A 71705-nucleotide genomic window follows, 5' to 3' on the forward strand; every position below is an offset into this window, starting at 1 on the left:
GATGGCAGCGGTGGAGAGTATCCAGCAGGGAGTCGGCTGGCTCGTTGGTAGCCATATCATTATAATTATAATTATATTACCATATAATAATTCTAATAATATTCTAATAATATTCTAATATATGGTAATTATATTACCATATAATATATAATATATATAATCCAATTATAAATCACACGCCGTGACGTCATCGGAAGGCAGTTTTTTCGGTGACGTTGACACACATCCTGATGTATGACGTCTTCCTCCTGTGAGGGTGTCTGGCTGAAAAGGGACGCCCCCTTGTGGTGCGACGAGCTCTCTCTCCGCGCGTGAAGCGCAGGACGCGGTGCTGAGTCCCCGACAGTTTAGTCCAGAGGGGAGGCGCGTCCGTGCGGCAGGTCGGGTCCACCTGAACAACTCCATCGTTTGTGTGTGTGTTATTGTGTGTGAACCGCAACAACGGAGACCGGGATGGTTCCGCTGAGGTGAGCCTGCTCCACGTCCCCCCGTCCCCACCTCTTCCTCCTCCTCCCCTCCTCCGGTCCTCCCCGGAGCAGAATGCACTAATCTCCGGTCAGTCTGGGGGACACACAAAAGGATGATGTCTGTCGTCTCAACTGTGGAGAGCGTTCCCAGAGGTACGGGCACCCCGGCGCCGAGCCTTTACCAGAGGATAAGGAGGGTCTTAACCAGGTAAGATGATGATGATGATGATGATGATGATGGTGAAGGCGAGCATCCCTCTTTCTTTTGTTTTGCATTCACCCCACGTTCAGCAGGGGCTCATCATGCGGACACCTTTTGTTTCAACCTGTAATATCATATCTAGTCCGCCGCTGCAAGAAGAAACAGCAGCATGTCCTGCAACAGATGTGTCTGTTCATGCGTGTCTGTGCGTGCGTCTGCGTTTTTTAAGCGTGTTTGACGTGCTCCGTGCACCTCCAGGGTGTTGCCGGTCCGGTGCCCGCTGGCTGCCGCGAGTGGGTTCTTGGTGCTGCACGATGGGCTGCTGTGCTGCCCCTGCATGTCTACATGCCTCACTCTCACTGTGTTGCAAACTCCCGTTTGTATGTCTCATGCACTCAGACACACACACGCACACACACTCCTCGCCTCACACCAGTGGCGTAAATGTAGACGTTGCAATGGCACTGGGGACAGTGGGGTGGTCGGGGCATTTAGCCATGGGTTGGATGCAAATACATTATCAATTTAGCTATTTGCTATATTTTTCCCTTCCCCGTCATGGTTTTTATTCTCTTTCTTTTTTGGGGGGTTAGGGGGGGAGTATTAATATGTGACTAAAATATAATCCTTATTCTACTAATGCTAAAAATCTAAATAATCTAATAATCTAAAAATGTACTATACAAACGATTTACTAATACTTAAATTAAATGAATAGTATCACATTTTCTGAGTTATTTAGTCACAGCAGATAAGGAATGCTTTGGTATAGATCTGATAAAAGTGTTAATAATAACAATAATAGTATTAATAAGATGCGTGCCTCACTGTGTGGAAGTGAGTGGGATCATTCTTCTATGTGTAAGCAATCAGCATCAGATTTGACTTTGACATTGCTTTCCTAAGTTTGTAAATCAAATGCAACACTAAATATAGAAATCTAAATTGACTTAATTGTTACCTATTAAAATAATCGTATCCGATACCAAATCGGCCTGTTGTCTCTGATTCCCGATTTTAGCTATTCGAGTCTGTATCAGTATCGGTATCTCTATTACAGACGGGCAATGATGAATATATGAATACAATGTCAAGTCTCGGTTTGATAATGTGAGGATAAGTGATCCGTCTGTGTGTGCGTGTGTGTGCATGGTGATGTTCTTGCTGCCGCCATGACACAGAGGGATGTTATTGTAATAAATCCTTTATCGAAAGTAGGCTGAGCAGGCTCAAACAAGCACATGTCAGGCAAGGGAACGGAATACTAACACTTTTTTTAAAGAGATATTCACCACTATATTTAAACATCTCAGTCACAGTTAACCAGGCAGTAGAGGCTGCACAGAAAACTCAAAGGTTCCAGTCAGAACTATCCAGCAAGAAAGAGTTGCAGCTCTTTATTAGCTGCTGTGAAGGCCAACAATGATCTAATTAATCAGGCCCAAATTTCATTTTTGCAGTGTGCTGCCCTTTAACTTTTGCAGACAGAAGCTCACAGCTATTTAAGCCCTTTGGTGGAACTTTGGGTTGCCAAAAAGCAAGATGGCGATGGCAAAAATGCCTAACTCAAGACTCCAAAACCGCAGTCCATAAACCAATGGATGACATCATGATGACTCCATCCACTTTTTATATACAGTCTATGGTCCCACTGCTACAGAGAGCACATGCTCGACCAACCTGGACAGCGCACAGATGGAAAAGAAATACGTCGCCTGGTCTGACAAATCAAGTTACGTGTCCTTTTGGGCCGAGGTGGAATGGGAAACCCTAGCGTGAAGGCAACAGACATTTGCAGCATGTGAAATCCCAATTAATGGGACACTGACGACCTTTTGCCCATGCATCCTCCCCTCTGCAGGGACCTGCTGGTGACCCTCGCCCTGGGTCAGGCCCTGTCCTTGTTAATCTGTGCCATCAGTCTGACCAGCAAGTACCTGGCTGATGACTTCCATGCCAACACGCCGGTGTTCCAGAGCTTTCTCAACTACATCCTGCTGTTTCTGGTCTACACCACCACACTGGCAGTCAGGCAAGGTATGGTACGGCTAGAAACTGAGATGTGTGTGTGTGTTTGGTACTGATGTAAATGCTGTCAGTATGCTGAAATTAGGAGCGGGTAACACCCCGTTAGTTCCCGTCTTGTACCAAGTAACACCGGGGCCAGAATCACCAATATTAATCACAGATTATTATTGTTAAAAGCTTTGAGTCGATGCACACAGCAGCAGCAGAAAGTGACTCACGGAGTGACGCAAAACTTGACACCCAACTAGACACACACTTTGATGCTATTCAACATGTGTTTACTTTTTTTTGGACAATAATTATAATTCATCAACGAACAAAGTGCGATTAATATGCTCTCGTCACTCCTCTAGAAGCGTTTAGCAGCCTGATGGTTTTGAAGCTAAAAACGATCATAGGGCAGAAGATATTCTACAAAAAGCATATTCATGTTGGGGAATCAGATGGGCTCTTGTGGGGCTATTGGTTTCTTTAAGACCTCCTTTAGGTTGCCACTCTCTCTCTCTCTCTCTCTCTCTCTCTGTCGTACCAGGGGAAGGGAACCTGCTGGCCATCCTGAAGCAGCGCTGGTGGAAATACATGATTCTGGGTTTAATAGACATCGAGGCCAACTATCTGGTGCTCAAAGCTTACCAGTACACTACTCTCTCCAGTGTACAGGTGAGTGTGTGTGTGTGTGTGTGTGTGTTTGTAAAACTTTTGTCAAAGTCTGACCAAATAACCACAACGATATCTGCGTTACAAAGTCTGAGGTTGGGGCTTCAAAAACATGGAAGGGGTCTGAAAAAAACAGATGCAATTGGATTGGATTATGGAAAATGTAGGTTCCAATGTCTTTGGAGCCATACCAATATCACAGATATCATTTTGGCCGTATCTGTCCACCACCCTGGTCCAGATGGAAATATCACAACAAATATTGAAAATATTGCTATGAAATTTGGTAGACATTCATGAAGGAACCTGCCCGCCTGGTGGTTAGGGGTAGGGTCAGGGTTAGAGGTGAATGATTGTTTTTGATTTATATAATAGTTGGGGCTTAAAAGGTTTAATTCCTCTTGTTGCTCTACATCGCTCAGCTATTTCGTTTCCCCTGTGAAATATGTCACAGTACAGAAGTTAAAGACGCTCTGACTTCTGTTTCTTCCTGGCTGGATATTTGGGCCTAAACCTAAAAGACGCCACCTTAAATTCAAAACCACACCTTAATAAATCCAACAGACAAACCTCTTTGATCAGAATCCAGGTGTGCTGTGGGTCTCGTTGTACCTGTGCAGTCCTCCAGTATGGGTGAGAGGTTTACAGGGATAGTAGAAAGGCCTGGCTCAAACCACTCACTCGAACCTTGGTGGAAGGGCTGCTGTGGCAGAGAGTCCATTGTTGAACGGTGATTTCCCAGCCCACTGCTGCTGTTGTTTACTCGTCACCAGTCCGAAGTGACAAACCATGTCTGTATCTGTTTGTCTCTGTGTGTCCGTCCTTCCGCTCAGCTGTTGGACTGTTTTGTCATCCCAGTGGTCCTGCTGCTGTCCTGGTTCTTTCTTTTGGTGAGGTACAAGGCCGTCCACTTTGTCGGGGCAGGATTGTGTCTGCTGGGTGTGGGATGCATGGTTGGAGCTGACGTCCTGCTTGGTCGACACCAAGGCCTTGGTGAGTGCCCCCAGCGTGTTCCTGAACATGCACGGCACGCCAGAGTGAGAGCACATGTGGAGGATGCCAGGTTTGTTGGTCTTGCAGCCTTGCTTACCCCATCTTCGCTCACCCTCATCAGAAGAGCAGAAGCTGTTCGGGGACCTCTTGGTCCTGGGTGGAGCAACGCTCTACGGGATCTCCAACATCTGTGAGGAGTTCATTGTGAAGAACCTGAGCCGTGTGGAGTTCCTTGGCATGATGGGACTCTTCGGATCCTTCTTCAGCGGCATCCAGTTGTGAGTTTGTGTGTGTGTTGGGCAGAGATACACCTCATGACAGCTGGGCAGTGGTGGAAAGTAAAGTTAGTTACTTTTGTGTTAGTTAGTTAGTTACTTATACGACAACATGGAGCATGGAAATGGCCATCATAGTTTCTCTGTGTTTGTGCTCTGTTGCAGGGCCATCATGGAACACAAGGAGCTGCTGAAGGTATCCTGGAACTGGCAGATAGGTGAGAATGCACATGCACCCAGAAGTAGTTAGTAAGTAAGTAACATGTAATGACAGTACCTGGTCAAAATAATTTGCTCCCTCTGTGTGTCTGCAGGTTTTCTGTACATTGGTTTCAGTGCCTTTATGTTCGGCCTGTACAGCTTCATGCCGTTGGTGATTAAGAGAACAAGTGCCACCTCAGTCAATCTCTCTCTGCTCACCGCCGACCTGTACAGCTTCTTCTGTGGCCTCTTCCTATTTCATTACAAGGTAAGTGCAAACAACCAGGAAGCATTTATTTGGCAATAGGCACGTCCAATAACGCCCAGACACCCGGATCTTCGACCAAAGTATCAAGCAATGCAGGTGCCAGGTTTTGACGAAGAAGAAGAATGTGTGGAACAAAGACGACAATAACCTCATTCTGGTGCATCCATTTTGATCTTTATTCGAAATTGTGACTCTCACAGTATTACAGGAGTACATTCTGTAGTAACAGTAACACTTGTGACAGAACCTATTCCTTGTTGTCTAGAGCAGCGGTCCCCAACCTTTTTTTGTGCCACGGACCGGTTTTGTAGAAGACAATATTTTCCCGAACCGGCCGTCACAGTGTGGGCGATAAATATGACATCATAAATATGACGTATCATGTGACCTTTTGACATGTGTCAAGCGGCTCAGATGCACAGACAGATGTATTCTGTGATTTTTCAAAAATAAAACATCTTTCTAACCTTGATAATCAATCAAAAAAAAGGACCCACGTGGTTGGGGACCACTGGTCTAGGGAGTCTCTGGACAGGACAGTCCCTATAATATTATACTGAAAAATATCATGACATGACGGTTTAGAGCTGTCATAGAAAGGCTATTAAAGGGTTAACAAAGTCAACAAAGACAAGTTGACGGCTAATGTGTGATCAATGTCAAATTTTAAAATGGCACCATGTCTCTCTTTGGGAGCCCACTCATTTAGAGAAGAGACTTAGAGAACTGGGGCCTTATCACAGAAACGTATCATCTCAGTTTAGGATGACATTGAAGATTTTGTTTATTACAGAAACATCACTCTGTAATACCAAAAAATCCTATCTTAACTCAGGATAGGACGCGTCCTACCTCAGGAATTTCCTACGTTAGGAATCCTAAACGATGTTCTCTTATATTTAAACATCATCCGTAAGACATGCTAAAGGAAGATAATAACTGCATACACTAAAGAGGAGTGGACCTAGAATAAATCCCTGAGGGACACCAAGGTCACGTCTCCATGCCATTGATCCTTACCCACTGATGTATAGGAAGACAACAGGATTTAAACCAGCATAAAGCAGAAGTGTATAAATACAGCGCCTATAAGACTGTTTTTGTGTTGCAGTTCTCGTGCCTCTATTTGCTGTCGTTCTTCATCATTATCTTGGGGCTGGTCCTTTACGCCACCTCGTCCACCTACGTTGCTCAGGACCCACGAGTCTACAAGCAGTTCAGGAACACAGGCGGCCAGCCGGCCACCGACCAGCCTCCGCTCAGTGCTGGAGTCCTGGAGCCCTCTGTCACCTACACCAGCCTGGGACCCGAGGCGGGGGACGAGATTCCCGTATGCGTCGCCTAACATCTGGGAGGGAGTATTGTCTGTCAGGCTGGTGAATCCTTGCCCAAAGTTGTATACAGAGAAATATGTTGGCCGTAACCCGGTCTCCTGAGGTGATCAGCCAGGTAGGTCCTGCTTATCATTTAATGGCCTGTATTGGAGAACAAAGTCTCCAGCCACTCAGTGACTAAGTTAAGACAAATACATGTATCTGAGAAATGAATGAGCAGAATTTCGTCAAAACAAATAGCAAAGTGAGTGAAACTGTTGATCAAAGACTGAGTAGACAGTAGTGACTGATTATTCATGTAAATAGCTGGTATTGTACTTTTACTGTATTTAATCTGCTTTCTTTTTTACATCTGTCAAGAATGTTTGTGCTTCACACGTGTATATGTTAACGCTGTATTAATTTAATTTCTTATTAACTGATTGGAATCTACCGTGTTTATAAACCTGCTCACATTCAGTGACGAGCTCAGTGAGTGATACGCAGACTTGAGTCAGTTAGGCACAAGTGGGGAACGAACACATGAATGGCAGTTCATAAAATCCATTTAGCGTCTTTGTATCCCACAAATTAACACTGGTATGTAAATATACTGGATCAGCTACTGATATTTTATAGGCTGGTACAAATGCATTTAGTCTTATCATATCTAAGTTTGACTACTTGTACACCAAAAATAGCATTCAGTAGACTGTTTTCCTGGAAGCAGCATTTAGAAATTTATCTTGACCAATATAATTTGCAGGAAATACATTTAATGAACTGATAAAAAAAGATCTATATATAAAAAATAGAGAGTTTATTTTGGGGTCTGGTCAGGTGGTGGGGTGGGTTCTTGCATTTGGGAAATATGGATTTGATTTGATTATCTGCATTTCCACTGAGGTGTCTTATGCTCTAATTGAAAATGTGCATAGCACATATATAGGTGAATGGAAGTAAAATTGGAAGTCAATTTCACACAATTATTTACATGATTCAAAGTTGGAGCACTTCTACTGCTTAAATGAAACTCTCCCGTTTAAAGCATCAGCAAAATAAAAGGAAACGGGGAACACAGAACGGGGGAAAACACTTCCAAAACCACTCAATGGCTCTATTAGACCTTTCCTGGTAAACACCCAAGTCTTCCAAAATTCCACAGCTCCTGTTTGTTTTGTTGGTCTCCAATCCAAAACTTGAGATGACCCTGATGACATCACTATGATGTAATATGATGTATTTTTCTCAGACTTGGAAAAGCTTCTCCCGAGCCACAGAAGACATAATTAAGCTAACCATGACGAGGAATGAACTATAGCAAACTGCTGTGTTCCTGTGAGGTTTGATATACTGGCATTGTATTAAACCATAATCCTTACCAAAACTGCTGTTAGCCAGCTGAAAATTTAGAAGACATGAGATGTTTAGTTCAGTTCTTATTGTTTTTGCCATTTCACTGTGGAAGGCCAATCTGAAATCACTGCCGAGAACTGAACCGTGTTTCCACGTATGGTGCATTGTTAGATGTATTAACATCCGTGTGAATGTGGCCTTAGTGTTGGTTTGTACGGAACAGAGTGCTGAGATGCCCTATGCCACTCAAATCCAACTGACTGGTTCTTCTTACTGCTCAGTGTGCACACAAGAGAGGGAACGTGTGCTCCAATCTTCAAAGCATTGTTTGATTCCTTTTTTATTTGTCTGTTTTTCCTATTTAAGTCAGAATTCTGGTTGAAACGTTGGAAGCAATATATTTTCCTGTAGATTCACAGGAGAGACATCACAGGGTTACTGAACAGACCGAAGATAAGGCTGTGCAGTTGGTTTGGTTTGCTTCTTTGTTCACATCATGACTGTATATAATCTTCTGTCTGGATTATTTACAAGATACTTTCTAGATGCTCCTCTTTCATTGGCCTTTTGTATCCTGTTTGATGTAGTGCATCACAGTTGCTGTCTACAATGTGCTTACAATAATGTTACTTATTGTAAAATAAAGCATCTTTGTCAGAACGGCCAGTCCCAAACGCTTTGTGTGCAGTGTCAAATGTTAACAATGTACTTTTGAACAGTTGAATTTGCCAATCTCAACCGGAAGAACAGTCTAAATGTTAGAATATTTGGTCTAAAGGTGTTGCTGAATGAAATTTTCTCATCATCCAAGTGTGGAAGATCTCTGATGACCTCTGGAAGGAGTTATACCAGACAGTGAAAGAAAGTTTGATGGACAACTAAAGGTAAGCTACATATGGTCTCTCCAGCTATTGTCTCCACTCCAGCTTTCTTGCGTCAGTGGGCCCCAGGTGGACGCCCCAGAATGTCATATAGAATGATGGTCCAGAAGTTCAAAGACCAGTTATTTTTGCTATTTCACATAATTAATTTTAAATACTTCCCAAATGTATTCATGTAACACAGAGATAAGGGTTTTGTGCAAAGAAGTCACGTGAAACCTACAATATACTTGTTGTATTGCTGTTTAAGGGAGGGGCCCCCACTCACTGCACAGACTGAATACATGCTCAGGATGTGGGTAAAGACTGAGAGGAGTGTACTGCCTGCAGTCGTCCTGTGGGGGGCAGCAAAGCTACCGGACCTTTTATGTAAAGTAGAAGAAGAAGAAGAAGAACAAGCAGCAGTCCAAGGGAGTGCATCATCCATCTTCTGGGAGAGCACGAAAGCACCAGCCATCTAACGACCGACTAGAAAAAACATCGGCCATCATGGGCGCCGTTTTGGGATTGTGCTCCATGGCGAGCTGGGTAAGTTGTTTTTTCATGTATTCACCGTTGACAGTGAAAGCAGTGGCCGTGTCATCGCTGTTATTCGCTGCTCGCACTTCAAAGCTGTCATGACTGCGCAATAACGCAGACGGCAGCAGGCCGTTGCGGACTGAATACATAAACACGACATGGCGACTCATCGTCCAGTAGCGGTTATATCGCGTTAACACGAAGCCAGAGTTCACAATGTCAGCGGTGTGCTGGCTCCTGTTATAAGCTAACTGTGGGGCTAAGTCACTCGCCTTTGTTTGGAGCCCAGCGAACAGTAACCCAACGGTAAATAACCACAACAAAAAATAAATAATAAACACGTCGAGCTCGACATTACGGGCTCGACGGACCCGCTCTGTTGTTGCTGAGCGGGTCGAAGTGTATTCGCTGCTTTGATATCGGGGAGCGTTGTAAACAAACATGTCGGGTCTGTTGCGACACTGCGGCCCCACGTAAACAAGGGGGTCAGGTATCGGCTTATTGCGACAGAGAGAGAGAGAGAGAGAGAGAGAGAGAGAGAGAGAGAGAGTAATCGCATGCTGGGTTTTGTGTGCAGATCCCGTGCTTGTGCGGCAGCGCCCCCTGCTTGCTGTCTCGATGCTGCCCCAGTGGAAATAACTCTACAGTGACCCGCCTCATCTACGCCTTCTTCCTGCTGCTGGGAGTGGGTATCGCCTGTATCATGTTGATGCCCGGCATGGAGGGTCAGCTCAAGAAGGTATGACACGTTAATAGCATATGGACAACTTCTCAGTGCTGGACGCCTCTCATATTTGTCTCATGTGCTTAAACGTGGTGGTCAGTAGGTGCTTTATTGTGCAGGAGCATTTATGTTTATTTAGTTACAGGCGTGTTGATTAATGCATCTAATTCAATTCAATTCAGTTTATTTTGTATAGCCCAATATCACAAATTACAAATTTGCCTCAGAGGGCTTTACAATCTGTACACATACGACATCCCTGTCCCAGGACCTCACATCGGATCAGGAAAAACTCCCCAAAAATAACCTTTCACAGGGAAAAAAGGGAAGAAACCTTCAGGACAGCAACAGAGGAGGATCTCTCTCCCCGGATGGACAGATGCAATATATGTCATGTGTACAGAATGAACAGCATTACAAAGTTACATAAACACATTACATGAATATGACAATGTATGAATGGAACTCCAATCCATGAAACAGAAGGAGGTAGAGAGGAGGGTGGGTGGCGCGCATCAGCTGGGCCAACGCGGGAGGCCGGCTCACCAGGCATCAGACACCGCCAGGTCCAATGGACCCTATGAGACGTTAAGTCACAAAGACTCTGGGGAGGAAGCAGAGTTAATAAGGTGCAATGGAGAGATGTAAATGCATCCATAAGGAGAGAGAGAAGAGGAGATAGGTGCTCAGTGTATCCTAAAACATCCCCCAGCAGCCTATAAGCCTACAGCAGCATATCAAGGGGCTCGACCAGGGCAAACCTGATTCAGCCCTAATTATAAGCACTATTAAAGAGGAAAGTCTTAAGTCTATTCTTGAATGAGATGACTGTGTCTGCCTCCCGGACTGAAAGTGGAAGCTGGTTCCATAAAAGAAGAGCTTGATAACTGAAGGCTCTTGCTCCCATCTTACTTTTTAGCACTCTAGGAACCACAAGTAGCCCTGCATTTAGTGTACTCTAGTGGGGCAATATGGTACTACAAGCTCCTTAAGATATGATGGTGCATCACCAATTAAGGCTTTGTAGGTGAGGAGAACAATTTTAAATGTGATTCTTGATTTTACAGGGAGCCAGTGCAGAGCAGCTAATACAGGAGTAATGTGATCTATTTTCTTAGTTTGTGTTAGTACACAAGCTGCAGCATTCTGGATCAACTGGAGGGACTTAAGAGACTTATTGGAGCAGCTTGATAATAAGGAGTTGCAGTAATCTAGTCTGGAAGTAACAAATGCGTGAACATCTGTGTTCACGTAGCTTTGTGTGAGAGGCCAAACCTTGTATAATAGAAAAAAATGAATATGTGCAGAACTGTTTCACACACGCACATAAAGGATCCACCTGAAGACACTATGATGAAGGCCAACATGGTCAGAGCTCCATTCTCACTGTTGTGCTGACATTCCTGAGATAGGACCGTTTTTTTAACTTAAAGGTATAGTACAGCAAAGATGATACAAAATTAATTGTATATGCAACTCGTGGTGTAATTTGTTCATTTGCCACCTCAATGGACCTGTTTGAAAGGTTATTCTGGGTTGAGCTGTCCTCGACCAAAGAAAGTCTTAGCGAAGAATCGCATTAAAGCACCACTTTACCATCTTAAAAATAATCCATTTAGCAAGAAGCATTAAAAAAAAAATGATTGAAGAAATCTTGGTCTACTAAGACCAAAATAACCGTGAGTAACAACGAAAACACAAGCTGGCGTAGTTAATTCGCTAAATAAATGGGCTTCAAAGTGAAATTGGTTGCACATGAAGAAAAAAAGAAAGAGCTCAGGTCACAAACACAAAGAATAACTCTGAGAATAATAATTAATGGTGATGCATAATAAATAATTTGTGATTATTATTCCATATTTTATGGGCTTTTTGGGATTCTTGGTGTAATGCATATATAATATTAATAACAAAAAGCTGCCTTTTGAATATGGATTTTTAGTAAAAGTTTTGAGGCATTTGAGCAGCTTTTTTTGTGGTGTGTTGTACGCCAGCCTTCTGATCTAAAGTCTGTGGTCTGGCATAAAATGGCTCCCCGGGTTCCAGCGTCATGGTTTCCGTCCCGTGTGCCGCTGTAGATTCCTGGTTTCTGTGAAGGGGGCTCGGGCTCGTCCATCCCAGGCGTAGAGGGCCACGTGAACTGCGACGTGCTGGTCGGCTACAAGGCCGTGTACCGCGTCTGCTTTGGCATGGCCCTGTTCTTCCTGCTCTTCTCTCTGCTCATGATCAAGGTCAAGAGCAGCCATGACCCCCGGGCTGCGCTGCACAACGGGTGAGTCGACGTCCACCCACCTGTCTGTTGGGACAGATCGTTTCAGCGCTAAACTGTGTTGAGTTGAGTTCTGCAGTTTTTGCCTGAGACTGATGTTAAAAACCTCTCTCACTTCCAGGTTTTGGTTCTTTAAGTTTGCTGCAGCTGCTGGCATCACTATCGGATCCTTCTTCATCTCGGAAGGCTCCTTCACTACTGGTAACCTTTCTTCTCCATCATCGTCTTCCTCTTCTCAAGTGAAACGTAGCATTCTACTGTCTGTACAAGGGTTCAATCCCAGGAATCCATTCTTCACTGTTTCCTGGTTGGTACCGGGGAAGAACTAGTTCCGTTCTAGACATCAACCAAGAAGGCTGATACATTTAAAATATAGAATCCTACGTTTGTCCCTCTGTGACGGTACATCACGACTGCAGATATCAGTTCTTATAGGGATTAGTCTGCGTATGACATCATAAGTGATGAATAATGGTCCTACACAAACATTTGAAATAAAACAACTCTATCTATCCAGTGCTGTCTAAAACCATGCATCTCTACAATGTCATGAACAAAGAAAAAGAGCCTTGAGTTCTGTGGGTTCTTAAATGGTTCTTTTGTTAGCTCAAAGGCCAGGATCAGATCGGTGTAGCACCCTGACAGCCACTCTACGTCTTCCACAGTGTGGTTCTACATCGGCATGGCCGGAGCCTTCTGCTTCATCCTCATCCAGCTGGTTTTGCTCATCGACTTCGCCCACTCCTGGAATGAGTCCTGGGTGGAGAAGATGGAAGAGGGCAACTCCCGCTGCTGGTATGCAGGTATGGTGACCGTGGTATTGGGATGATTTATGTCATAGAGAAAAACTTGATTATTGACAACCTGTTAAAAAGCAACTCTCATGGAGACAAAAAAAGAAGCAATTTTTTACTGTGACGTATGACATGCAAAAATAAGTCTGGAGTAGTCTGTATTCCCTTAAGACATGTATTTATTGTTGTGGGGAAGAGAAGCCATGAAGAGATTAGAGACAGTAATGATAACATGTTCATGCATACACACAGAAGACGGATTCAGATTGTTCTGTAGCCTTCAGGTTTTTAATAGCCTGTCTTGTGTCGACAGCTCTGCTGTCGGTCACCGCAGTGAACTACCTGCTGTCTCTGGTGTCTCTGGTCATGTTCTACGTCTACTACACCCACTCCGAGGGTTGCACCGAAAACAAGGTCTTCATCAGCATCAACATGCTCCTGTGCGTGGCGGCCTCCGTCCTGTCCATCCTGCCTCCGATCCAGGTTCTCTCTCACATTCATGCCTGTGACCTAAAGCCAGAATAAGTCATGCGCTATTCCCCTACGTTATTTTGACTTTTCTAGTTGCTCTTGGATTGATTTTCCTACTAATGCCTGCTGCTCTCTATGTGAAGGAGTCCCAGCCCCGGTCTGGCCTTCTGCAGTCCTCCCTGGTCACCCTGTACACCATGTATCTGACCTGGTCTGCCATGACCAACGAGCCTGGTAGGATTTCATGCTTTTCCATGTTGCTTTCACCTCGCACTGGGAGTTCTGAAGTTTGTAGTAAAACAAACCTCTCTAACTGAGGGAAATTTGGTGTCTCTTCTCCGCTACCTCGCCAATAGAAACAGTGTTTCTCTAATGCATAATGTTTAACAAGTCATATTACTGAAATAAGCTAACGATAAGCTTCTTCCTTCGGTGCATTCTTTCTACTGACCCATCAGTCGGCGATTCCTCTGGTAGCATTTACTTCTCACTTGATTTATTTCCTCAGTAAACATTGTAAACTTGAGTTTATGGTCTCAATCTCTAGTTTCAAGTCACTACATCACTCCTCCGCAATTTTAATATGGTAACCTCTGTTCATTGGTTACGAAAGCAACAACATGGCAATGGCCGTAATCCAAGATGGCGCCTAAATAAAGCCTTTTGTGTTGCAAATGGCCTGCAGTTACCTTTTCCTTCTCACAGATAGGAAATGCAACCCGAGCCTTCTGGGTATTATCGGGCTGAACAGCACCAGTCCTGCCGGCCAGGACCACGTGGTTCAGTGGTGGGATGCCCAGGGCATTGTGGGATTGATCCTCTTCCTCATGTGTGTCCTCTACTCCAGGTGAGGAACAGTTTAATAAGCCTGAACGGCGTGTGTGTCTAAGAAGGCAGCCGATGTCTCAATGTCCTCTCTCACTCCTCCTGTGTGTCCACCAGCATTCGGAACTCGTCCAACGCCCAGGTGAACAAACTGACTCTGACCAGCGACGAGTCGGCCCTGATCGAGGACGGGCCGACGGCTGACGGCTTTGAGGAGGGCAGCGGCGCCAACCGAGCCGTGGACAACGAGAAGGACGGCGTCACCTACTCCTACTCCTTCTTCCACTTCATGCTCTTCCTGGCGTCGCTCTACATCATGATGACGCTCACCAACTGGTACAGGTAGGCAACGCGTTCGCCAGCGCAACAGTGGTGAGAGACAGGAAGACGGATCCTTGCAAGAGGCCCTTTGCCTCTGAGCATTTCTTAAAAACGTTGAGTCGCTGCCATCCTGTGGTTTACCAGGATTGATCGGTTCCGTATGTGTGTGTGTGTGTGTGTGTGTATATATATATATATATATATATATATATATATATATATATATATATGTATATATATAAAAATGTGTGTTGCTAGTCAAACGGATACTAGAAAGGTGTATTTAATTTTACAGACTAATAGCCGCAGTGCATAAATCTTTCAGTTATTGTGCTTCCTCCCCCCTGCAGCCCTGACTCCCACTACCAGGCCATGACCAGCAAGTGGCCGTCGGTGTGGGTGAAGATCTCCTCCAGCTGGATCTGCATCGCCCTCTACGTGTGGACACTGGTGGCTCCGCTGGTCCTGGTCAACAGAGACTTTGACTGAAAACGGCAGCGCCGTCCCACCGTTCCAGACAAACAAATCCATGCTCTGCTTCACCTGTGTTTTTGTTTCAGCTAAGTCAGTTTAAAAAAAAAAAAAAATAATAATCACTAGCTCGCTAGCCTCACCCCGTCAGTTCCAGCTGCAGCAGAGGGGCCTGAGGGCTGTTTCAGGACTGTTTGGTTAAGGGGGGGCCGCGGGCTCGCGGCTGATGTTCCCGCTACAGCTCTGGCTGCAGCCTGGTTCCTCTGCTGCAACGTCATTGTGAATCCTCAGCAGCCTGTTGTAGTGGTCTCCCCCCCTCCCCCCCCGTGCTGTTTGCCATTGTAAATATGTCCCGTGTATTTCTTGCGATGATTTTAGTTTTCTTTCTATAAACAGAGCTGCATGCTTTTTCTTATAATAAAAAAAAACTAACGTATTTGACATGAACAGTGGCTGTAACTGAAGCTTGTGTGAGGACGATGACTGACAGCGGCCGACTACGCCGACGGCAGTATTGCAGGTGGAAGCGCACGTGGGAATTAAGTGCTTAGCTTGCGCCAGATGGGTTCAGTTGTGTATGAGCAGGACTCCAGTGGTGGCACAGACAGTGTGTGTGTGTTCTACCAGCTGTGCGTGTCCTCTGCAGCATACACGATAAAAGGCATTCCTGTTTTTGGGTTGCTTCCGATTTGAAGTTTTAACTTTAAATGTCAAATTGCAAACTTCTGGATCATTTGGTAGCATTTTAGCATGTAGTTTCTCACACACGCCCTGTGTTTTGTGTGCATTTGTATGATTACCCAAACCTGTGCTTTGATCCCAATGTTTTAGTTTTTTTTTCTCTCCACATTTAAAAGTATACTGTAACTCGTTTAATAAAACAGAGGTAAAAGAGGGCGAGTGTGCTTTGTTCCTTCCCTCCATGCTGCTGGGTCGTTTGGACAAAGAGATGGAGCTGATTTTAAAATCAATCCCTCGACCAACAGTCTCAGCTGTTGCTATAACGACCTCATCACGGTTTCTGTCAAGTTACACTTCACACTCCATAAGCTACCTTCAAACCCTCGCTTCATCCGCTAGGAATAGTACAATATGTCCACTACGTAGATAAACTGTCATTTTATGAGATGGCTTATTTAACCAGTTCCAGTTACGTGGGCAAATAAATAAATGGTTCTCATGAAAAATTGTAATGTGTAGATCTGTCATTGATTATGCTTATATTTCATGAAGGATGCATCAGAGGAAACTTCTTTGGCATTGTTCTGATTTACCTCAGTTGGTCCTATTTTGGGCCTGTCAAGTTGGGTAGACAGGCCCAACCTTTTTTTTCAATATTCTATAAAATGACTTAAAACTATACTTTGCTTTTTTCTTTCAACATACTGATTAACTTTTTTCAACACTCACATTTAATTTAACTTTTTTTCGACATACTATATGAATTGTGATTTTTTTTAATTTCATGCTATACTAGTTCTTTTTTATGAGGTACTTTAGAATTACTTTTTAAATGACATCCTATACTATGACCCTCCCGATGAGACCGATGAACACTGGCATTCGCTTTATTTTAAATGCAAGGCTTGCAACAATAACAGACAGCTCATGGCCGGTGGACCGGTCACGTGACCAAACTACAACCAGTATCAGATCTAAAGTGTGGAGCCACCAGAAGACGTGTGCGCTTCCAGATCAGCGAACAGAGACATTTTCAAAAGTATATACAAAAAGGTTCAACAGGTCCTTACAGGCTGGTGAAGGTGCCGCCTCGCTGACCTTGTAGAAGCGATGTTTCACTGATAATGAGGAGACTCCCAGTCAGAGTGCCATGACTAGCAAACCATGTCATTGTTTACATTTGAGAGCATTGCATTTAAATCCATGACTTGACTGTTTTCATAAAGTACTCATCACTTTTCAGACACAGGGCGGTGAGTTTACCCTTTTGACCCGTGATCTGTTTCCGCTCACTGCATCTAAAGGCTGATGGGGATAACCTCTTCCGTGTTCCCACGATAACGGGCAGCGGGGGCTCTGCACGTGGCACCGTGTAAGCAAAACTATTCGCCTAAATGTGGAAATATGGGTGTTTATGACAGCTCGAGGAAGTGTTCCGGGGATATAAGAACCATGTGGAGGAGACATTTAGAGTCAAAACATTTATTAAGTCATTTGTCATGGGTGTTTGTCACACCATTGCCGTTTTTATTTTCTATGTCAGATTACAATGTTTGGTTTTGGCACTTACATTCCCATCATGCTTTATTTAGCAGTGTACACAGGAAGTATGATGTTTGCCAACAAGTCCAGATGTTCCGACAACAACAGTAAGATTGCTCTTAGAAGCAGTCTGGTGATTATGATCTGAAGATATGAGGAAGGAACATCTGTTGAAATGTGTGGACACATTCAGATTTGTCTACACAGTATGTGTATGACGTCTGTCATGACACGAGTTATGACTCACAGATTACATCTTTTAGGTTCAAAGTTTTAAAAACCTGCCAGAGGTTGTTAAACTAATACTTATATTTGATGAGAACGTGGCTTATTTTTAGTTTCTCAATTGTTATCATAAACGCAAAAGTCTTAAATGTAAAAATGTGTACATGGGACAGTCTGCAGCTATTCCTCCACCGGCCTGGTGCCTCCTTCAGTTCCGTTACTGCTTCTCAATGTGCACACCCAGGAGAGGGGGAGGGAATATTAACACCCAATGCCAGTACTGGCTGTATGCTGTGATGAACCGATGACCCGCTCATACCAGTTCCCGCTCACACCCTGTCCAGCCCGGTGGCGTCGCTCTCTGCTCCGGCGGGACTCAGTTCACACAGGTAGAAGAGCGTCTCGGCGCTGGCCTCCGCCTCCGCCTCAGTGAGAGGCTCCAGGCGGAGCAGGGAGCTGTGGGTTGACTGTTTAGGCTCGGGGCCGGTGTCCAGCAGCTCCATGGGCGGCTCGGCCTCCACAGAAGCACCATAGATCGAAGAGGGCGGGAGGTGGGTGGTGTAGGAGCCAGTGCTGCTGCTGCTGCTGCTGCTGGGACCCAGATCCAGGTCTGGGTGAGTAATGCAGCTATCGAGGATGGCCAGTAGGGGGCAAGAGGTGTACTGGATCAACTGCTTATCTGAAAAGAACATTTAAATAAAAATCAGCGGATCTTTCTAAATGCAATTACTTTCTTTGATCGTGAAAACTATTCATTATTTGTCCTTCAGAGAAGACCTCGAATGTTTATGCATAGAAATGAGCCTGCATATTGGTGGGTCTCTACGGTGATTCAGGGAAACAACCGAAGGGAAGACCCAAAAATAAATGTTTTCCATTGGCACAGTCCTAAAAGTGCCAGTGCAGCCACAGCATTTAGGCTTTTTGCTTCCAAATTTATTGTGTCAATCAGTGGTGTCCCCCAACAAGGATTATCATTTCAAAATGGAAGTTTGATAGGTGAACACTATTTATTTATTTATATACGTTTTTTTGTAATGGCGAACTTGACCTACATTATGATGAGGACTTATTACAGAGGATATGGAGTGTTGGGATTGAGCGAGAGCCGTCAACGGCTTTATTTCCACACTGCTAATTTACACAACCCGTGTGCAGGAGATGAAGAGGTGCTCCGTAAGGTGTGCAGAGAGTGTGGCGCACTGGAGACGCTCTGATTGGTCAGTTTGTCTCTTTTCCTAGTGAATAAACCATTATAACTAATGTATATAAATATATATGAATTAGTGAATGAATTGGTACATGGTGATAAATGCACAGTATTAGGAGATATTATTGGAAAAATACAGACGCTCTGCAATTCCTTAATGCGTTCTGATTTTAATCTTGGATTTCAGATAATTTCATCATCTGCGGTGGCGTTGGTAGTCTGGCTCCTCTGGGAGTGCGATGACGAGATAACACTGATAAAATATTGAGCAGAATCCGACAACGCTGCTGGTTTGAACGTTTGAGATACGGCGGATCTATAAGTTACATCATACTTATAAATTATTCCAGAAAGGAAGTGTGCCAGAGTTCCCGTGTGTCTCAACGTTTCCAAAACAGGGTGCACATTCTCCCGTCAAAGTTAGTTTTTATAGGGCACAACTTTTCTCGTTCAGGGAAGTCGTGAGTGTATCCTGCACTCACCTGTGCTGCCGTCCTCTGTCCTGCCGCGGTTTAGCTGGGCCGTGTTCTCTTTGGAGGACACACCCTCCTGAAAAAGAGAGGTAATGATAAATACGAGAAAACTAGCTTCAACATAAAAATAGGTGGATTGAAGTACACATTTCAATAACATTTGACATGGCCTTATGTACATTGAGTTATTTGTCAGTGAAATCCTTCCATGCGTCTCCAGCGGCTGTAAAGAGATCCCTCACCAACAGTAACGGAATCCAGAGTTAAAATACTGGAGGAACTGACACACAGCGCTGAAATAAAAGATTGAATGCGTTGTTGATCGTGGGAATTGTCTTTTGTGTGCGAGTGATGTCATTTTACCTCAAAGGGATCAAAGTCCATGCCAAACTTTTTCCCGTAAAGCATGGCCTGGAAGTCCTCCAGACTGCAGTCGATGCTGTCCAGATAGTCCATCAGCTCCATCCTGACAACACGCAGACACAAAGTACCATGTTCCACTTTCTTGTTATTATAAACATGTATCCTATGTTAAAGTAGTACCAGTGGACATTCTTTATTATACGTTGGTTATAGTTACTTAGTCTAAAAAAAAATAAAAATAGTTGGAAGCCAAGGAATCTGCCTCCAAATTCCCGTGGCGTCTCACAACCATCAGATAGGACCCTCAGAACCTTGGCTATCAAATAACACCGACTACATCCTGAACCAACGCTTCACATTGCTTACACAGGATCAGAGATGCAGAACACAGATAACTGAGTGAATGTACACATGACTATTTAGTGTACCGTCTTATATGTATCTATACATTAAATGCCCATGGACGATTTAGCATTGTAAAATTGAAATGTAGTTGTGAATCTCAACAGGTTTGTGCAGATCCTTTTGAGGCTGTTGTGTGCCCATCCGTTGTGTGCCCATCCATTGTGTGTCAAATAGAAATTTACAAGAAAAAAGCCCAGTGCTCTCCAGTAGGTGGCAGAAATGCAACATTTGTGGACGCCAATGGCTGTTAAACCAAACAGAAGAAGAAAAGACGCTGTGGCGAGTAAACATGCTCAAAAACCCATCCATCGATACTTCCTGACTCTGTTGCCGTTATACAGCACAAATGCTGTTAAATTGTAATGTTCACTAAATTACGACTGTTCATAAGAGATAAAGTGTGAATAAAAAACATCTTCATCCATGCTAAAAAAAAGGTGCATAATCCCCCTCCAAAAAAAAATGTATTTTACAAGGCTGCCAAATGTTCAATTAATTTCAGAGCGAGATTATGTTTCTGTGAGAATTATGATCACGGTTGGCACCTACTTGCCGAGCAGGTTGATGTTCTGAGATATTGCTCCGTTCTCGTTCAGTATGGAGTCCATCATCTTGACGGGGTCCTCCAGACTCAGGGCGAATGCTTTATTGAGCTGCAGGGCGCTGCTGGTCGCCTCACTGCTGTCGTCTGCTGCTGCTGCTGACGCCCCCGCCTCCGTCTGTCTGACGTCATCTGTGCTCACGTCCGTCTCATCCGGCAGCAATGCACAGCTGTCCAGCTCGACTTCCACGATGTCTATGTCACTGTGGGAGGACGTTTTCATTGAGATACTGCTGGCTATTTAATATAGTCTGGCAATTCCTTTAAAGTCAACTCATTTAAAGTTTTGTAGTGACGGACATGCTCGATTAGTCCATCAAACAAACATTGATGTCGACATGGAAGTTCATCAATCTCCCCCCCCCCCCCCCAAAAGTTTGAAAGCAGGAGAACGGTGTGAATGTCGCATGATGATTCACGGCTAAATAGTCTTACCCTTGCTCGTGGTCCCTGGGTGACCCCTCTGACATCTCACCGTCACTATCGGTCAAGTCACAAATGATAACGTCATCCGATACCTCGGAGCCCTTCATGCCACTCAGACTGTTGACAGGCGACTAAACAGGTAAACAGTCAAAACCTGCACATTTATAAACACGTTTCCTTTTCAAAACCATCCATTTCAAAAAATTAAATAAAATGTTAAAACACGTCGGCCTAAAAAGTCAAATGCGAGGACAAGATGATCATATCAGGAGCGCCCATGTTTATGTTGTTATGTTATGCCGCTATTTACTGACCTGGCCCACGCACGCTTTGTCATCGTAGATCTGATGAATGTATTTGGGCTTCTTTCCATTGCTGTTCATGAGAACTGGCCTGACAAAAGGACAATAACACGACAACAATGAAAGCTCACACTGACCAAGGTTTTACATTATGAGGCTGCTGAGACGGTTAGCTGGTTTACTGCGTCGTCATCCAACACAAAAATATGTATTTATTTATGTTTACTATAAAATATCTTTTCAGTGTGAACTCACCTTTTGCGTTTTAAATTCAGGATGCGGTTGTTCTTTACCAATGTGACAATGAAGTGTATCAGCTGAAAAAGAGAAGAGATTGAACAGAACACATTGCGTGTGGTTGCATTAGACTTCCCTTTCTAAACTAATTAATGAATGCCACAAAAATGTAAACCGTGTCATGAAACAAATTGTCTGTGTTAATATCCCTAAAATGCACAGTCCACTTCCAGCTGTTAAGACTCAAACACTAGGCTCGCCGCTCACCTTTTTGATGAGCTGTTGTTGGTGAGCATGAATCTGTCGCAGATCTGAGATCTCCCTCCACAGAGCTTCATTCTCCCTGGGAAGAAAAAAAAGAAAGAGGTTTATTTACAGTTGACAGGCTGGTCTGCAACACCAACCCTGTCTCCTCTGAGTTCCTGTCACTTGATTAAACATTTTTGTGAAATGAAAACGGTCAGAGGACTTTCTGATAAGTTGTCCTAAATATGACTCTCCCACTCTGTGGTGGTAACGTTGAAGCTGGAACGTTGGGTGGGATGACCTTGCACGAGCTTCTCGCTCACCTTTTGAGTGTTCCCAGCCGTAGGTCGATGCTCTCCTGTTTGCTGTGGACACTGTGAACACTCGCCAAGATCTGGGACAGGTCTTCCTGTCGAATCTTGTTGTCCTCTGGCCGAGTGTTGGAAACCTGACGGACAGTAATTACAAATCAAATGTAGTGGTTGCGCCATCTCAAAACCGCAAGGCAAACTCAATACAATCATATTTTTGCTGTAAAAATACAAACTGATTATTAAAATGTGCCCTAGCAGACCACTGCAGAGTGCAAACATCTCTTGATGAAATGTTCCCATCGTATCTATCCCTTTGGGTCTGGGTCTAGCTCCATCCTGAACGTAGCAATGTTTGATCTCGGTGAAAGTGAGCATGCAGAAGACACAGATGACTCCACCTTCCTTTTGATGTTCTCCAGCAGGTTGTCCTGTCCATGTTTGAAGTAGGGGTGCTGAAACTCCACGGGGCCATCTTTCTCCTGTTTCACAATGCCTGTGTCAATGTGCATCACTTTACGGAATCCATCTGCACAAATACACAAACACAACCATTTAGCTCCATTTTCTGACAATAATTATCTGCAGATTCAGGGTAGTTTCTCACTTCTCAGCCTTTATGGGTTAGCTACAAGGGGGATGGGGGCATATACAGTGTGGCTGCAGACTGACCAAATGAAGGCAGAAGAAAACAGCCTCCACTCCACTCCCCCTAGCAACGACTGCAAAGCAATGACCACCAACTCCACGCATCACATACTGAAACAAGTAGATCAACGCATTCTTACACATGTTCAGCTGCCTGATGAAACTGGCCATGTTGTTGTGCTTGAAGAACTTGGGGAGGATCTCCTTGGCGAAGTGCTGCTCGTCCAGCACGAGGAAACTGTTGCCCTCCTGGAAAACAAGCAACACCACCACGACAGTCAAAACAGGCGTCTCAGTGGGGCCACCAGCTCTAGTTTAAGGAGCCATGTCACTGCATGCTTACTCGGTGCCCCAAACACCCTGGAGGAACTGTGCTTGGCCCCGCATGCAAGCTACGGTGACACAATGATGGGGCTGGTACTACTTGCTGGCTCACAGTTAGCTTCGGCCAATGCTTGTCGGTAGTTTATTATTAGCTTATTATTAATTGCTCATGTCACTGGCTAGCTGGCTACTGATGGCTCTCCGCTTGGCGTTAGCTTTTGGAACTGGCGTGCTTGCTAGCTAGCTAGCTAAGATGGCCTAACACTAGCCATCTCCAGTTACCTGGCTCCAGCAAATGAACTCGTTGGTGTCCGCATCCTCGACCAGCGTCCACAGCTTGGCGAGGAAAGCAGGGACGTTTGAGTTGTGTTTCATCACGTAACGACAAATCCAGCGACACAAAACACCTTGGCTGAAAACGCTTCTCGAGCCTGTTGTTGCTTTTCTTTTAAGAAAAAAGTGTTATTGCTCGCAACTTCCGGTTGTCTTGAACGGGAGAGGATTGGTCGAAAACGGGCACTTACTGGTCACGTGGACAGAGACAGAACGCAATTGCTTCAAACTAAAATATTTAATTCATTCACTTTATATATTTAATTTAATTGTCGTTTCTGGGGGGGTTTTCTCCTTCAATTTTGTGGATTCTTTTTCACATTCTTCAATGAAAAAGCTCCACTTTTTAGGGAGCAAAGGAATAACATTCCATTCAGTTATTAGATACCTGGTGTGAATGTAAAGCTTTTTCACTTGATATGTCATGTGCAACCTTCAAATGTTATTTGAGTAAGTGTTTATTTCAGTAGAGAAACACAAAATAAGATGCTGATGCAAATGTTAACAAAAAGAGAGGGAAATACCTATTTGCTAAACCAGTGGTTCCCAGGAAAGGTGTATTGTTAAGTGGCCCTTTCCCAAACTCAGGTGGGAAATGCCTATTTGATCATACAGGTAAAAATCAGAAAAAACTTATCTCAAATCTACTCATTTATGGAAACGAACCTTGCCAGAAATCTTAGCAGAAAAAGTTTAGTCAGACCCTAATAAATTCCTCATTCCAAAAAATCCAATATTCTGGATTGCAGACAAGTCACTACTTATCAGTATTTTACGAGGTTGAATATGTTTAGTTCACTGGATTGCCATCGAAATAGTGTCCAGCTCGACTGTCAGGTAGTTGGATGTTCATTTATGAAGACCGTCATTATATTATTATTAGACCTTTATTTAACCAGGTAAAATCAATTGACAACCAATTCTCATTTTCATTCAGCCCTGCATGGATGCCATAACAGCTCATGTTGCACCTGCTGGCCCATCTGTCAAAATTAAAAGATGCTCTATACCTATTTTCCAAGTGACAATAGTACATATTCACTAGGTCTCGTTTTTACTTCTCATTCTGGCCTCAAGTAACTCCAGATCAAGTTTCAGGGTTTGTAGCAGCAATATTTGTAAAGAGGGCCCCGATAGTGCAGGGCAGAACTCTTCCGCATTGACCCCCATATCTCCTGCGACTTAGCTCCTAACCCTACCAAAGCTTGCTTTTTTGGGTGATTGTCCCCATGTCCCCTCAGGCTGAGCCAGGTGGCAACCTCCGGTTCTGAAAAGGGGAGCCAATGTGGAAGTGCTTTAAACTTGCATTCCTTCAAATGGCCATCAGGGGGCGACTCCTTTGTTTGCAAAATGAACCCTGATTGTGTAGAAGTCTATAATTCTACTCCTCACTTGATTTATTATCTCAAAAAACATTGTGAAGATGAGTTTATGGACTCAATAGCTACTTTCAAGTCTTCTTCAATACAGCATGATGTTCATTTAGTAAATCATGGTCCATGTAGAATCAAATAGACCATAAAGCAGAGTATGCTTTAGGGCGGGGCAACAAGGTGATTGGTCGTTGCCAAGGCGTTGTCCAGTCTGGGAGGTTTCTTTGTTCTTTGAACCCTTTACAGTGTGTTTTCAGTTCTTGAAAGGTAATGTTAACATTTTGGTTATCAAAAACTTAGCTCCACCCTCTTGTATCATTTCTGCTTGCAAAAAAACAAGATGGCGATGACCAAAAAAACAATGCAGCGACAGTCAAAATTATGTTCTTAAGGATTCGAAACCGCATGGGTGACATTATGGTAACAACATCAAATTCTTCAGTCTATGCTGCTGCCACTACACCCTCTTCATTAATTCATCTAGTCTGACTGACTCCAAAAACTTCTGGTCACACAACCTTAATGTGGTACTGCTGAGCATGTTGGCTGATGTGCTCCATGCACATTTCTCCTCATCACAACATTAAAATGTATAAAAACAATCGGGGGGGGGAAGTAATGCAGTATCATCTTTCCATGATTACATTTAAGCTGTTCTTCATAGTTCCTCATTGGTTTAACACATCCCTCTTGCTCAGAGTGTCTCATGTATAGCTATTCCTCTGCCTCCCTTAATGATAACGGTACATGCAACAAGTGTAGTTTATTTGCTAGGTTGGAGGCAGTTCTAAGTGGGTTAGATGCACGGCTCCGCACCATCGAAGCTCAGACAGTTACGCTAGTTAGCCCGCCTCCCCCCATAGCCGGCTCGGAGCCTTTAGCTTTAGCCTCTGTTAGCTGTCCCCCGGCAGCCCCCGAGCAGCCGGATGGCTGGGTGACTGTTCGAAGGGGTTTTAAGTCTAAACAGAAGCCCACTGAGCACCGCCAACCTCTTCACGTTTCGAACCAGTTTTCCCCACTCAGCGACGCACCCGCTGAGAAACCCACTCTGGTTATAGGTAGCTCCATAGTCAGAAACGTGAAGATAGGGAAGCCTGTGACCAAAGTCATATGCATCCCGGGGGCCAGAATGGGCGACATTGAATCTTGTTTAAAACTGCTGGCTAAAGATGAGTGTAGTTACAGTAAGATTATAATACACGCCGGCGGTAATGACTCCCGACTGCGGCAGTCGGAGGTCACTAAAATTAATGTGGAATCGGTGTGTGCTTATGCCAAGACAATGTCGGACACCGTAGTTTTCTCTGGCCCTCTCCCCAATCTGATCAATGATGACATGTATAGCCGCATGTCGTCATTCAACCGCTGGTTATCCAGGTGGTGCCAGCAAACAATGTGGGCTACATAGATAACTGGCAGACTTTCTGGGGAAAGCCTGATCTGATGAGTCAAGACGGCATTCATCCCACTTGGGATGGAGCACGTCTCATTTCTGCGAACATGGCCAAGTTGATTAACGGACTTAATCCATGACCCAGAGTTCAGATCAGGAAGCAGAAGCAGAGTTGTAGTCTTCCACCCTTCTCTGCACTTCCATTCGAGCAGTTACCCACCCTTAACCTTAATTCTATAGAGACTGTGTCTGTCCCACGACCACTTAAATTAATTAAATCAAAAGTAACCAGAAGAGGAACAAAATAACCTCATACAGGTTAACATCACTACTGCAACAGATTAGATATCTGTCATCTAAAGCTGTATTAGTAAATTATTTAATATCAGACAATCACATTGATTTATTGTGTCTTACTGAAACCTGGCTGAGCAATGAAGAATATGTCAGCCTAAATGAATCAACTCCTCCAAGTCATATTAATACTCACATTCCTCGAGGCACTGGCCGAGGAGGTGGAGTAGCAGCCATCTTTGACTCAAGCCTATTAATGAATCCTAAACCTAAATTAAACTACAACTAATTTGAAAGCCTTGTTCTTAGTCTTTCACATCCAACCTGGAAAACATTACAGCCAATCCTATTTGTTATACTGTACCGGCCACCAGGTCCATATTCAGAATTTATATCTGAATTTTCAGAGTTTTTTTATCAAGTTTAGTCCTTAAAACTGATAAGGTTATTATTGTAAGAATATTGATAATGATTGCCTTAGTACTGCATTTATCTCATTGTTGGACTCGATTGGCTTCTGTCAGAGAGTACAGAAACCCACTCACTGCTTTGGCCACACCCTCAACCTTGTTCTTGCATATGGCATTGACATTGAGCATTTGGAGGTCTTCCCACAAAACCCTCTTCTGTCAGACCATTACCTCATAACTTTTGAGTTTATACTCCCGGAGTATACACCGTTATTCAAAAGTTTCTACACCAGATGTCTAACTGACAGTGCTGTAGCTAAATTTAAAGAAGCGATTCCTTCTGCATTTGATTCAATACCACGTCTCAATGTGACGGAGGACTCCTGTGCTAACTTTAGTCCGTCCCAGATTGATCATATTGTCGATAGTGCTACAGGCTCACTGAGAATGACACTAGACTTGATAGCCCCACTGAAGAAAAAGACAGTGAGGCAAAGGAGGTTTGCTCCCTGGTATAACCCTCAGACCCGCAAACTAAAGCAAACATCACGAAAGCTCGAAAGCATATGGCGTTCCACCAATCTGGAAGAATCACGCTTAGTTTGGCGAGACAGCCTTAAAACATATAAAAAGGCTCTCCGTAATGCCAGAGCAGCCTATTACTCATCAGTAATAGAGAAAAATAAGAACAACCCCAGGGTTCTCTTTAGCACTGTAGCCAGGCTGACAGAGAGTCACAGCTCTGTGGAGCCGTGTATTCCTATAGACCTCAGTAGTAATGACTTCATGAACTTCTTCAATGAAAAGATTTTAACTATTAGAGGCAAGATTGATGATCTCTTGCCCTCAACTACTGCTGATCTGTCATCAAGAGGAGTGGCCTTGGAAATGGCCCTGGAGTATATTTGGATAGCTTTTCTCCCATTAACCTAGACCAATTGTCCTCAACGGTTTCTACTTCTGAACCGTCTACCTGTCTCTTAGACCCCATCCCAACGAGGCTGCTTAAAGACGTGTTGCCTTTAATTGGCACCTCTCTGTTGGCTATTGTTAATGTGTCTTTGCTAACAGGCCATGTTCCACATTCCTTCAAAGTAGCTGTAATTAAACCTCTCCTGAAAAAGCCCACTCTTCATCCAGAGGTGTTGGCTAACTACAGACCGATCTCTAACCTTCCCTTCCTCTCTAAGATCCTTGAGAAAGTAGTCGCAAATCAGTTGTGCGACTTTCTACATGACTCCTCCTATGAATCGCCACCTTAACGTGGTGGAGGAGTTTGAGTGGCTCAGTGATCCTGGGATCTATGTTGTCCGGGGCATCAGCCCCTGGTAGGGTCTCCCAAGGCAAACAGGTCTCAGGGGAGAGCCCAGACTAAGAGCGGTTCAATAAACCCTGATGAATAGCAGCCCACGGTCTGAAGCTACCTTGCCCGGACAAGGGAAACCGGGGCACCCTCCCCGAGCCAGACCCAGGAGGGGAGCTCGTCGGCGAGCGTCTGGTGGCCGGGCTTTTGCCCATGGGGCCCGGTCGGGCTCAGCCCGAAAAAACAGCATGGAGCAGCAGTCACCCTGTGGACCCACCACCCGCAGGGAGAATTATCGGGGTCGGGTGCTATGTAGACCGGGCGGCGGGCCAGGCGGGAGACCTGGGCGGGCCGATCGCCGGCGGAATAGACTAGCTCTAGGGTTGTGGAACGTCACCTCACTAGCGGGGAAAGAGCCGGAGCTGGTGCAGGAGGTGGAGCGGTACCAGCTAGATATAGTTGGGCTCACCTCCACGCACAGCATGGGCTCTGGAACCAAGCTCCTGGAGAAGGATTGGACTTACGAGCCCCGGGCTGAGCGCCGCTGTGTTGGAGTTTTTCCCGGGGAACGGGAGGGTCGCCTCCCTGCGCCTACGGGTTGCGGGGAGTAAAGGCTCTGACTGTTGTTTGTGCTTATGCACCGAACAGCATTTCGGAGTATCCGGCCTTCTTGGAGTCGGTGGGAGGGGTCCTGGAAAGGGCGCCGCCTGCCGACTCCATAGTTCTCCTGGGAGACTTCAACGCTCACGTGGGCAATGACAGAGAAACCTGGCGGGGCGTGATTGGGAGGAACGGCTTGCCCGATCCGAACCCGAATGGTGTTTTGTTGTTGGACTTCTGTGCTAGCCACAGTTTGTCCATAACGAACACCATGTTCGAACATAAGGTGGCTCATAAGTGTACCTGGTACCAGAACACCTTAGGCCGGAGATCAATGATCGACTTTCTAATCGTATCATCTGATCGACCGGGTCCCTCTGGGTTTTTTGTGGGGGGTGCTGCGGGAGTATGGGGTGCCGGACCCGTTGGCATGGGCCATTCGGTCTCTGTACGCCTGCAGTAGGAGCTGTGTTCCTCGGTAGTAAGTCAGACACATTCCCGGTGGGTGTTGGCCTCCGCCAGGGCTGCCCTTTTTCACCGGTCCTGTTCGTGACCTTGATGGACAGGATATCTAGGCGCAGCCAGGGGGCGGAGAGGATCCGGTTCAGGAGTCTCGGGATCGCCTCACTGCTGTTCGCGGATGATGTGGTCCTGTTTGCCTCCTCGGACCGTGACCTCCAGCATTCACTGGGGCGTTTTGCAGCCGAGTGCGAAGCGGCAGGGATGAGAGTTAGCACCTCCAAATCTGAGGCCATGGTGCTCTGCCGGAAACCGGCGGATTGCTCCCTCCAGGTGGGGACAAACTGCCTACCCCAAGCGAAGGAGTTCAAATATCTCGGGGTCTTGTTCACGAGTGAGGGTAAGGTGGAGCGGGAGATCGACAGGCGGATCGGTGCAGCTGCAGCAGTAAAACAGGCGCTGTACCGGTCCGTCTTGGTGAAGAGGGAGCTGAGCCGGAAGGCAAAGCTCTCCATTTACTGGTCGGTCTACGTTCCAACCCTCACCTATGGTCACGAACTCTGGGTCGTGACCGTAAGAACGAGATCTCGGATACAAGCGGCCGAAATGAGCTTCCTCCGTAGGGTGGCCGGGCTCAGCCTTAGAGATAGGGTAAGAAGCTCGGACATCAGGGGGGAGCTTGGAGTCGAGTCGCTGCTCCTTCGTGTCGAAAGGAGTCAGCTGAGGTGGTTCGGGCATCTAGTCAGGATGCCTCCTGGACGCCTCCCATTAGAGGTTTTCCGGGCACGTCCAACTGGTAGGAGGCCCCAGGGAAGACCGAGGACACGCTGGAGGGATTATATCTCCCGGCTGGCCTTGGAACGCCTCGGGATCCCCCAGAATGAGCTGGAAATTGTTGCGGGTGAGAGGGAAGCCTGGGTCGGCCTGCTGAACCTGCTGCCACCGCGACCCGACCCCAGATAAGCGGCTGATAATGGATGGATGGATGGATGGACTTTCTACATCAGAATAGTTTATTTGAGGAGTTTCAGTCAGGATTTAGAAAACACCACAGCACAGAGACAGCACTGGTGAAAATTACAAATGACCTCCTAATTGCATCAGATAAAGGACTCATCTCCGTACTGGTATTATTAGACCGTAGTGCTGCGTTCGACACCATTGATCATGACATCCTATTACAGAGACTGGATCAGTCGATTGGCATTTCAGGTACCGCACTAAGTTGGTTTAAATCCTATTTATCAGATCGATCTCAATTTGTATTTGTAAACGATGAAGCCTCAATGACCACCAACGTTAATCACGGAGTTCCACAAGGTTCTGTGCTTGGACCAATTTTATTTACCTTATATATGCTTCCTTTGGGCAATATTATCAGGAAACACTGCATAAACTTTCATTGCTATGCAGACGATACTCAATTATATCCATCGATCAAACCAGAGGAGACCAACCAGCTCGCTAAAATTCAAGAATGTCTTAAAGACATAAAAACATGGATGACCTGCAACTTCCTGATGTAAAACTCAGACAAAACTGAAGTTATTTTACTGGGCCCTGAACACCTCAGAGATCAATTATCTGGTGATGTGGTTTCTGTAGATGGCATTGCCCTGGCATCCAACACCACTGTAAAGAATCTCGGCGTTATCTTTGACCAGGGCTTGTCCTTTAACTCCCACGTAAAGCAAATCTCAAGGATTGCATTTTTTCATCTATGTAACATTTCAAAAATCAGGCACATCTTGTCTCAAAAAGATGCAGAAAAGCTGGTTCACGCGTTTGTTACTTCCAGACTAGATTACTGCAACTCCTTATTATCTGGCTGTTCTAATAAGTCTCTTAAATCCCTCCAGTTGATCCAGAATGCTGCAGCTCGTGTACTCACAACAACTAAGAAAAGAGATCACATTACTCCTGTATTAGCTGCTCTGCACTGGCTCCCTGTAAAATCAAGAATCACATTTAAAATTCTTCTCCTCACCTACAAAGCCTTGATTGGTGATGCACCATCATATCTTAAGGAGCTTGTAGTACCATATTGCCCTACTAGAGAGCTGCGCTCACTAAATGCGGGGCTACTTGTGGTTCCTAGAGTCCTAAAAAGTAGGACGGGAGCAAGAGCCTTCAGTTATCAAGCTCCTCTTTTATGGAACCAGCTTCCACTTTCAGACACAGTCACCTCATTCAAGAATAGACTTAAGACTTTCCTGTTTGATAGTGCTTATAGTTAGGGCTGAATCAGGTTTGCCCTGGTCGAGCCCCTTGATATGCTGCTATAGGCTTATAGGCTGCTGGGGAATGTTTTAGGATACACTGAGCACCTATCTCCTCTTCTCTCTTTCCTTATGGATGCATTTACATCTCTCCATTGCACCTTATTAACTCTGCTTCCTCCCCGGAGTCGTTGTGACTTCACGTCTCATAGGGTCCATTGGACCTGGAGGTGTTTGATGCCTGGTGAGCCGGCCTCTCGCGTTGGCCCTGCTGATGCCCCGCCCCCCCTCCTCTCTACCTCCTTCTGTTTCATGGATTGGAGTTCCATTCATACATTGTCATATTCATGTAATGTGTTTATGTAACTTTGTAAATGCTGTTCATTCTGTACACATGACATCTATTGCATCTGTCCATCCGGGGAGAGGGATCTTCCTCTGTTGCTCTCCTGAAGGTTTCTTCCCTTTTTTCCCTGTCAAAGGTTATTTTTGGGGAGTTTTTCCTGATCCGATGTGAGGTCCTGGGACAGGGATGTCGTATGTGTACAGATTGTAAAGCCCTCTGAGGCAAATTTGTAATTTGTGATATTGGGCTATACAAAATAAATTGAATTGAATTGAATCAGATTTTAAAGAAAGTGTATGTCATCATGTGGCCACTAGATGGAATCCTTAACTCATTGCAAAACCTGATCGCTGTCAAACCAGCTTGCTGATGCATTTAATCTGTTTACTACTTCACTATTTCATACGACCAGTCTTCTGTAAGTACAATTCAACTTATCTGCCTTTAGTCCTGCTATTTACAACCTGTCTGCTCTTAGTACTACTAAACCTGTCAGCTTGCTTTAACTTGATGATGATCACAGTAATACAGAAAGTATGTGGTATCAGGGTTATTTCCCGTAATGATGGCTCCCCCGATGGGTGCACCACAGGTGGGTATATTAGTTTAAGAGGTTTTCAGTGATTGATGAAATATACAATTTTACAACCCATAAAAACTATATGATAAAATATAGGAATACACACAGTACATCTGCGAATATTGTGCTGAAGCCTGTATTTGCCTCAACTGCACTGTAGATCAAACCCGGCCATGCTTTGTAACAGGCTTATAGAGGCAGGCTGCAGTTCTGAGTTTTTCCCTGTCACATAGATATTTGATCATACTTTTGGGTTTCCATTTACCCAACACTTACTCTATCTGTTTCACATAACACATGTTGTGGTTGTGTCATCATTACATCATTTAAATTATTTTTATATCTATCAGCCTTTATTTTGGACCTTACAATCCACAGAACTTCCCAGACAGAATAAGTGAGGGTCAGCTCTCATTCATACCCATCTTTTCAGAAAAAGCTATTTCACATTGAAATAAAACCCCGGATAGAAGTAGATAGAGCGGGTTAAAGCGGTTTAATTAATCAGCACAGGCATGCCATTATGAATGTGAAAGGACCAGTAAGTGTCTGGGCCTAACTTTCAGGCTAGTGGCCATGACTGCTGAGTGAGGTTGACAAGTGTTGTGCTAATTGGATTGGAGGGTAATATTACATCAAAAGACGTCACCCGCTCCTTTAAAATGGCTGTAATTAGGACATTCTTTAACCTCGGACACAGGGGGGATTATGGAGGAGCAGGATTCAGAGTGCATTACAACCACCCAGGTGACACATTCATTTCATACTGCACAAGATAAATAGGTTTCATACTATACAGTGCCAACAGCGTTGTACCCTTTTTTTTCTGCAGGGTAGAATTCACTTCCTGTCCATTTTTGGTATAAATTGGGACAATGAGTCATTCTATTAAACATGCATATATTAATATATTGATGCAAGTTTCATGGAATCCAGGCAATACGTTTGAAAATATAATTTATGTGTCAGAAACTACTATTTTGTTTTTGCAGGTTAAGCTATCATTCTGATTTTCCTTTGTATAGACATGGCAACCCAATCTACTATAAATGACAATAATATGACACAGTTAAATTCAAATTGAAAAGTCCCGATTGATATAATAATCACTATGGCAATGCCATTTTGTAGGAAATGTAAGGCTCTACATGACATACATCAGTGAAACATAGAGCTGAGTATCGTTTAAAAAACATTACGATACCAGTACTTTTGAGGCGATATTTAAATAGTACTTAATGTGATACCTTCTTTCACTACTCCATCATGGGAGTGGAGGCATTCAGTTGCGCAAAATGCCACCGCTGCAACATTTCTTTTCATCCAACGCAACAGGCGTGAAGCCAACGTCCTGGTGGCACACTGCACTTGCCAGACTGTATGGGATCTAGCTGTTGATGTAGTGGGCCAATCGCATGTCGCATTAGGAGATACTCCAGGTTAAAAACATTCACAGCATGAGTCAAGTTTATTTTCGCCAATCAAAATAAAAAAAATTCAAATTTTTTTCACATCCCCATTGATGAAGAGAAAGCAATGTCCTGTAGCAGATCACACACCAACTCAGAAAACAACCGGCATCACATCATGACAAAGTGGGCTTCCCAAAGAGCATCAAAGTGGAGGGGCATAGATTAGGACACAAGAGTAAGAATGTTTTTCCTTCTTGAGCAAATAACAATAACAAATGGCCATTAATGCACCTCTTTACTGACCTTTGAACCTGACCTCAAAATAAATCATCCTGGTTTTCTGTAAATTCTGTGTAACACAGTTATGTCAGTAGAGCGGATCAGCGTTTTGAATATGTAAGGTAGAACCAAAGCCTTCCTGACTAATACCCAAACCTGGTCTCTGTGTGTGTATGTGTGTGTGTGTCTGTTGTTTCATAGTAGGTAGGAGTCTGCATACTGAACTGAACTGTGGACTTGGAACACAGGGTGGTTGGAAGGAACAGACATTTTCCATTGGATGGAGAACTTGGACATTTGTTTTATAGTTGTTGTTCTCTCTCATTACTTGAATAATATTGAAGTCTAGCAGGACAAAAAAGACCAGGAAAAAGAAGAAGGAAAAAAAAGAGCGGCATTAGAGCTGACCTCGGCAGATTTATTTCTTCACCTAATGGATAAATATGTTTCGGGTTGGCCAAGCGGGTATTAAGCGTCCTCGTCTGCCAACGCATGAATTTTTACTGCACTTTCAAACAATGTTTGATTAAGTGTAACTCAATAGGTATGCCTCTTTCTATAAACTGATGCTATATTTCAATGCCCCCCTCCCGGTAAACACAAAAATGAAAATAAATGATCTTACCAAAAAAGTGGTTATTTTTAAGACCTCTGTATTATAGTGCAGCAATAAAACACACCTCCCCAGGCTTTTACTTTGTCTGTGTCTCTCTTCCCTTTCAGGAAGATTATTTTTCCAAACACAACAACCAATTTATCTTGGTCTTATGTTTCTCTGTACTCGCATCGCAGGAAGTTCTTTTTTACAAAGGGACATCAAATTAGTCCCTTTGGAGATTTGGACATGATTTGACACTACCTGCGAGCCAGAATAATTCAACAACCACAACACATGTTTCAGCACTTGAGACCATAGAGTCCTGGCTAGAAACTCAACAGGTTGAAACAATAAGTAACCAGAGGCCATCGAGAACAATGTAAGACGAGCTGGAAGACAACACTGCCCACATGTCACATTTATGTGTGTTTGTGTGTGTGTGTGTGTGTGTGTGCTTCTACAGTCTTTGGCCATGTCTATCTAGAAGGCACTGCACACACACTAAACTAAACATAACACCACCTGTTTTTGTATCTGAGATGTAAAACAATTGATATCCGTTGGCACAACAACGTAGATTCCTCCTCCAGCTGTGGGGCTCTAGGAGGGTGATAGCGGTTCGGTCTACTCAGCGAAAGCTCAGCAGCTACCAGACTAACTGCCGTGAAATTCCGTGTTGATGTTCATTTGCCACTTAAGGATATTGCCTAACTCCTGGATCTCTGCTCTAGTGCCAGCACTCCAAAAGTATTTACACATTCACACTAGAAATATCAACATCACAGATCACCTCCAAAATGATTAAACACATGTATGCACCCCAGAACATGAGCTCCTTCAAATTTAGACACTAAAGGTGACATTGTCTGAACGGGATCTTACAATCTAATGGCTTTGGTGGCTCTAATGGATGAAGGTGTCCTCATACAAGGGTTCATATGATATGAAAAATGTATTTTGTAATTTTTTTTGTCCATCAACACAAGCATTTACTGCCCCTACTCAAGCCCCTGCAGTGTTTAGGCAACATAACTAATTGGTTAGATTTAGAGAAAGATCATTTATTTGTCCACAGCCTGGATTAGGAAATGGGTAAATAATCAGTGCAATAATTTGGCCATCGATACTCACGGAAATGTAAATCTCCGGCATAAAGGTTTTCTAACCCACAGGTGTCCTTTAACTCTTCCGGCTGCCACACAACTGATACACTACACTGTACATGTCCCTGTACTCCCTTCTCATTTGGAACCCAAGGGGAAACTGCGAGCCCCCTAACCAGCTCCTTGTAAACTTGTTATAGCACGAGCACATAATACAAAAAGTCATAGCCATAAAATGTTAACACTATTGCTTTAAAACCTGTGTGCCAGCTGCCTCGCGCTTTTTTTTATCATATGCATATTCATTTAGTTTTTTGCTTGTGCGTTTCTGCCGAGACACAAGGCCCCGGGAGACACAGAGTGCAGTCGCTTTCGTTTAACAACCCCAGGTGGCCGACCAAGGAGAAGGGTACATTTCTAGACATATAGCTCATCTGCTGGACAGGATATCAGTTGTATTTGTTGGACACAGAGGTGTTAAGGTTATATAACAGCGTATAACTTCTTCATGTGCTTGTGCATGCATGTGTCTTTGATTGTACGTATGTACACATATGTATGTGTGTGTGTGTGTGTGTGTGTGTTGGGAAGTGGGGCTGTAAATGCGTGGGTGAAAGTAGAAGAGCAAAAGCATGTGTAAGCACCCAAATGTAGCATTCTCTCATGTGCCAATTGAAAGTAAGCTCCGTCAGGTGGGGAACTACAAAGACAGGATATCATTAGTGAGAACTGAAGTCACAGCTATGGTATCAACACAGCGTGAAATGAGGTCAGCCCTGTAAGCAGATGGTGGGAGAGGAGCTAACAATTAAATACAAATACAAACCAGAAAAAAAAAAAATCATCAAAGAATTGGTTCTTGCAAGCCGTCCAACCCACTCGATAGAGTGAACATTGTTACTGGACCATTCTGCGAACCCCAGAAAATGTATTATTATTATTAAAAAAGGAATAGCTAATAAAAATGTTGTTCTGTGAATCTGATACACTGTGGAATTGTGTACATGCACACGACTAATTTCTAATTTTAAATAACAAGGGAAAAAGCTCTGGAGAGAATATCGTCGCCAGTCAGGGATAGAAAGAGCAAATTCACGCATAATACTAATAATTGATTGATATTATTGCACTCCAGGCAGACAAAAAAAGCGTTGTCAATTTGAAATGCCAAAGTAACGGTTGCCTAAAAAGGAAGAGCTCTTTTCTACACTTCATGCGACATGACCTCATCTCCTATGCGTCACAAGCCCCTGGAGTCACGGTAGTGAGCCTTTCATTTCTGTTTTCGGCGTGTGTATCTGAACATTGTTACTTTTCACACTACACATGGAGAGTGTGTCTTGGACTTGAATGGTGCAGGATGTTTGAGAAGAAAAAAAGAAAAAGTACATTTCAATGACAAAAAAAGATGAATAGGTCATGAACAGGGACAGAAAACTATGCCTATACTGTTAAACACAGATTGATAACAGAAAAATTATCAATTACAACTAACCTAACTGCATAGTTTTTAGCCCCTGTTATTCTTTCCTTGTCACTGGATTTTCAAAAACCGCTAGACTAATACAAATGTCATTTTTAGTTTGGATGACTGAATGCCAATTTAGGCAGCCCATATATGTTTGAGATGTTTAACCAGTAGATCTCAGCATGCTGTCATTCCTAACCTGACAGACTCTTGTTCGGGGGGGGGGGGCACAGCTTGACGCAGGAGATTATTGAATGCAGGCTGTGGAAATTGGAAAGACACCGTATGCAACGGAGATAGAGCTAACAGTGAAGCTTTTCATATCTCGACCTTCAGGTCTCAGTTTGTGTCATCAGCAGGAACTGAGAGCTGCACAATACAGTATATTCACGTCTCATGTTTGCTTACCCTGAGGTTCCGACCGGCCTGACCCAGGTCTTTAGGGACAAAACATTTGTGTTAAGAAACTGTATCCATGACAGGAGAAGATGGACAAAAAGCAGAACGAAGCAGACTGAAAATGAAGTCTGGATGTGACCAATCAGGAGTGAAGAACCACACATGCTTTATCAGCATGCAACAAGTTACTGAACATATGAACAAATGCAGTGCGATTGACAAATAAATAAACACAGACACGTCGTTCTGCGTGCATTTGTGAGTCTAATTTATTTGTAAATCCTTCCGTGTGCATTTGTAAATCAAACATATTTGTAAATTGTTCTGTGCGCATTTGTAAATCTTTCTGTTTGCATTTGTAAATCTCTCTGTGTGCATTTGTAAATCAAACATATTTGTAAATTGTTCTGTGCGCATTTGTAAATCGGTGTGTTTGCATTTGTAAGTCTCTCTGTGTGCATTTGCAATTATTGAGACTGATCTGACCCCATACCTTTGCACTGGGGTCCAATGATCCCTGTTGTTATGGACACCATGCAATGCTATAATACACAGCAGAAAACCCAGTATTTTATAAAGCTCCAAAAGAGATTTGTTCCTTACAACAGACTGATGCAGTTGGAACCAAGGATCTTAGTTCGCGGCAACTTAAGTTGGCAAGTGTTTCGACCAGCCACTCTGCAAGGTGGCGTGAAAGCCTCCTCCTCACCGTTTTGTCTTGGTTTTCTTGGCGGCATGAATTATACAAATGGAGGTTCCGTGCGCACTTTAGGCAGTTCATCCTGGAAGCCATTCGTGACATTGTTTCAGACTTTGTCCGATGCCAGCAGTCTGCTTTACTCATAATCAGGCCCAGACACACCAGACTCACCCTGCCTCCGTCTTGACCAAATAAGTGTCACTTGAACACAGAGCAAAAGCCAACGGCCAACTAGCACGTGAGAGGAAATAACTCTCCGTACCAGCAGGTGGCGGTATTTTGTATTCGTCATTCAAAAAGAGAAACCGGAAGACCGAGGGCTGCGGATGTACAAGCGGTTCTTATGATACATACATGAAACAAAGCGGCGTTGGCCAACCATTTTCAGACCACAGAGCTTCATTCAGACGGCCGTGTCCTTGTGAAAATACTGAAATGGATCATGGAAAATGAGAAGAGTTATCTGTGCGTGCCTTCTTGACTTGAACGCTTGCTTTCCTCACTTCCATTTATCTTCCCTTGCGATGACTTGCTTGAGGTTTGAGTGATTCCTCTCACCGACCGGCTCCACATCTGATTCAACACGCAGAATCGACCTCCAAGCCGCCGACACAGGCAGAAGAGTGCCAATGCAAAACTAGGGTGTTCACCGACGGCCCAGAGACAGCCGCTGGTGGAAGGCTTGTGCATCAGTGTCTTTAAAAAGAGCCCTTTCGTCATGGAGTGCAGCATTCAGCTGAATAATCAACAGCTGCTGCTGTAGGCCCTGCAGTGACAGTCTTCTGTACACACTGATTAAAAGTACCATCAAAGTACGGGACGGGAACATTCATAGATCCCATGCAGTCTTTCTGGTATTGGTTTGATGAATCAACATTTCAGCCCATTTTGCCCTGAAGCACTTTACTAGAATAAGCTTATCTCCAGTTCTTAAAAGTACCACTAATCACTGCACTCCCTTCACTCGCACCCCCACCCGTGGGTGCACTTCAGGAGGCCAGGTTCCCTCTTTGTCCTGGCTCTACTCTGGCCTTTTCACAGGGCAACTCCCTATTGTGAAGTTACTTAGACATTCTGGATACATCCTCCAACACACACACACACACACACACACACACACACACACACACACTCTAACCCCAGGAGACGATAACCTTTGTGAGTTGCTCACTGCATTTCACTGCGAAGGACTTTTACAGGCGGACTTACACGGCTGGAGCATGGTGGACTAGTGGAAGCTGCGGTGGGGCCTCAGATCAAGAAGAATTCAACAATGCACTCTTCTTCTGTGGCCCTGTGAAAGGCCTCTCCAACAGAATTGTGACTTCTAATGAAGCAGATTGAGTTATTGAGGTTATAAATACTCACAGTGGATAAGGGAGGGTTTGTTCACTGCTGTGTGTGTGTGTGTGTCATGGTACTTCGTTATAGGTTTGTGAGGGAAGATAATCAAGCTGTTTGCACAGATTAATTTGCTGCAGTTCTACCTGGAGCCTCCTTGAGCTTACAGAATGCTCGGCAGTCACTGCTCTAATATTGACTTGCACAGTTGTCTCCATGTTGGGCACCAAATGCTCAGTGCTGTGCTGTTTGTGCCCTGTATTCTATTATTCTATATTTTGGCATTTCTGATTTCGATATATGACGACATGGGGTCTGTTGAATCAATGTTAGACCACATCTCATGGTCTTTCATGGAGATGGCTCAGCTGTCATCATGTAACCTACAGTGAGTACTGTGTGGACCTATGACATGGTGTAAATGGGAGGAGATTGTAACTTCCGTTTGTAACTAAAATTTCTCCGGTCATCCACTGACTCCTGGTTGACCTTTTACAGTTTTACAGTCTGAGTAGTTTTTATAGTGAAAAGAAATATTGTTTGCTTAGGAAGGTTCCTAACTGAGTGAAATGACCCGGAAGTATCGAAGTGGCAACCATGTTGAGAGCTAGTCAAATTGCTTTTGAGTGCTTCCTTTCTCGTCTCCTTTAGCAGAGGGTACACTGGACTATCCTTGAGGAAAGGAAAGGAGATATACTTGCGGCAGCAACATTTAAGCAACTTTATTTAAAACACATGGAAAATGAGTATAGTGACAAACTCTATACTGTACAGTTCCTTTAGGCTGTTCCTGTCCAAAAGAGAAGCACTATTTGACTATTCAGATGTGTTGAATGGTTGGTGGTGAGTGCTTGACGACTCATATCCTGACAGTTCAGACATGTAAAGGAGCCCCACTGGGATGCCATTTAAGGATGAAGACCACGATATACTGTATGTATGAAGGCAAATCAATGTAAAAATCCGCCAGCAGAAATAAGATCAACAACTCAAATATAATTTGCGAGCGCTTTCAACATCACTCCATGCAGAATATCTCTAACGCAAGCAAATTAAAAATACCGTCCCCTGGTGCACAACATCTATTACTGCTCTGCTGCTCGCAAAGCTTTTCACCTGCTGAGTGTTTTTTTTCTTTTTGACAGTAAGTGGGCGGACCCAGTTACCATTGTGTCACTAAATCTAATTGGTTACAATCCTCGTCGGCCGGACATCCCTCCTGACACAACCGCTCGGTGGCGGTATGAAGGTGGTTTTCAGATTGCATTACAACTCAATGGTAATTATTGTACTTTAGTAGCAGGGGAAAGCTTTGTGTGTGGGTAAATAATCAGTGCAATAATTTGGCCATCGATACTCACGGAAATGTAAATCTCCGGCATAAAGGTTTTCTAACCCACAGGTGTCCTTTAACTCTTCCGGCTGCCACACAACTGATACACTACACTGTACATGTCCCTGTACTCCCTTCTCATTTGGAACCCAAGGGGAAACTGCGAGCCCCCTAACCAGCTCCTTGTAAACTTGTTATAGCACGAGCACATAATACAAAAAGTCATAGCCATAAAATGTTAACACTATTGCTTTAAAACCTGTGTGCCAGCTGCCTCGCGCTTTTTTTTATCATATGCATATTCATTTAGTTTTTTGCTTGTGCGTTTCTGCCGAGACACAAGGCCCCGGGAGACACAGAGTGCAGTCGCTTTCGTTTAACAACCCCAGGTGGCCGACCAAGGAGAAGGGTACATTTCTAGACATATAGCTCATCTGCTGGACAGGATATCAGTTGTATTTGTTGGACACAGAGGTGTTAAGGTTATATAACAGCGTATAACTTCTTCATGTGCTTGTGCATGCATGTGTCTTTGATTGTACGTATGTACACATATGTATGTGTGTGTGTGTGTGTGTGTGTGTTGGGAAGTGGGGCTGTAAATGCGTGGGTGAAAGTAGAAGAGCAAAAGCATGTGTAAGCACCCAAATGTAGCATTCTCTCATGTGCCAATTGAAAGTAAGCTCCGTCAGGTGGGGAACTACAAAGACAGGATATCATTAGTGAGAACTGAAGTCACAGCTATGGTATCAACACAGCGTGAAATGAGGTCAGCCCTGTAAGCAGATGGTGGGAGAGGAGCTAACAATTAAATACAAATACAAACCAGAAAAAAAAAAAATCATCAAAGAATTGGTTCTTGCAAGCCGTCCAACCCACTCGATAGAGTGAACATTGTTACTGGACCATTCTGCGAACCCCAGAAAATGTATTATTATTATTAAAAAAGGAATAGCTAATAAAAATGTTGTTCTGTGAATCTGATACACTGTGGAATTGTGTACATGCACACGACTAATTTCTAATTTTAAATAACAAGGGAAAAAGCTCTGGAGAGAATATCGTCGCCAGTCAGGGATAGAAAGAGCAAATTCACGCATAATACTAATAATTGATTGATATTATTGCACTCCAGGCAGACAAAAAAAGCGTTGTCAATTTGAAATGCCAAAGTAACGGTTGCCTAAAAAGGAAGAGCTCTTTTCTACACTTCATGCGACATGACCTCATCTCCTATGCGTCACAAGCCCCTGGAGTCACGGTAGTGAGCCTTTCATTTCTGTTTTCGGCGTGTGTATCTGAACATTGTTACTTTTCACACTACACATGGAGAGTGTGTCTTGGACTTGAATGGTGCAGGATGTTTGAGAAGAAAAAAAGAAAAAGTACATTTCAATGACAAAAAAAGATGAATAGGTCATGAACAGGGACAGAAAACTATGCCTATACTGTTAAACACAGATTGATAACAGAAAAATTATCAATTACAACTAACCTAACTGCATAGTTTTTAGCCCCTGTTATTCTTTCCTTGTCACTGGATTTTCAAAAACCGCTAGACTAATACAAATGTCATTTTTAGTTTGGATGACTGAATGCCAATTTAGGCAGCCCATATATGTTTGAGATGTTTAACCAGTAGATCTCAGCATGCTGTCATTCCTAACCTGACAGACTCTTGTTCGGGGGGGGGGGGCACAGCTTGACGCAGGAGATTATTGAATGCAGGCTGTGGAAATTGGAAAGACACCGTATGCAACGGAGATAGAGCTAACAGTGAAGCTTTTCATATCTCGACCTTCAGGTCTCAGTTTGTGTCATCAGCAGGAACTGAGAGCTGCACAATACAGTATATTCACGTCTCATGTTTGCTTACCCTGAGGTTCCGACCGGCCTGACCCAGGTCTTTAGGGACAAAACATTTGTGTTAAGAAACTGTATCCATGACAGGAGAAGATGGACAAAAAGCAGAACGAAGCAGACTGAAAATGAAGTCTGGATGTGACCAATCAGGAGTGAAGAACCACACATGCTTTATCAGCATGCAACAAGTTACTGAACATATGAACAAATGCAGTGCGATTGACAAATAAATAAACACAGACACGTCGTTCTGCGTGCATTTGTGAGTCTAATTTATTTGTAAATCCTTCCGTGTGCATTTGTAAATCAAACATATTTGTAAATTGTTCTGTGCGCATTTGTAAATCTTTCTGTTTGCATTTGTAAATCTCTCTGTGTGCATTTGTAAATCAAACATATTTGTAAATTGTTCTGTGCGCATTTGTAAATCGGTGTGTTTGCATTTGTAAGTCTCTCTGTGTGCATTTGCAATTATTGAGACTGATCTGACCCCATACCTTTGCACTGGGGTCCAATGATCCCTGTTGTTATGGACACCATGCAATGCTATAATACACAGCAGAAAACCCAGTATTTTATAAAGCTCCAAAAGAGATTTGTTCCTTACAACAGACTGATGCAGTTGGAACCAAGGATCTTAGTTCGCGGCAACTTAAGTTGGCAAGTGTTTCGACCAGCCACTCTGCAAGGTGGCGTGAAAGCCTCCTCCTCACCGTTTTGTCTTGGTTTTCTTGGCGGCATGAATTATACAAATGGAGGTTCCGTGCGCACTTTAGGCAGTTCATCCTGGAAGCCATTCGTGACATTGTTTCAGACTTTGTCCGATGCCAGCAGTCTGCTTTACTCATAATCAGGCCCAGACACACCAGACTCACCCTGCCTCCGTCTTGACCAAATAAGTGTCACTTGAACACAGAGCAAAAGCCAACGGCCAACTAGCACGTGAGAGGAAATAACTCTCCGTACCAGCAGGTGGCGGTATTTTGTATTCGTCATTCAAAAAGAGAAACCGGAAGACCGAGGGCTGCGGATGTACAAGCGGTTCTTATGATACATACATGAAACAAAGCGGCGTTGGCCAACCATTTTCAGACCACAGAGCTTCATTCAGACGGCCGTGTCCTTGTGAAAATACTGAAATGGATCATGGAAAATGAGAAGAGTTATCTGTGCGTGCCTTCTTGACTTGAACGCTTGCTTTCCTCACTTCCATTTATCTTCCCTTGCGATGACTTGCTTGAGGTTTGAGTGATTCCTCTCACCGACCGGCTCCACATCTGATTCAACACGCAGAATCGACCTCCAAGCCGCCGACACAGGCAGAAGAGTGCCAATGCAAAACTAGGGTGTTCACCGACGGCCCAGAGACAGCCGCTGGTGGAAGGCTTGTGCATCAGTGTCTTTAAAAAGAGCCCTTTCGTCATGGAGTGCAGCATTCAGCTGAATAATCAACAGCTGCTGCTGTAGGCCCTGCAGTGACAGTCTTCTGTACACACTGATTAAAAGTACCATCAAAGTACGGGACGGGAACATTCATAGATCCCATGCAGTCTTTCTGGTATTGGTTTGATGAATCAACATTTCAGCCCATTTTGCCCTGAAGCACTTTACTAGAATAAGCTTATCTCCAGTTCTTAAAAGTACCACTAATCACTGCACTCCCTTCACTCGCACCCCCACCCGTGGGTGCACTTCAGGAGGCCAGGTTCCCTCTTTGTCCTGGCTCTACTCTGGCCTTTTCACAGGGCAACTCCCTATTGTGAAGTTACTTAGACATTCTGGATACATCCTCCAACACACACACACACACACACACACACACACACACACACACACACTCTAACCCCAGGAGACGATAACCTTTGTGAGTTGCTCACTGCATTTCACTGCGAAGGACTTTTACAGGCGGACTTACACGGCTGGAGCATGGTGGACTAGTGGAAGCTGCGGTGGGGCCTCAGATCAAGAAGAATTCAACAATGCACTCTTCTTCTGTGGCCCTGTGAAAGGCCTCTCCAACAGAATTGTGACTTCTAATGAAGCAGATTGAGTTATTGAGGTTATAAATACTCACAGTGGATAAGGGAGGGTTTGTTCACTGCTGTGTGTGTGTGTGTGTCATGGTACTTCGTTATAGGTTTGTGAGGGAAGATAATCAAGCTGTTTGCACAGATTAATTTGCTGCAGTTCTACCTGGAGCCTCCTTGAGCTTACAGAATGCTCGGCAGTCACTGCTCTAATATTGACTTGCACAGTTGTCTCCATGTTGGGCACCAAATGCTCAGTGCTGTGCTGTTTGTGCCCTGTATTCTATTATTCTATATTTTGGCATTTCTGATTTCGATATATGACGACATGGGGTCTGTTGAATCAATGTTAGACCACATCTCATGGTCTTTCATGGAGATGGCTCAGCTGTCATCATGTAACCTACAGTGAGTACTGTGTGGACCTATGACATGGTGTAAATGGGAGGAGATTGTAACTTCCGTTTGTAACTAAAATTTCTCCGGTCATCCACTGACTCCTGGTTGACCTTTTACAGTTTTACAGTCTGAGTAGTTTTTATAGTGAAAAGAAATATTGTTTGCTTAGGAAGGTTCCTAACTGAGTGAAATGACCCGGAAGTATCGAAGTGGCAACCATGTTGAGAGCTAGTCAAATTGCTTTTGAGTGCTTCCTTTCTCGTCTCCTTTAGCAGAGGGTACACTGGACTATCCTTGAGGAAAGGAAAGGAGATATACTTGCGGCAGCAACATTTAAGCAACTTTATTTAAAACACATGGAAAATGAGTATAGTGACAAACTCTATACTGTACAGTTCCTTTAGGCTGTTCCTGTCCAAAAGAGAAGCACTATTTGACTATTCAGATGTGTTGAATGGTTGGTGGTGAGTGCTTGACGACTCATATCCTGACAGTTCAGACATGTAAAGGAGCCCCACTGGGATGCCATTTAAGGATGAAGACCACGATATACTGTATGTATGAAGGCAAATCAATGTAAAAATCCGCCAGCAGAAATAAGATCAACAACTCAAATATAATTTGCGAGCGCTTTCAACATCACTCCATGCAGAATATCTCTAACGCAAGCAAATTAAAAATACCGTCCCCTGGTGCACAACATCTATTACTGCTCTGCTGCTCGCAAAGCTTTTCACCTGCTGAGTGTTTTTTTTCTTTTTGACAGTAAGTGGGCGGACCCAGTTACCATTGTGTCACTAAATCTAATTGGTTACAATCCTCGTCGGCCGGACATCCCTCCTGACACAACCGCTCGGTGGCGGTATGAAGGTGGTTTTCAGATTGCATTACAACTCAATGGTAATTATTGTACTTTAGTAGCAGGGGAAAGCTTTGTGATTCGTCTTGCCATGCCTTCCGCATAATGAAAGCAATTTACCAGTTGAATAATAGGCATTCAGTCAATATAAATATCTTCACATCTATAGAATGGATTAGCACACAATATAAACCAGACATTGAAGGTTCATGGGCGATAAATCCTTTTGACTTTGTAGTGTTCAGAGTGACTGGGAGGACATTTTGCTTAATTTGCACACATTTGACTGCTAAGCTGTTTGAGCAGTCTGTTAATTATGGACCGACTGTACAGATGTCAGCTGTAGCTGGTTAGCAGTATCAGCCCATGTGTATGTGTGCATGTGATGTGTTCTTGTTACAGCCTATGACTAATGTTTCAACTTGCATTAACCTGTCTTCGCCTTTGAACCATCCAAGGGGAGCTGGTGTCGACTTGTGTCTTTTTGCCTTGACTTTATATGCCCTGCCTCAAAGGTTTTTGTATTTAGTCTGAACACACCTCCACACTAAAACATAAACTTGTGTGCACTTCAATTATTCCAAACAAACCAGAAACATCAGTGATAAAGTAAAATAAACATTATTCATGTGAGAACTGTGAAGTAACACATCTGAGAACAGCGTTCCATTTATTTTTGTTGCACAAATGTTTCATTCTCAGCAGCAATGATTAGAAGACTGAGGCAAATAAATTGGGATTTACAGGTTTGGCAGTCCCATCCCAAACTCACAATACATGTGTAATGTGGCTAAATCTGCATCTATAAATGAAGCAAGAACTTAATGGGGACTAGTTAAAGGAATCACGGTTTTATTTCACACCGTTAATGTTTCTATTTTTAAGTAAATGTAATTGGCCCCAATTTAGCTCCCTGGTAAATGGCAGCATATGTGTTGAGGTGTTAATCCAATTAGAGCAGCAAATACCAGTGAAAATGTTACATTGGCACCTAGTTTAGGGCTCAGCAATAATAGTATGAAGTGATTGCATATTATTGTTGATCTGGTTTGGCTAGTAGCTGGTTTCAATAATCTGATGTTATCCCCTCTGCTTCCTCTCTCATTGTTAGTGCTGATCTAACAAGATTGTTAAAGGTGCTTTAAACAAGATTGGGAGCATTTATATTTCCTGTGTTTCAGAGGGCGAGCGGGTCATCCTCTAATTGGAAGATCAGCAGTTCGATCCCTGGCTCACCCGTTACGACCCCCAAATTGCTCCTGTAGGCCGTGCCAACGGTCTGTGAGTGAGTGTGAATGTGTACATTTTGTGTGAACAGCGCTTTGAGGGGAAGTGCATTTACTATTGCAGAGCTATGCTTCCTTGACGACGCTGTCATGGTTTATCAGCTGTAACCACCGTATATGCGCAATGCACAGCGGCCGTATCAACAAAGCAAGGTAGAAACTGGGATGACAACACAAATAGAAGGAGAGCGACTTCATTCCCACTCAGGTAGACAATAATCCACTATATCTTTACATAGGAAATTTTTTGCTGCTATATTCATGCTCTGAATCCAGCATATTGCTCAATAGTAGAGATGTAGCAAGGAATTTCATTCACGAAATGATGACGTGACTGAATATTTGATCTTTCTCTGCTATCTGCTTAAAAGGTCAGATCTGAAAATTTTTTCCCAAACAGTACACTCTTAGAGACAATTTTTTTGAAACCTTGATTTAACACCTGTTCAAATAAAATCAAGGTTCCGAAAACTGGAGAAACAGCAAGTTTTTGTTCCACTGGACTCAACTCCCTTTTGGAACCAGGTGCTTTTCTTCTATTTTGTTTTCCACTGCAGATAGTGCCCACTCATTCTCAGCTGATTGCCATGGCGATGCCCATGAAACTGCAGTGAAATCATCTTGAACGTGACACCAGACCCTTTCATCAGCAACCAAACAGACGAACGTCTGCACTTCGTCAGTTGTCCTGCATTGTTCTGTGGGCTGCCATTTAAAAACAAATCTGAAACATGGCTATTTAAAAATTGTCGGGTTTGTGCAGGATGTCCCTTGCCGCGCTCGTAACAATTCTCTCCATCCAATCAGTGGTCTACAGTTTTAATTGCACATTCTAGTATTGGCTCAGCTTACTTGTAACCGTGGTAAAAAAAGGTACCAGGTACCACAACTTTTGCGAGCCGTGCCGTACCATGCAGTATAAATGCTGTATAAGACTGAGCTCGTGTGCATCCCAGCCTCTCCCTCTCTTCAGCACATTAGTAATTAGTCTGCTCGAAATGTTGGCAACGTGATGGATCACCGGCTAACTTCCTGAGTATGTTGCATCTGTTGCACTATATAACATCAGAGTGTGCTGCTTAACTCCTTCTACAGGCACTGGTCCTCTCTAGCCTTGCCTACTGCAACACCCTTCTCGCAGGGTAGCCCTGCATCTGCCTTCAATACATTGCATCAACTTATTAACTTGGTTTTAAGAGCCCTCATCTGCTTTTTTACTCTTCAACCCAGACTTTAACTCAGCAGCTCCTTCACAGTAACCAGAGCAAACCGTAAGGAATGTTAATGTCCCGATGTATATCCTCCCTCATGGCGTCTCTGAAGCCACATGTGACACAGCCTGCGGTTGTACAGAAGAACCGCCAGGAAGAGGGAAAAATGAGAGAATGTGTAAAAAAGGAGCATCTGAGAACGAGGTGTAATTGCACGTTTGCTCGGCAGCGGCAGAGCTACATGCTTGTTTAGTGGTGGGAGGGTCTTGAATGTGTGTGTGTATCTCGGTGTGTCTGTACAGTACGTGCCCGGTGACTGTGTCTATATGTTGTGCATGCATGTGTGTGGGCAGGGAGGCAGTTGGCTTGTTTTATCTCAAACCAGCGGATATGCATAATGACCCTTTAACATGCATGCACTTTTCAAATTGTAAACCCTGGCAAGAAAGGGTTGTTTATCCTCAGCAGTGTGGGAATGTTGCAGTTCGGAGTGCCTGAATGGTTTCTGTATATTTACGTGGGCTTTAAATACTAAACAGCTCAACACTCTGTCCCACATCTCACAGCTTGGCTGCGCACATTGTCACCAGCTGCGAGGCACTGAACTGCAACACAAACGGGGTCACTTTCTCTTTCTGCTTTTACCCAGATGATTTTTCAGGATTAGTGGATAACATACAGAAGACTACTTAACTTAAAGGCTTTCGAAATTACACTCAAAGATCCCTTTCCTGGGGATGCCTTTCCCTTAAGGAGGGGATTTGTTCCCTCTGTGACAGCATCAGAGTAATGAGTAGCTCCCACATAAAGCCACTGTGTTGCATAATTGACTGTAAACACTCAGGGAATGTTAATTAAGCCTCTCACACAACTAAACAGATTCAGTGGGTTATTTTGTGTTCTGGGGTACAGGGAAACCTCAGCTCAGCATGTAAAAAGCTGTTACTTCAAGTAAAATGTGTTGAAAGTAATCCAGGTCTTTATGCTTTCATCAGTGTAGACTGCTTGGTAGTGGCCTATCAAGCATTCACATGGGGAATAATGGCAGCAGCATTTGAGCAAAGAGTCATACGTTTAGCGAGTGAATAGAGCAGCCAGATCAACGTTAGTAACAAAGAAATTACATGATACTTCAGTGTTTATCCCATCCTGCAATATCTAACCAATGAAAGGAAAGAACCAAATACTCCAAACTAGATGTGAAGCGTAACTTAGAGACACGAGTTGAAGATGTTTCAAATTCAGTGAAAAATGTCTTAATCCAGGAATCTTCATAAAGGTACTGAGACATGAAAAAAAGTGGAGGGACTGGAAGAAAGGAAGAGAGAGTATGCTTCAACTGAACCTGTGCGCCTGACATGTTGTCAAAGTACGTCAAAGGCAAACTTAAAGGTGGATAAAGAAGCCTGCCGTCCCAGAGAGGGGCCAGACTCCACCAATGTTCGAAGTGTTCAACAGTGCACACAAAGACAGTTATGGTGTTGCACTTGGTTGTTCACTTATAATGAGAATGCTGTGTGAGGGATGCAAAAAAGAGCTTAAAGGGGGAGTTGTGAGGATTGTTGTCTAAACTCTATGTTTTTTGTGAGTTCCGCTCACAGCCATGCCTCTCTCTGTGAGCACAGCTGATTCCCGTCTCCCGTAATTGTCTCCTGATAAATACTCCAGTCATCCTCGCCTCCAGTGTCAGTCTGTCCCTTTGCCAACCTGATATCTACGTTTGTGATACGCCCGTCAGTTTCCCGTGAGTTTCTTTGTGAGCTTTCCTATTGACTACCTGTTTATTTTTCCCATGCCAGTGTCGAGCCTCGGGTCTCACCTGTGTGAAGAAGACCTCCCGCTCGTTCCATGGACATCAGCGGTGAGTTATCTGTCCTGTGTCGAGCCCCGGGTATCACACAGTCGACCCTATCTGCCGTTAAACAGCCACTTTCCGGCTTAGATCGGAGAGGATTACGTGCCGTTTAACAGCCACTTTCTGGCTCGGATCAGAACTGCGTGTTCGCTTAACGGCCACCTTCTGGCCCGAAGCGGCGCGTGCTTCCGTGTACTGTCAGTTTGCTGTCGCTACGACCAGCCGCTTCTCGGTTGCGTGAACGTCGGAGAGAGTGGAGCACCAGGTTCTTGGCACCGGTTCACCAGCCCTTCACCTTTTCCAGTCAACAGACTCACGTCGCCGCAGCCCAGATCCCCAGGCACTCTCCTCTTCCGGGGTTCGGGAGGAACCCATGCAGTTGAGTCGTTTCCATCTGTCCCAGGGAGAGAGAGAGTGCCGAATTCGTTTCGTTGGCTGCTTTTACTGCGGCGAGTCGGGTCACCGCATCTCTGCCCCGTGCGCCCAAAAGAAGGGGGCTCGTCACTAGGAGTGGGAATACTGGCGAGCTACTCCACGCGGCTCTCTTCCGGCTAAACTCTGCCTACCGTCCGGTTTGCTCCTGGTCTTGGTGCTCGTTGACTCCGTAGCGGAACAGAGTTTTGGGGATTCTTCCTTTGCCTATAGGATTCCCGTGGAGGAGTTGGATTGCCCCCTTCGGGCTAACGCTCTGGGTCCCCTTGGAAAGCATCACTCACTGGACTGGTCCTATTACCCTACTTGTGTCCGGAAACCACCGGCAAGAGATCCGACTCTACATCTTCTCGATGCCCCAGACATCTCTGGTTTTGTGTCATCCCTGGCTCCGGGATCACAACCCGCAGATTGACTGGGCTGGAAACAGAATTATTGGTTGGAGTCCCACGTGTCTCTCGAGGTGCCTCCAGTCTGCCATTCCACGGCAGACCTCGCCCACCGGCACACCAGCTTCCGGAACCGATCTCTCCTCGGTTCCCGTTGAGTATGTGGATCTCAGCGAGGCGTTCAGCAAGGAGCGAGCCCTTTCCCACCGATCCTACGACTGCCATTGAACTGTTCCCTGGCGCCACTTTACCCTCCAGTAGATTATACAACCTGTCCCGTCCGAAATGTGTGGCAATGGAGTCCTATATCACCGACTCCCTTGCTGCCGGAATCATCCGCCCGTCATCCTCCCAGGTGGGAGCAGGCTTCTTCTTCGTGGCCAAGAAGGACAAGAGTCTCCATCCGTGCATCGACTTCCGAGGGTTAAACCAGATCACCACCCGGAACGAATACCCTCTACCGCTGCTCGACTCAGCTTTTGAATCCCTACCCGGTGCCACAGTCTTTACCAAACTGGACCTCTGCAACGCATACCATCTGGTTCGGATATGAGAGGGGGACGATTGGAAGACTGCGTTCAACACTCCCCTGGGACATTTTGAGTACTTTTGGTCTTACCAACGCACCAGCCGTTTTCCAGACTTTAGTGAGCGATGTGCTCAGAGACTTCCTCAACCGGTTTGTGTTCGTCTACCTCGACGACATCCTCATCTACTCCTCAAGTCTTCAGGAACATCTCCACGTCCGTCAGGTTCTTCAGCGCCTACTGGAGAACCAGCTCTTCATCAAGGCTGAGAAATGTGAGTTTCATGTCACCTCTCTGCAGTTCCTTGGTTTTATCATTGAGGAGGGTCAGATTCGCAAGAACCCGGAGAAGGTTTAAGCTGTCTTCGAGTGGCCAGTTCCACTTAACCGGAAAAAGCTCCAACAGTTCCTTGGTTTTGCCAATTTCTATAGTCGGTTCATTCAGAACTTCAGCCAGACGGCGTCACCCCTAACCGGCATCAATTCCCCAAAGGTGAATTTTTCCTGGTCGCCCGAGGCCAACCGGGCGTTTAACACCCTCAAGGAGCTGTTCACTTCGGCTCCCATCCTGGTCAAACCAGACGAGACACGGCAGTTCGTGGTCGAGATGGATGCCTCCGACACCGGAGTTGGAGCAGTGTTGTCCCAACGCTCAGCCACTGACTTTTAATAAAGTTTTCTAATCTAATCTAGGCTTCGTCTGTGCACTTTTTTCTCCCGCCGCCTTCCCCCGGCCGAGCGGAACTACGATGTGGGCAACCAGGAGTTACAGGCCGTCTAGTTGAATGTTTCAATCCAATGTCTCCACTCTGAAGGAGTGGAGACATTGGTTGGAGGGGTCAGTCCACCCGTTCATTGCGTGGACCGACCACCGGAATCTTGAGTACATCCATTCCGCCCGGCGAATGTCTAAAAATGGTTTGTTTTTTGTGAGTTCCGCCCACAGCCATGCCTCTCTCTGTGAGCACAGCTGATTCCCGTCTCCCGTAATTGTCTCCTGATAAATACTCCAGTCATCCTCGCCTCCAGTCCGGGTATCACACAGTCGACCCTGTCTGCCGTTAAACAGCCACTTTCCGGCTTGGATCGGAGAGGATTATGTGCCCGAAGCGGCGCGCGCTTCCGTGTACTGTCAGTTTGCTGCCCCTACAACCAGCCGCTTCTCGGAGCATGGGAATGTCCCTCCAATTGACAATTGTACATGTTCTCTGTCTGCTCCTGTCTACATCTGGAACTAGTCGTTTGTTCTTGTTTGTCCATCTCTGCAATAAAACCACTGCTCTAAGAAAGAACTCTGCTGTCCTGTCACTGCATTTGGGTCCGTGAATGCACCACACCATAACAGGAGTACTGCAACAAAGAATAGTTTCAATACAAATTAATAAATAAATTCGTTAAATCGTATGCCACATTCACGTTATGCTATTTAGACCATAATTAAGGTTAACATCACATCAGCTCTGTAACATCCAAATCAGAGATATCAGGAAATTTCACCTTGTGAAATGAACTTCTGGCAAAATGGCTGCAAAGGCATCCTCACTGGCATTTACATCATTAGGCTCTTTAAAAGGGGCCATACAAATGTAGTTTGTATCTAGTTTGACTTGTTAACGAAACGCACCAAATACCACATCCGTACCAATATGACCACAGAAAGATAGGAAATGTATCTATGACTACAAGGCTAGGAGTAGAGGTACCCATCTTGGGACGATGACAGAACACTCTGAAGTCAGAATAAGGTTTCTGTTCCCATTTTTAGGAGTTTACCGATAGTTTTGTAGTTTTGACCATAAAGACCCACGTTCTAATAAATGGGATTAATCTTTCAAAAGTGTGGAGTAGCTGAATCACGATTAAAACACAAACAACGGTATTTTTATGAGCCATTTAATTGCAGTGACTGCCTTCACATTTCCATTGAAGCAACAGCGGCAATAGGTGAAGCAGCCATATTGCAGATATCAAATGACCAGCGCTGCCGTGGCCTGTTTGGTTCCTGCTGGGGTTCCTGCTCGGTTCCTCCTCGCTTGGTTCCTGCTCGCTTGGTTCCTGCTCGATTCCTACTTGCTTGGTTTCTGCTCGCTTGATTCCTGCACGTTTCCTGCTCGCTCGGTTCCTGCTCGGTTCCTGCACGTTTCCTGCGTCGGACCGCTCTGTACATATATGTGCATGTTTGTGTGTGCGTGTGTTTGTGTGTACATGTGTCTGGAACCAGGGTTTGACAAAACCAGTGTACATGTGTCTGGAACCAGGGTTTGACAAAAACAGTGTCCAGCAGAGGGCCTTCTTATATCATGTTTAACTTAGGCAGTCACTAAGTACAGATGGCAAGGAAATCCACAATATGTGCACACTAACACACCACACACAGACAAAAACTACCAATGACAAGTTGATGCACTTTTTACTGCTCTGTTAGAGTCAACAACAACATAATGGGTATTAAGCAATTGTCCCCTCTTTACGCCTGCATGAGAACTGGGTACATTACACTTCTGATGAGGTGCGATTGCAGAATGCGTTAGTAACTAAAAGTTGCCCCCTATTGGCTGTTGCTTTATTAAATTTGAATAATTTCATATTTCTTTATCATTATTTTATGGGAAAATAAAATTACTCATCACATGTCTTAAGAGCTAAAGAGAGGAGTCTTTGTACTGCTAATTGGTAGCATCATTACATGCCAAAAGTTGAATGAGCATTCTTATGAAAGCCCTGTATTTATGTGAAATGATGTCTTGACCCATCATTATCTCTACCAGAACCATCATGTGATCGGTCACATTTGTGTGTGCAGCTGCATAATATTTTGGGTGCCCACTTATGGCTGCAGGCTGAAGGGCCTCTATTGGTTGCGGTGACTCACACTTTCATAAAACACCTTTTTCTGCCTGTTTTATACTGCTATTGACTCCTCCCTGACTAGTCTTAACCGGCACTTGGCCGGTAAGTAGGTGCCGCTAGTCACAACCCTGCTGAGTGTATCGCCGACCCCCGTCCACTGCTCGACGGCCAGAGACATAGTAGGAGAAAACGGTTAGGAAGGTGTGTTTGACTATCAGCTAACAGCAAACAGAACTACCAGTACACACACTGCTGAGTACCTTTCTGTCACTGATCTGTGGTCAGATACACAGTGGGGGGAAAACACAGAATCTTTTTTGTTTTGGACACTGTTAGCTGCTTGTTGTCTATGGGGCGTTAGCAAATTGGGGGTTGAATTGGGGGTCACACAATTTCTACTTTTTCTGGTTAGGCCCTGCAGTGGGTATCAGGCTATGCCGTTATACATCTACTGAGCCCTTATTTGCCATTAAGCAGCTTTGGAATCCTGGTTTAACCGTCTCTCTGTTCAGGAATATTCCGACATTTTGGGGAATATGCGTTTTCACCTTCTGCTGGGAAGAAAGCAGCATATGTAACGGTGGCGGTTTGCAGGGTTCTGGTACAAGAAGCAGGCAAACAGGCCAAGAAATTGTTATCAACGAAGATCACAAACAGAATCATTGACTGTCTTCCTGCCACATTGGGATATATTGTCTCAGATAAGATCAACTTTATTCGTGCAAATATAAAGAGTGCATCTGACATGTGGATTCCAAAGACAGATCTGGTCTATAATAGTTAGAACTGACCGACTATAAAAGCTGCCAGGAACACAAATATGATTGGATAGCTGTTGGCCGAAATAACAAATTTGAAATGTTTTCAACTTATGCAATGCACCTCAATTCACAACGCAAAGAACAAATATGCACGTGTTCACCTGTCTACTTACCTCAATAAAAAGACACAGAAGGGAACGGGGACATATTTGGTGGGGGAGGTTGCCCAAAACTAAAAAGAAACAAAAAACTAATAATTTCGGAATTATTTTAGCTCATATTGTTGCACACCTTTCATTTTAAAGCCAATGTTTTCGTTTGACTCAAAGCATGTCTGCACTTGTAGCAAATCAGCCCTCAGACTACGGATTCCAGACAAAAGTCTTTAAACTCTTCAGCACTCCTCTCAGAAATACAACCTCTAAAACAGCGCTTTCATTTCCTGCGGCCTTAAAGTAGCACTTACCAGACAACTTCAATAAAAAAAAAGAAATCCCCTTTAGATTTGACTCAAAGTATTTTACCCCCTGAGAAGAAACACACACACACACACACACACACACACACACAACAAGCCATTGCTCACAAAACAATAAGACATGAATATGTGAAGCAGACATGAGATGAAGTAATACATCTATTAAAATGTTCTTTCTATCGATTTATTTTATGTTTGTTCACAAACCACAAAGGTTTAGATTAGCAGCAGGTGAATACCGGGTTCTGTGTTTTTATCCATAAAGCAGGGAACAGTAAAGAGGTTGGCAACAAGAAGCAAGGTCACAAGGAAGGAAGGGGGAGGGAAGGAAAGAAAAAAGAAACAGATTGAGGGTGAACTCACACAGTGTGCACACGGTACATCAATAAATGTATAAAGTAATATACACACAACAACACACATTACAATATACAGACACGTCACCTTGGCCCTGTTTGACATGCTTCTGGGGCTCCGATCACAAGTGGACAGCTCCAAGTTGCATTGAGGACACTTTGAGAGCTTATCACTCAGACCACATTTTCGCATACAGTCTGACACTGTATGCGACACACCCACCCGCGGCATTACGGCCAGAGCAACTGACGTGAGATAGCTTACATACGGCAGGCAGTAAGGGTGGTAGATGGGCCAGGATTTTAGTCTAGGAGACCAAAACCAAAAGTAAAGTTGATATTCTGTCACGTCGTTCGTCCAAACCTAGTTTACTATGAAGAAGGTGTTTTGAAAAGACACTACTCACTTGACGAGCGCACGCAATCACTGACACGGATGCCAGAGCATCATAGTTTGAAGCTTAGTGTCACTGACGAAGATGTGAAGTTTGAAGCATTGGTGTGAGCAAATGATGCTCATGTTTATTTGCATATATAGATGGGAAGTCACTCAAGACACATGTGGAGGCACATTCTAATGCCCGGTGTACTTAGAGCTCTATACTTGTGGCCGGACCACCCAAGACACACGTGAAGGCCAGGTCTGAGCAGGGCCTATGTTTCTGATACGTAACAAAGCCAATAAGCCAACTATCTTACTGTCCGTTTTGACTTAATAATAATTCAAAATCAGGAAATATGCGTAATCTACCTTTTCATACTAATCTGTGTTTGTTAGACCTGGAGAGACAAAGTGGTGTCAAAACATGTTGACTTTTTGACATGACTTTGCCCCATTTTTTTGTACAGTCTTTAAATTCTACAATATGTTGTGGTCACATTCAGCATGAACTGCAGGTTTACTGAGTGGAATGGTGTACATGCAATGACAGAAGGCATCAAAAAACATTGAAGGTTCTGGGGTGCACTCGCACAAAAAGGATCTTTTCTTTCCGACTCCTGCTGCAGCATCCTAATAGCTGGTGTTATGTAACCCAGATGCCTTCAGCTCCTAGCATCTCTGCATATTTTATCCATGAAAAGCCTATCATTGAGAGTATGGATAATGTGTGTGTATTACAAGTGTATCTGTGCATGTGTGTGTTGGTGCTGTTTGAGTTTGGCCAACAGAACGGAGACAAAGCTGTTGCTAAGCTGGTTCTTTCGCTGCTGAAGAAATGCAGTATTTGTGCTGGGTTGTTTGGGTGCCACCTCCCTGGAGATGCCCTGGGCACTGGCACCCTGACCAGGAGTCTCTTGGCTGGGTGGTGCCTTGATCAGTGGGTGTTCTTGTACCTAAGTCTGTATCTTCTGCAGGTTTGGTTTGAAGATGGGTTAAGATTGAAATATAAATTAGATTAAGATTAGGTCTTCAGCACTGGTCTTAAATTTGAGTTAATTCTAGTGTGTGTGTAAGTGTGTGTGTGTGTGTCCAGAAAATAATGGCAGTCAGGCCCATAATGAGGCTCAGAGGCCCTCTGACCAGGCTTTTGAAACACTGGGCAGACACTTGGCACCCATGGGATACTACATCATTTGGACAAAGGGGTATTCATGGGCACATATATACAGGAGCCATAGACTCACATCAAAACACACACACACACACACACACACACACACACACACACACTCGTTACATGACATTAACTGTTGACTTGATGCCAGATGACATGACTTCAACCTACATATAGATGTTTGAGAAACAAGTGAACGCTTGCCTTTTTCGTCCCTTATTGTTAAAAGTGAATAATAATGGAAAACCCAGGCGGTAACCTCCAGTTCTGAAGTGAAGCCATTGTATAAGTGCCTTAAACTTACAATTCTGTCTAATGACAATATGGGGGCGACTCCTTTGGTTGCAAAAAGAAGTCTGATTGTATAGAGGTCTATGGGAAAACAACTCTACTTCTCTCTTGATTTATTCCTTCAGTAAACATTATAAACATGAGTTTATGATCTTAATCTCTAGTTTCAAGTCTTCTTCAATTCAGTATGATAATCATTTAGTAAATGATGGTCAATTTTAGAGTTAAATAGACCATAAAGCAGGGTATGCTTTAGGGAGGGGTCGCTGCCACGGCATTGTACGGCCTGGGAGTTGTCCCTTTCACAGTGGGTTCTCAATTCATAAAAGTTAAAATTATAAAATTTTGGTTACCTAAAAATGACTTATTAAACTTTCAATTTCCCTTCAAAACAAGATGGCCACAGCCAAAAAAAAACATGGTGATGGCCTAAATGCCTAACCCAATAGGTGAGGTCATAGGGGCTATGTCTATTTCTTCTATACAGTCTATGAGGAAATTGTATGTTCTATTTATTCTAAATTTGCTAAATGTTTTTACCGGTTGTAGTTTTTTAAAATATTGATGAGACATGTCTCTATACATTCTATACACACTCCATAGACATTTTATTTTATTTTGCTCAATCTGACCCCTTACTCATGCTTGCTAAGATACAAACACATTATGAAGCTGTCCTGCTCTGACCACACACAGTGTAGTCGTGGCCTCTCCTTGTGAAGAACTCTCTACATAATGGGCCATTCACTAACTCTTTTTCTGGATGAACCTCCCAGGGGCCCTGTGATCATGTTCATATGAGATGTATAGTAAAAAATATGCCTCATAATGTCCCCTTAAATAAGAAAGAGGAACCTCAAGTGTCTGATGGACATTAGGAATACTACAACTAATATATGGTCTAATAAAGTTATACTTTCAAAAAGTACTTTTTAAAACACCAAACAATGTGATTTTAAAGCTTCAATTAAATGAGGAAGGAGATGAACGTGGGGGAGGAAGTTGTCCACCTAAAACTGTAATTGCATTTATGTGTAATATGTGTGTGTGTATATATATATATATATATATATATATATATATATATATATATATATATATATATGTATATACTGTATATGTATATAACATGCAAAGCGCTCATTGCACCACTTGCTACTGCTTGTTAGCTCATTGCTCTTTGTGAAAAGCGGCAGGCTTTAGTAACACACCATATCTACTGTGAAAAAGGTCCATTAGCGAAGAGTGGCTGCAGTCCTGCAATAATAACAGGCCTGGGGGTGGATTCACACATGTGTAGAAATGCATAGCCTAGTGAAGCATATGATCAGTCAAATCAAAAGACTGCTTTGATGTCATGTTTTGTAGGGGAAGAAAATCCGTGAGGCACTGAGATGGAGAGGGGGAGGGAGACCGATTGGGTGGTTCTTGGTGGGCTGAGGTGTCAGGACTGGTACAAAGGCCAGCACTAGGGCGGTACCAGGTCCTGTCCTGTTCTACCCTTGTTCCCAGCTGCAAAAAGAGAAATTGTACTGCCTTAAATCCACCAATGCCCTCGATGGAAATTCACAGCATTTTCCCAGGACCTCAGGCCTATTCTCTAACCGGGGCACAGAAGACACACACACTGGGGTCGAAGTCATGAGACTTACGGCAAATCTCTGGTGTCCTTGTTACGTGACCTGCAATAATAACTTTGATGGGCATAGATCATTCGACCATCCAGAAACATCACACATACATTAGACCAGAGGTTCTCAAACTGTGGGCCACGCCCCTCAAGTGGGGCGCCGAGGTATTACAGGTGGGGCGCGGGTGGCATTGCGGAGAACTTCACATATTACAAAAGTACGTGTAAATGTTTACGTTACGGTTACGGCGTTAACAGGTTACGCTTGCGCATGCGCGATCGCGACATCCAAGATCCTATGCGACTCACGTGTAGCTTAGTAGTGTGCTAAATGAAGAGCTCGTTTGGCTTCTGAGCAGTTACCTGACAGAACACGGGCTGAAATGAGAGAGTTGTGTGGGTTTCTGCACAGATGATGCGCAGACCATGGCAGGGAAAAGGAAAGGCTTGCAGGCGCTAATAAAGAGTATCTCTCCAAATGTGCCATACACAGAGAGGCGCTAGCAGCCAGACAGATGTGCCGTGAACTACATGAGGCTTTGACCGATGCTATCAGCGTGGTCATTTTCATAAAAACAAGACCCCTGAAAGCACGACTGTTTTCTGCACTCTGTGGAGAAACAGGAGCAGAGCTTTCAGCTGTTTCACAGCTCAGATAAAAAAAATACGTATGCATGACAGTCATACAGGACAGTACAATACAATTGAAATTGTACACATATTATCCATACACATATTATTCTGCAAAGAGAAGGTGGACTCTTTGTAACGTTACACATGCATATAGTCAAATGTATTAATTCAAATTCAAATTATTAAATTTATGATGTATAATTTCTAATGAAATTGGCCTATCTGACATATTTGGAAAGCTGAATGAATTAAAATCTTCATCTTCAAGGCAGAGACCAGCACCTTCCTCCATTCCCCTCTGCAGCTGAGCCTAACCACACCCAGACACCACATACCTCCACCGCCCAACTTAGGCCAGGGTCCCCCCCCCCCCCCCCCTCCCCTCCCTGTGAGAACGGGAGAGGAAGTCGGTCACAACCATCTGCATCCCCGGCCTATGGATCACTTTGAAAAGGCTGTAAAGCCAGATACCACAGAGTAATCCGGGCGTTGGTATCTTTCATGCAGTGGAGCCATTGGAGCGGAGCGTGGTCCGAACAGAGAGTTAATGAGTGTCCCAGGAGGTAGTAGCGCAGGGAGTCGACCGCCCACCGGATGGCCAGGCACTCCTTCTCCACCGTGCTGTACATGGCCTCCCTCTCCGACAGCTTGTGGTTGATGACAGCACCGGGCGGTTAACCCCCTCTATCTGCTGGCTGGGACAAAACGGCCCCCAGCCCTCTGTTCGACAAATCAGTATGCAGAGTAAAGGGAAGAGAGAAGTTAGGGGTGTGGAGGAGTGGCTCCTCACAGAGAGCTTGCTTTACCTTCTCAAACACCAACTGGCACTGCTCCGTCCACTGGACCAGATCTGAGGCACCTTTCCGGGTCAGGTCGGTCAAGGAGCTGTTAAAATCTGCAAAATTATAGTAACCCGCCAGCCCCAAAAACCGCCTCACTTCTTTTTTTGTCTTGGGCCGCAGGCAGGCTGCGATAGCGGCAGTCTTGTCCACCTGTGGGCGCACCTGCCCGCCACCCAAGTGGTACCCTAGATACCGTACCTCCCTCCGTCCAACTGCACACTTCCCCGGGTTGGCGGTCAGACCTGCCTGCCTCAGGGACTCCAGGACCGCGCCCACTCGCTGCACATGCTCCTCCCATGTGGTGCTGTGGATGATCACATCATCCAAGTAGGCGGCCGCATATGCAGCGTGCGGACGCAGTGCCCGGTCCATGAGGCATTGAAACGTGGCTGGGGCCCCGAACAACCCAAAGGGAAGGGTGGTGAATTGGTATAACCCATACGGAGTGGCAAAGGCCGTCTTTCCCTGGACTCTGGCGACAGAGGAATCTGCCAGTAGCCCTTTGTTAAATCCAGTGTTGTAAAGAAACGCGCAGTGACCAGTCGGTCCAGGAGTTCGTCGACCCGGGGCATTGGGTAAGCATCAAACTGAGACACGTCATTCACCCTGCGATAGTCCACACAGAACTGTATAGACCCATCCTTCTTGACCACAAGAACAATGGGACTACACTAGCCACTGTTGGACTCTTCTATTACCCCCATCTCCAGCATGGCCGCTAATTCCCTCTGAACCACTTTTAATAGGTAACCTATTAACCTATAGGGTTGCGACCGCACCGCCACGCCCGGGGGCGTCTCAATTCGGTGCTCTATGAGGTTTGTGCGTCCTGGCAGGAGAGAGAACACGTCAGCAAACTGCTCTTGCAACTGGGCAATGTCTGTTCTCTGGGTCCCGGAGAGATGGTCTTCACAAAGGAGCGAGGCCGGATTAGTAGATTTTGGAGCCTCAGGCCCCAGCTCCTCTCTCTCAGATACCGCGGACACCAGAGAAACAGACTCCGCCTCCCTCCATGCTTTCAGGAGGTTGAGGTGGTAAATCTGTGTAGCTCCGCCCCTATCAGAACGCACCACCTCATAGTAGACATCCCCCACTCGCCGTGTGACCACAAAGGGCCCTTGCCAGTTGGCGAGGAGTTTAGAGCTGGAAGAAGGAAGCAATACAAGTACCTTCTCACCCGTTGTGAATTGTCTCAGCCTGGCCCCTCTGTCGTACAGCTGCTGTTGACGTCCCTGGGCCTGGAACAAATTCTCACGTGACAGTCGACCCAGTGTGTGGAGTTTTGCTCTCAGGTCCAGGACGTACTGGATCTCGTTTTTCCCAGTGCTCGGCACTTCCTCCTAGTTTTCTTTAATGAGGTCGAGCACCCTCCCCCAAGATTACGGGGTGCGTAAGGCGGGATCTAACCGCAACCTTTACACTATGCTTTTTTCCCATGTATCTAATTTCCACTGACACCATAGGATACTCGTGAACGTCCCCATGCACACACCGAATTTTTACCCACAATGCCTCCACCAATGCCCCGTAATATAATATGTGAAGTTCTCAATAAAGGTCTTTCTGCATGTTCCCCTGCGCCCCACCTGTAGCACCACGCGCGATCGACGAGTTGGCGACCACTGGGTTAGAGCATATCAATAGGTTTGTTCAAGATAAGGCAGAATTGATCACCGGCGATCGTCGCGCAATGCATGCTGGGTAGATTTGTGTCCGACTTTATCCCGACTCGCTCTGATGTTATGCACATGTGGCCGAGAATATTAGGCTTGTTCGAGACTAGCCAGTTCTGCGCAGAATCGATCGCTGGCGATCGGCGCACAATGCATGCCAGTTAGATTTGTGTCCGACTTGCTCTGACGTCATGCACACGTGGTCAACGATACTCTCACGAGAGCGAGGCGGCTGTCGATTTTAGAGCCAGGCGCCGCAGGAGCTCTCCATCGACTGCGTGGCTCAGTGCATGATGGGAAACGCCTGGCTGTCACCAGATCAGAGAGCTGATTGGCTCTTAGATTTTACAACAAACACCACGTGTTGTAGAAAATTCTTATTTTCTGTGTAGTTGTAATACTTTACTACTATTGGCTATTAGTCTCAGGTTTACTCTAAAAACATATATTGTGTGATTGATAATAATAAAGCTTATTTATATACCACATATCAAAATAAGTTGCAAAGTGTTTCAAATGCAGAAATAAATAGAACAAATGATGCAGCTACACTCATTTTTACATAAATATATATTTACAAACACATATGAATAAATCCAAATGAGGTCTGTAAACTACAAGTAGCCTACAGGTTGGAATTAACAGGAAGTAACTTTTTCTGTGACTTCTTGCATTGAAGGCAGCTGAAAACTGTCCGACTTGACCGCAGTTTTTTGTCAACGCCCCCTGCTGCTCCCACCTGCTTTAGTCTACATTCCAGGCGATGGCGCAGTTAATCTCAAATGAACCTATTAACATGATGTAAAGTCGGTCACAGGATGACTTTTTTAATTGGGTGGCAATCTCGAGAGGGCGGTCCATACATAATATGAGCAAGTCAGACAGATGCCACGGAGAGATGGAGGATGTAGATGACCCTCAGGCAGCAGTCAGGTGAGGCTGAAAAGGTGGGCAAGCAGCAGGAGGGTCTGAGCTTGACTGACAGCAAACAATGGGAGAGAAAAGGGGAAGACATGCAACAAAGCCCACCAGCTAGGATTAAACTGGGGAAATTGCACAATCCTCCAGGAACAACCTTTTCCTTGACATATAGTCCTACAGAACTATATGTGTTCTGAGAACCTGCCGGCATGTTCTCCACTTACAGCAACATGTTGTAAACTCAGATGATCAGTTTTACTACTTCCTCAAGGAGATCCAACATAAATGCAGTCAAGATGCTGCTCTGAGGCTCTCCTCAATAGCTCCAGCTTTATTGAATTATGAGGATATGTAGAGAAATGTTGAAAAAACTCAATGTGTTACATCCTTGTGAGCTGTTAAGAATACACTCTGTGGTGAAGCGTCAGTGGAGGAGGTTGCAATCCCCGATGATTGGATTAACATGACCTCCAGTGATGCATGCACACATTCACATTCTCACACACACACACACACACACACACACACACACACACACACACACACACACACACACACACACACACACACACACACACACACACACACACACACACACACACACACACACACACACACACACACACACACACACACACACACACACACACACACACACACACACACAGCAGAGGTGCTTTTAGTGAAAAGGCGTTGTGGTCAGCAACATTTTAATCTTCTCACAATTGTAATCTTATTGGTAATGAAAGTGTTATTGGTAATCTCAGTTGTTCTATTCAGCTCTTCTAAACAAGACTACTGAATGCTCTCACTAACTCCAGCTTTCTCCATAGCTTAACTTCCCATTGACTGTGTACATTACTGGGCCACATCCAGACTTGTGCTTCTGTACTTTTGCCCCACTGCAGTTGGACTAACTGATGGTGCTGATCAGTGATGGTCAGTCCAACTACGTAGTTCTACAACTTAAATGATAAAACAGATTGTCATTGCATTCCAGAGCGATCCACATGAACATCTTCTGATCTGCTACCACTAAACCACTGTTAAAGTTACTGCAAGGAACTTTGAATTGGTTATGAAACATTCCCAATTATACACTGATGCCAATTAAACGCTGATATGAGCAAAAGAGACCATCGTCGAGAACATTTGCTATTTCTATATAGTTACTCTTAAAGCCTGTATTCGGGTCAGATTCCCTACAACATTAGATGAAATTATTACTATAATTAATTATTATCACCTTGTAGCCCGGCCCTAAAGCATACTCTCCTTCATGGTCTATTTAACTCTAAATAGACCATAATTTACTAAATGAATATCATGCTGTATTGAAGAAGACTTAAAACTATAGATTGAGACTATAAACTGTTAGTTGTTGTTAATGTGTGAGCTGACGTCCTCAGAGCCTCTCCGAGGTATATAATCCCCTTACGAACACACTTCATGGTGTTACTTTGCTTTCATTACCCAACGTCGTATACACCTTGTATGCAAGCTACATACCATACGCTATACCACTATGCTTGATAAAAGAACATTTCATTTTCCCAGCTCCATATAACAATATTTGGGGGCATCTGATTTCTTATCAATTTAGAGTAGTCAAGACCCATTTCAGACCCACTGGAATGTGGTTACTTGATGAAGTAGTCACTGCAATTCATTGACTTTAGACGATAATTTTAAGGGTTCCACTTGACTGTTGGATCTGGGGTCAGATTAGGGTTACATTTCTTCGGTCAAGAGATGCATTCTTCTTTTCAGTGTTTTAAAATAGGACTTGATGAGGTTAAATCATTTAAAACACATAGCTAAAGAAAGAAGTTGTATTTGATGATTGACTTATTGGCAGCTGATGCCACACATGGGGGTGAATGTGTATCTGCCACAATCCTCTTACAGCTCTCAGAAATTCCCCTAATGCCTAAACGTCAACACGATTTGAGGAAAAGGAGAACCCACAATATGATTGTGGTTTTTAGAAAAACAGAATTTAAAGGTTAAAAAGGCACTGACAGCTTTTTTGTTGTATTAAGATGGCGCATCTGCTTTTTGCAAGGGAATTACTTAACTATAGCACCAAATAAGGTTGTGCTTAGGCCTAAAGATGGCAGTATTTGGAACTGTAGTTTTGCTCTTAAAGAAGCAAGAAGAAGAGCTGTCTCGTAATATAGCTCATTTGGTTGAGAATCTGCTCAAAGCGCCACAAATTGCACTTTCAGTCAGTCACTCTCATCCAGTTCAGTATTCTGTATAAAGTTGATGAGCTCACCAATGATGCACCCAGCCGGTTTTGTACAAAACCAGCATATTTGACCCATAATGAAAAAGGTAAAACTGCAATGAATGGTCAAATGAAAAGACCCAGGTATTCTCAGCTCTGGATCCAGCTCTTTAATTTATTATTGGATCAATTTTAGAACACCTCACGGTTTTATGATGGAGTTCACCGGTACGTGCAGTGAAACCAAAGCAACTCTCGTCTCACTTGGTGTTTGAAAATGGTTGGATATTTAGTTGCAGGACAATTCACACCATCAGTGCCATATCCTTAGAAATTTGGTGAAAAAATAATAAAATCCTTCTGGACAGCAGATGTGTGTAGGTTGAACCAATGAGTCAACATTGGCTGCAACTAAAAAAGCAAGCTCGTCCAGTTTTAGCCAATTTTAGAAACTGGAAAAGAAAAGCATCCATTAATTCTCCATATAACTTTCAGCTCGAGTTCTGTCCAATTAAACAGTTTAAAGACGCATGAGATAAGGATGTGCCCTCTTATAACCTGCATGCTCTGCTTCTCTGGATGTGATTGCTTGTTTGGATTGCCTGTCCTACAACTCCAACACTTAAAAAACATATTCTTAATTGTTTTTTAACATTTTTATTTCAGACTTGTTTTTGCCTGCATCTTGTATAATTTTGTGCAGCAGTGATCTAACTAGGGAGGAAATAAGTAATTAGCTGCTACCATCGCAGTACTTGAATGTTAATGAAGTTGGTTGCTTTTTTCTTCTGAAGGGGTCACATGGCTTCTTTATCTAATATGTGTGTGTGTGTGTGTGTGTGTGTGTGTGTGTGTGTGTGTGTGTGTGTGTGTGTGTGTGTGTGTGTGTGTGCGCGCAAGTGGGGGCCAGTGGTAAGCAGGATCACATGGTTTGTTGAAACAAATGAAGGCTAGCTGGGATTTAAACCCAACTTCCTCTCTGTGTTGGGCCACTAAAAGTCACCTACCATGTGTGTGTGTGTGTTTTATATTTGAACAGCTATCTTTGTGAGGACCAATTTTGTGACCTTCAGAGTGAAGACATTTTAGCCAGTCCTCACTTTGGGACAGTCCTTCAAAGGCCCGTCTGAGGGTTCAGACTTGGTTTTAAGGTTAAGGTTAAAAAGAAGTTTAGGTTAGGGTTAGGCATTTAGTTATGCTGGTCAAGGTAAAGCGCTTGGGAATACATTATGTCAATGAGTGTCATCACAAAGATGAGTATTAGTTTGAACACATTAAAACTATTGGCTCATATTAAGTCAGCAAATCAAAGTTTATTGTATGTATCATCAGCTTAAAAATAATAGGTGTGTGTGTGCGTGCATGTGTGTCTGTTTTTGTGTGTTTGGGTGCATTTGTGTCCCCATGAGTAGATTAAGAAAACCATGCATGCAAAACTTGCTTGCTTTCCTTGATCTACATGTCTTCAAAGTCCTGCCAAGCACATTATCTATTTTACTAAAGGCAGAACTGAACCCAAGTCTAAATGGGAACATTGTTACACCCATACCTTCTGTGTAGTCTGTTTTCTGTTGTGTTGTCTGTCACTTACCCTGTCTCTTGTTTCAGAATCCTCCCTCCTCGTGCGTCGTCCTCATGTTTGATTGCAGACCCCACCCTCATTGTTGCCACCTGTATCTCATTTTGTTTCCACCTGTATCTCGTTTCCCTGTGTATTTAGTCTGCGTCAACCTCTTGTTCTGTGTCAGTTTGTCTCTTAATGTTGCCCAGTAAAGAGCCCTATTTCCTGAGTTCTGACTACTGCCTCGTTATCTGCATTTTGAGTCCTATTTCTTGTGGCTCCCAGCCATTCTGTGATAGGACGAACTGACCACCATGGACTCAGCGGACTCCGATCCTCTCTGTCAGGCTCTTGCCTCTCAAGGCGAACAACTCCAACGACATGATGGATGCCCTCCAGACCCTCTCAAATAATGTCAACCAGCTTGGACAGCAGCTCCACCAGATTTCCACACAACGGACCTCTTCGGCTCCAGCCCAGGCCGCCGTTGGCTCCCAGCAGCCACATGTCCCTGCGCCGGAGCGCTATGCTGGAAACCTGGGTACCTGCATGTCCTTTCTGATGCAGTGCTCCTTAGTTTCAACCTGAAACCCTCAAGATATATGACTGACAGAGCTAGGATCGCCTTCGTTATGGGTTTGCTTACCGGGAGAGCGCTAGCCTTGGCTTCTAGCATGTGGGAGTCAGTCTCCCACAAGCTCCTCTTTCCAGCTCTTTTTTCTGATATGCGTAAAGTGTTCGATCACCCCATTAGCTATAAAGACATTGCCTCATGCTCTCTATACAGCAGGGATCCCACAGCGTAGCTGAATTTTTCCATAGACTTCTGAACAAGGGTCTGGGTGGTCTGACGTTTCCCTCCAGGTTTTTTTTTTCTCAGGCGACTAAATAACCCAGTGGAGGAACTAGTAGTGCGGGATGACTGAGAGTTTGATGCCTTAATCGCTCTTGCGGTAAGATTGGAGCGCCTTCTTGGGAAGTTTAGGAGAGAGAGACCTAGCCGCTCTGTTAGCTTTCCAATTCTTTGCTTAGCGCCTTCTTTACCCCTCGGGAGACTGGAGCCCATTTCCCAGCGACCTCTCTACCGGCCCAGCCCCTAGGTTCCCAGCTTCTTCTGGCACCTCCGCTACCCACCTCTCCGCTGAGGAACCCATGCAGATTGGGGGGACCAGCTTGACTCCTGAGGAACGGCAGCGGCGCTTTCGGGAGGGCCTGTGCATCTATTGCGGCTAGAGGGGCCACCTTATTGCCTCCTGTCCAGTAAAAGACCGGGCTCATCAGTGAGAGGGACAACACTGGTGAGCCGTACAACCCTGTCAGTAGGTCCTCCTCATTTACTCTCCAGGGTTGATGTCTCTTCTATTTATCTAGTTTGACAAGGTTCAAGAGCATTTTCCTTGGAATATGACTCCTCACAGGTAATGATTGCACAATAAACCACAGCATCTCTCTATATAAAGGCAGCTGACCTGCAGTAAATACAACAGAATTCAGAAGAAACCTTCAGGAGAGCAACAGAGGAGGATCCCTCTCCCCGGATGGACAGATGCAATAGATGTCATGTGTACAGAATGAACAGCATTTACAAAGTTACATAAACACATTACATGAATATGACAATGTATGAATGGAACTCCAATCCATGAAACAGAAGGAGGTAGAGAGGAGGGGGGGCGGGGCATCAGCAGGGCCAACGCGAGAGGCCGGCTCACCAGGCATCAGACACCTCAATGTCCAATGGACCCTATGAGACGTGAAGTCACAAAGACTCCGGGGGGGAAGCAGAGTTAATAAGGTGCAATGGAGAGATGCAAATTCATCCATAAGGAGAGAGAGAGAAGAGGAGATAGGTGCTCAGTGTATCCTAAAACATCCCCCAGCAGCCTATAAGCCTATAGCAGCATATCAAGGGGCTCGACCAGGGCAAACCTGATTCAGCCCTAACTATAGGCACTATCAAACAGGAAAGTCTTAAGTCTATTCTTAAATGAGGTGACTGTGTCTGCCTCCCGGACTGAAAGTGGAAGCTGGTTCCATAAAAGAGGAGCTTGATAACTGAAGGCTCTTGCGCCCATCCTACTTTTTAGGACTCTAGGAACCACAAGTAGCCCTGCATTTAGTGAGCGCAGCTCTCTAGTGGGGCAATATGGTACTACAAGCTCCTTAAGATATGAAGGTGCATTACCAATCAAGGCTTTGTAGATGAGGAGAAGAATTTTAAATGTGATTCTTGATTTTACAGGGAGCCAGTGCAGAGCAGCTAATACAGGAGTAATGTGATCTCTTTTCTTAGTTTTTGTGAGTACACGAGCTGCAGCATTCTGGATCAACTGGAGGGACTTAAGAGACTTACTAGAGCAGCCTAATAATAAGGAGTTGCAGTAATCTAGTCTGGAAGTAACAAACGCGTGAACCAGCTTTTCTGCATCTTTTTGGGACAAGATGTGCCTGATTTTTTAAAATGTTACGTAGATGAAAAAATGCAATCCTTGAGATGTGCTTAACGTGGGAGTTAAAGGACAAGTCCCGGTCAAAGATAACGCTGAGATTCTTTACAGTGGTGTTAGATGCCAGGGCAATGCCATCTACAGAAACCACATCACCAGATAATTGATCTCTGAGGTGTTCAGGGCCCAGTAAAATAACTTCAGTTTTGTCTGAGTTTAAGATCAGGAAATGAAAATGAATTGTGGTCAGTGTAAATGGGTGCGATATGCCAGCACATACACATATTTTAGATATATTATATATTTTTGCCAATTGCCGTGATTGAGCTCACCTGAAAATGTAGTCATGCTTCTAACTTGTCATATACTGTTTACTCATGATTGTTTTCCTAAATGCAGTTAACCACAATGGCCGCTTACATCTCACACCTTGATCCGGAGGAAAGTCCACGTATCTTTGGTTACAAAAAAACAAGCTGCCTAGCACCAATCACCAGGGTTCAACTGACATTCAACATTCAGATGAGTGTTGGCTTGATCAGTGCAGGGTACACAAAGTGCCTTGGTCCAATCTTTCCTGCAGAAGGAGTGGATCCCATCTACATATGATACTTCCAAGGGTCCACAGAGTGTGACACTCCCATAGTGGACATTGATGTCACTGAGGATCCAGAAAGTGAAGCCCTGAAGTTTTGCCAAGGTTGGGAGAAACTGGCCTGTGATCTGAACCGCAAGGCTGGAGGGGTCATATATCTGGGTAAAGAGAGAGAAACAAAACTACATCTGTGATGTCGCTGCCACTGATTCCTTTACATCTGACGAAAGGTACTTTCGTGATGGCTACATTTGCCTGGATGAAGATGCTCGCAGGGGCGCAGGTAGCGCCTTCGTCTTCCTCTGGTACCGTCAGACCACTGATTTCAAGCGTGCACTCAATTATCTGAAAGTCTCCGCCACGGAGAGCAAGTTTCAGGCCCTGCAGGAGAAAGATTACCAGCCAGTGGGCTTCAACTTCAATGGGTGGACGGAAAGTATCCCGATGTAACTGTGGTACAAGAGAGAGAGATCCAACAGTCCCATGAAGGCCATCAACCCGCTTCTCAACACGGATGCTGTTCAAGTGTATCAAGAGGCTGGTGTCACCGTGATCAAGAAAAATCTCAACACAGGCATTAAAGGCTGCACTGAGTACCTGTGTTTCTATCAGTAAAAGCATGAGAAAACCCTCCTCTCGGTAGCAGAGCTGAGAATTCTCAACTGAAGTGGAAAGAAAAGTCTCACAATGGTGTTAAATCACCTTGGTGGTGGCCACTTTGATTGATCCTTCTCTTTTTCTAGCCAAAACAATGTGATTAATTAAGGTAGCACATCTGGTAATATCAAGGTTAATGGTTTCTACTTTCAGATGTAATCAAAGAATAAGCAACTAAGTGAAAGTTAAGATGAGTTTAAATGGAGATGTAAAGGACTCAACTGTCTGATGTCAGTAGGAAAAGGCCTGGCAGCCTCTGACTTCTTTTTAAATCTGGGAAAGACTTGAATTCTATATACATTGGGGGATTATTTGTGTTACAGTTGTTATACTGGTAATATCAGAAAGGATAAATCTCGTATGAGTTATACTGTTAAACATGTCAATTAAATCGATCTAATCATT

General features: G+C 44.4%; 3 protein-coding genes across 4 annotated transcripts; 2 read left to right on the forward strand and 1 right to left on the reverse strand.

Moving 5' to 3' along the window:
- Positions 1-580: 580 nt before the first annotated feature.
- slc35f1 (solute carrier family 35 member F1) lies at positions 581-6728 on the forward strand. Its single transcript, XM_034527738.1, has 8 exons — positions 581-675; positions 2531-2706; positions 3230-3357; positions 4188-4347; positions 4469-4625; positions 4788-4840; positions 4937-5091; positions 6203-6728. Exons 1-8 carry the CDS (start codon positions 581-583, stop codon positions 6434-6436), a joined length of 1158 nt encoding a protein of 385 aa, XP_034383629.1. The 3' UTR covers positions 6437-6728.
- A 2204-nt stretch (positions 6729-8932) lies between these two features.
- On the forward strand, positions 8933-16225 carry serinc1 (serine incorporator 1). Its single transcript, XM_034527700.1, has 10 exons — positions 8933-9169; positions 9738-9899; positions 11963-12156; positions 12275-12354; positions 12819-12956; positions 13261-13430; positions 13562-13652; positions 14124-14265; positions 14361-14585; positions 14915-16225. The coding sequence occupies exons 1-10, from the start codon at positions 9131-9133 to the stop codon at positions 15051-15053; spliced, it is 1380 nt and encodes a 459-aa protein (XP_034383591.1). The 5' UTR covers positions 8933-9130; the 3' UTR covers positions 15054-16225.
- Positions 16226-17182: 957 nt separating this feature from the next.
- On the reverse strand, positions 17183-23513 carry hsf2 (heat shock transcription factor 2). 2 transcript variants are annotated; one of them, XM_034527997.1, is made up of 12 exons: positions 23312-23513; positions 22846-22954; positions 22459-22586; positions 22070-22194; positions 21768-21843; positions 21519-21580; positions 21276-21354; positions 20971-21092; positions 20484-20738; positions 19530-19632; positions 19176-19242; positions 17183-18162 (listed from the first exon to the last, which is right to left on the reverse strand). In XM_034527997.1, exons 1-12 carry the CDS (start codon positions 23402-23404, stop codon positions 17813-17815), a joined length of 1569 nt encoding a protein of 522 aa, XP_034383888.1. In that variant the 5' UTR covers positions 23405-23513; the 3' UTR covers positions 17183-17812. The 2 variants fall into 2 exon arrangements, 1 of the variants encoding a protein (XP_034383888.1); XR_004609050.1 differs by lacking the exons at positions 17183-18162; positions 19176-19242; positions 19530-19632 and having other exon boundaries at positions 20621-20738; positions 20971-21115; positions 23312-23505.
- Between the last annotated feature and the right edge of the window lie 48192 nt (positions 23514-71705).

Source organism: Cyclopterus lumpus, chromosome 24 (genome assembly GCF_009769545.1).
Source record: "Cyclopterus lumpus isolate fCycLum1 chromosome 24, fCycLum1.pri, whole genome shotgun sequence".
In the NCBI taxonomy this organism is placed as follows: Eukaryota; Metazoa; Chordata; class Actinopteri; order Perciformes; family Cyclopteridae; genus Cyclopterus; species Cyclopterus lumpus.

What these genes read in the sequence shown, in the direction of transcription:
- slc35f1 (XM_034527738.1), top strand. Translation starts at nt 581, where the DNA reads ATGATGTCTGTCGTCTCAACTGTGGAGAGCGTTCCCAGAGGTACGGGC. An exon ending in TTCTTCAGCGGCATCCAGTT is followed by an intron (nt 4,626 to 4,787) that starts GTGAGTTTGTGT and finishes GCTCTGTTGCAG; the next exon opens with GGCCATCATGGAACACAAGG. An exon ending in TCTTCCTATTTCATTACAAG is followed by an intron (nt 5,092 to 6,202) that starts GTAAGTGCAAAC and finishes TTTGTGTTGCAG; the next exon opens with TTCTCGTGCCTCTATTTGCT.
- serinc1 (XM_034527700.1), top strand. Translation starts at nt 9,131, where the DNA reads ATGGGCGCCGTTTTGGGATTGTGCTCCATGGCGAGCTGG. An exon ending in TGCCATGACCAACGAGCCTG is followed by an intron (nt 13,653 to 14,123) that starts GTAGGATTTCAT and finishes TCCTTCTCACAG; the next exon opens with ATAGGAAATGCAACCCGAGC. An exon ending in ACGCTCACCAACTGGTACAG is followed by an intron (nt 14,586 to 14,914) that starts GTAGGCAACGCG and finishes TCCCCCCTGCAG; the next exon opens with CCCTGACTCCCACTACCAGG.
- hsf2 (XM_034527997.1), bottom strand. Translation starts at nt 23,404, where the DNA reads ATGAAACACAACTCAAACGTCCCTGCTTTCCTCGCCAAGCTGTGGACG. An exon ending in ACAAAGCGTGCGTGGGCCAG is followed by an intron (nt 21,093 to 21,275) that starts GTCAGTAAATAG and finishes TTACCTGTTTAG; the next exon opens with TCGCCTGTCAACAGTCTGAG. An exon ending in TGGACTTTGATCCCTTTGAG is followed by an intron (nt 19,243 to 19,529) that starts GTAAAATGACAT and finishes TCTCTTTTTCAG; the next exon opens with GAGGGTGTGTCCTCCAAAGA.